This window comes from Lithobates pipiens, unplaced genomic scaffold, assembly GCF_037356315.1.
Source record: "Lithobates pipiens isolate NorthernLeopardFrog02 unplaced genomic scaffold, aLitPip1_a1.2 Scaffold_18, whole genome shotgun sequence".
Taxonomy (NCBI): Eukaryota; Metazoa; Chordata; class Amphibia; order Anura; family Ranidae; genus Lithobates; species Lithobates pipiens.
This window is the reverse complement of record NW_027507758.1, coordinates 311,987,327-312,059,415: the sequence shown is the minus strand read 5'-3', so window position 1 is coordinate 312,059,415 and position 72,089 is coordinate 311,987,327. Positions and strand designations below refer to the sequence as shown.

The window sequence follows — 72,089 nt, the reverse complement described above, 5'->3', positions numbered from 1 at the left end:
GAATCTTGGACGGTTCCTACTGAACCTAGTTCCTAGTTCTGCATTTGGGTGCATACAAAACTACAGTAGGCATGTAAACGCATTGGTTTTTCTGCCCATGTGAATAAGCCCTTAGCAACAACATGTTAGGCCTAGCTCTATTAGATAACAAAATAAATAAATAAGTAAAATAAAGATACCACTGTTTTAAGGTTAGATATGCTACCCCAAATGTACTGTATTTTGGACGTCATTAAACGCAACTCCAGTGGCTGAGAGATTGGCTGGAGCTTCTAAAACATAATAGCATAGGGAATGTTTATCAGGGATGCAGAGAGGAATTGGTGTTGGAGGGAAAGCAGTAGCAGAACAGGAGGATGGTGGGGGAGCAGTGTCTCAGAGAGGAAAACAGACATAAGGCTATAGGAGGGATGGAGACTTGAATAACAGGAGCGGTGAAGATGGATGGCAGGTGTGTGGATGGGTAAGTGGCTGGGATGTGTGGCGTTCTGGGGTGCAGGCAGTTTGGGGGATCAGATTACCATGGAGGAATGATGATAAATGAAAGGGCAGGGGGTGAAAGAAGTGTTGAAAAAAGTATCCAAAAAGGTGTTGAGGAAGGGGAGCTGTGAAATATGAAGACAGACATGGGGCTGTTCGGAGTAAAGCAACTTGGATAAAGGCCGGTGCTAGGAAGGTGTAGTAAGGGGCAGAGCAGGATGGATGGATTTGTTAGGAATGGGGGAAACCTGATAGGGGGATTAAAGGGGCAAGGAAGCTGAGGGTGCATAGGGTTATGGGATGCAGGGTCTAGGGCAGGGGTCTCCAAACTTTCTAAACAAAGGGGCAGTTTTCTGTCCTTTAGACTTTAGGAGGGCCGGACTGTGGCCATTGGGAGTAGAAGTTGTGCTGGCATCAGTGGGAGTAAACAATGCATCTTCAGGAATAGAGCCCTGTCGTTGGTGTCAGTGACAGGAATAGTGCCCCATCATTGGCATCACACAGGGAATTACACCCTATTGTTGGTGTCAGTGGGAGGAGTAGTGTCCAAAGGGCAGGAAAAAGGCAAGCAAAGAACCACATCCGGCCCCAGAGCAGCAGTTTGGATACCACTGCTCTAAAGATTGAAGCTACTTGAATAAAAGCCATTAAGACAAAGGGGTAACAAAGGGTGGAGCTGAATGTCAGGTGTGGGGGAGCCTAAATGGAGAATTAAAGGGGCAAGGGAGCTGGACATTAAGTGGTGCTTTGGGTTCTGGGATGCAGTCAGTTGGGGGGAGCAGGATTAGTGGGGCAGGGAGTAAAGGGGATAGACAGCTGGTGTGCAGGGTTAAATAGTTTAACCATAACGAGGGTCAGTGGCAAGGGTGGTTTAGACAAGGGGTATGTTGGCACGTGAAGCTGAGTGAAGGAAGCAATACAGGGGTGTGTGACTGCAAACTGAAGGGAAGGTAGGTTCGATAAAAGCAGGGGGAGCATTGTCGGCAAGGTGAAGGCATAAATGGGGCTAACAGGAGTAAGGTAACTTGGATAACAGCCTTGGGGAAGAAGAGCTGGATGGCAAGTAAGTGCAGTGTTGGGTAAATGGGTGCACCCAGAGAGGGGGAATAAGCCAGACATTAGGGGGTGCTAGGGGGAATGGATTCGCAACATCCAGATACACCACATCCACAGGCCTTCCTTTAGCTAGATGGCACCTTGCAGAATGTTAAGAGATTTGTCTGCAAAGAATGATCATTCATACATTTATGCTTATTACTACTAATGATGCTGTTTTGATATGAAAATTCCTGGATATAGCCCCTTATTATCCTCTCACATAGTTTACATACTACTGATGTTAGACTGACTGATCTGTAATTCCCAGGTATCTATCTCTGCCCTTTTTCAAATATTGGTACCACGTTGGCTTCAGCGATGCAACGTCTTGGAGCTCCTTGCTGGCCACTGACATCTTCAATGGAGGCACTTCCCGGTATCAATCGCCGGATGATTTCATTGGACAGGGGCAGAAAGGCAAGTGGGTAACTTTAACCACTTTCAGACCGGACCATTTTGCTGGTAAATGACCAGAGGTCTTTTTACACTTTGGCACTGTGCTGCTTTAACTGGTAATTGCGCGGTCATGCAATGTTGTACCCAAACAAAATTTGCGTCCTTTTCTTCCCACAAATAGAGCTTTCTTTTGATGGTATTTGATTGCCTCTGCGATTTTTATTTTTTGCGATATAAACGTAAAAAGACCGCAAATTTTGAAAAAAAATGATATTTTCTACTTTTTGTTATTAGAAAAATCCAATAAACTCAATTTTAGTCATACATTTAGGCCAAAATGTATTCAGTCACATGTCTTTGGTAAAAAAAAAGTCAATAATTGTATATTTATTGGTTTGCGCAAAAGTTGTCACATCTACAAACTAAGGTACGTTTTCTGGAATTTACGCAGCTTTTAGTTTACGACTGCCTATCTCATTTCTTGAGGTGCTAAATTGGCAGGGCAGTACAAAACCCCCCCAAATGACCCCATTTTGGAAAGTAGACCCCCTAAGGAAATTGATAAGAGGCATGTTGAGCCCATTGAATATTTTATTTTTTTGCCTCAAGCGATTGAATAATGACAAAAAAAAAAATATTTTTTTTCTTTTACACAAAGTTGTCACTAAATGATATATTGCTCACACATGCTATGGGCATATGTGAAATGACACCCCAAAATAAATTCTGCTGCTTCTCCTGAGTACGGGGATACCACATATGTGGGACTTTTTGGGAGCCTAGCCGCGTACAGGGCCCCGAAAACCAAGCACCGCCTTCAGGCTTTCTAAGGGCGTAAATTTTTGAGTTCACTTCTCACTACCTATTACAGTTTTGAAGGCCATAAAATGCCAAGATGGCCCAAAACCCCCACAAATGACCCCATTTTAGAAAGTAGACACCCCAAGCTATTTGCTGAGAGGCATGTTGAGTTCATGGAATATTTTATATTTTGCCACAAGTTGCGGGAAAATTACAAACTTTTTTTTTTTTTTTTTTTTCACAAAGTTGTCACTAAATGATATATTGCTCATGCATGCCATGGGCATATGTGAAATGACACCCCAAAATAAATTCTGCTGCTTCTCCTGAGTACGGGGATACCACATATGTGGGACTTTTTGGGAGCCTAGCCGCGTACGGGGCCCCGAAAACCAAGCACCGCCTTCAGGCTTTCTAAGGGCGTAAATTTTTGAGTTCACTTCTCACTACCTATTACAGTTTTGAAGGCCATAAAATGCCAAGATGGCACAAAACCCCCACAAATGACCCCATTTTAGAAAGTAGACACCCCAAGCTATTTGCTGAGAGGCATGTTGAGTCCATGGAATATTTTATATTTTGCCACAAGTTGCGGGAAAATTACAAACTTTTTTTTTTTTTTTTCACAAAGTTGTCACTAAATGATATATTGCTCACGCATGCCATGGGCATATGTGAAATAACACCCTAAAATAAATTCTGCTGCTTCTCCTGAGTACGGGGATACCACATATGTGGGACTTTTTGGGAGCCTAGCCGCGTACGGGGCCCCGAAAACCAAGCACCGCCTTCAGGTTTTCTAAGGGCGTTACAGTTTTGAAGGCCATAAAATGCCAAGATGGCACAAAACCCCCCCAAATGACCCCATTTTGGAAAGTAGACACCCCTAAATTTAGGGGTACATTAGTGAGACTAGGTAATAAATGGCGGGTGCCCTGAAACTATAAAAAAATAACTAACCAACCAGCGTCACCTGTAACAGTTATATGGTGATCACTGGTGAAAGGGTTAACTAGGGGGCAATCAGGGGGCTTTATGCGGTAGTATATGGGGGTCCCTGGCGCTATAAAAAGCTGCGGCGAACCTAAATACCTACCTGCCTAACTAGCGTCCCCTATGACACTAATACAGCGATCAGAAAAACGATCGCTTATTAGGCTGGGTTCACACTGGAGCGATGCGGGAACGCCACGAATGCGCGGCGGGTTCCCGCATCGCATGCCTCCCGGCGGCAGTTCACACTGCCCTATGCGAACTGCTGGGAGTGTCAGTGAAATGTTAATGACACCCCCAGATCAGTTCGCATATCGCAGTGCGATCTGCAAACTTGGATCGCATGGTGTGAACACCCATGCGATCCAATTCTGCTGCGGACCAAAAAAAGGGTCCCGTGCGAGTTTGCGGCGGGTGCGGCGGGTGCGACACGAATTCAGCCATACTATCTGTATAGCTGAACTCGAATCGCACAGAGAGCGGATGTGATTTGCACTGCAGTGCGGTGCGAATCACATCCGTTCTCATAAACTGCTGCAATGTGAACCCAGCCTTAGTGACACTGGCGACGGGGGGTGATCACGGGGTTAAACCTTTATTGGGGGGGTTAGGGGGTACCTTAGAACTGAAGGGGGCTAACCCTAACTGCCCTAACAGTTATTAGTCACAAATGACACCCGCCGGGTGATCAGGGGGTTAAACCTTTATTAGGTAATAAATGGCGGGTGCCCTGAAACTATAAAAAAATAACTAACCAACCAGCGTCACCTGTAACAGTTATATGGTGATCACTGGTGAAAGGGTTAACTAGGGGGCAATCAGGGGGCTTTATGCGGTAGTATATGGGGGTCCCTGGCGCTATAAAAAGCTGCGGCGAACCTAAATACCTACCTGCCTAACTAGCGTCACCTGTGACACTAATACGGCGATCAGAAAAATGATCGCTTATTAGGCTGGGTTCACACTGGAGCGATGCGGAAACGCCACGAATCCGCGGCGGGTTCCCGCATCGCATGCCTCCCGGCGGCAGTTCACACTGCCCTATGCGAACTGCTGGGAGTGTCAGTGAAATGTTACTGACACCCCCAGATCAGTTCGCATATCGCAGTGCGATCTGCAAACTCGGATCGCATGGTGTAAACACCCATGCGATCCGATTCTGCTGCGGGCCAAAAAAAGGGTCCCGTGCGAATTTGCGGCGGGTGCGGCGGGTGTGGCGGGTGCGGCGAATGGCTGAACTCGAATCGCACAGAGATCGGATGTGATTTGCACTGCAGTGCGGTGCGAATCACATTCGTTCTCATAAACCGCTGCAATGTGAACCCAGCCTTAGTGACACTGGCGACGGGGGGTGATCACGGGGTTAAACCTTTATTAGGGGGGTTAGGGGGGTACATTAGAACTAAAGGGGGCTAACCCTAACTGCCCTAACAGTTATTACAGTCACAAATGACACCAATGCAAAAAAAAAAAAAATGACATTGGTGTCACTGTGACTGGGGGGCAGGGGTAATTGGGGGGGTGATCGGGGGGGTGTGAGTGTGCCTGGCATGTTCTACTGTGTGTGTAGAGTGTTGGTGCAACTCACCGATCCGCTCTCCTCCGTGTCGGAACGAAAAATACCGACACGGAGGAGAGAATACATCACTTCCTCTCCTGTGTTTACATTACAGGAGAGGAAGTGATGTCACGGGGGATTTCTATTCGTCGGGAGCGATCGCGAGGGGGTGGCCATGAATGAATGGCCGCCCCCTCGTCCCGGATCGCTCCCGGACGAAAACCGACCGCCGGAGGCACCGGGCGGGGGCCCGATCGGGCCCCCGACCCGCGGGAAGGCAGGGACGTACAGGTACGCCCATATGCCTGCCCGTGCCATGCTGTCGACGTACATCGTCGTGCGGCGGTCGGCAACTGGTTAATGCAGAAGAGACAAAGCGTGTCTTTTCTGCATTAAAAATCCTGTCTATTTGCCCTTTTCATTTCTTACATAAAGGTCTGGCTATTACCTGACTAAGTTCTTTGAGGACTCTTGGGTTTAAGCCATCTGGTCCTGGTGATTTATTTGCATTAAACATTTCAAGTGTTTTTCAGACAATGGCTTTTATTAACCACAAGGGTACATTCTGTGATACATTACTAGCGATCCAGTCTTGATTACTATACCCCACCCTTTCCTTTGTAAAAACTGAGGATAAGAATGCATTTAGTACAGTTGCCTTTTCCTTGTCATTTGTAACCAACTTCCCCTGATCATCTTTTAGGGGGGCCTATATGCCCTGACCTCGCTTTCTTACTATTAATGTATTTAAAAATGTTTTGATAATTTTTTTTTAACTCTACAAAGCTGTTACTTTCGTACTCTATTTTAGCACCCCCGATTGGTCTCTTACACTTCTTATTGCACTCCTTGTAGTGTTGGAATGTTGACAATGACCCCTCAGCCTTATATTTTTTTAAAGGCCATTTTTTCTCTTTAACCGCTTCCCGACCATACGTCGGCAGAATGGCACGGACAGGCAAATGGGCATACGGTTACGTCCCTTTGAATTTGCCGCCGTGCCGGTCGGGACCCCCCGTGAGTCTGACCACGGGTCTCTGCGGACTCGATAGACGAGGGAATGCCCGCGATCATCTCATGGGGGGGGAAGAACGGGGAGATGCCGATGTAAACAGCATCTCCCCGTTCTTCCTAGCAACAAGTGACACTGATCTCTGCTCCCTGTGTTTGGAGCAGAGATCATCGATCTGTAAAACACAGCCATGCCCCCCACAGTTAGAAACATGCCCCTAGTACACACTTAACCCCTACACTTCCACCTCTTGGTTAACCCCTTCACTGCCAGTGTCATTTACACAGGAATAAGTGCATTTGTATAGCACTGATTGCTGTATAAATGACAATGGTCCCAAAAATTTCCGATTTGTCCACCATAATGTTTGCAGTCACCATAAAAATCACTGATCGTTGCCATTACTAGTAAAAAAAAAATTGTTAATAAAAATGCCATAAAACTATCCCCTATTTTGTAAACGCTATAACTTTTGCGCCAACCAATCAATAATTGCTTATTGCAATTTTTTTTACCAAAAATATGTAGAAGAATATATATTCGCCCAAATTGAGGGAAAAAATGTTTTTTTATATATTTTTTGGGGATATTTATTATAGCAAAAAAGTAAAAAATTATGCGTTTTTTTCAAAATTGTCACTCTTTTTTGTTTATAGCGTAAAAAATAAAAACCACAGACGTAATCAATTACCACCAAAAGAAAGCTCTATTTGTTGGAAAAAAGAACATCAATTTTGTTTGGGAGCCAAGTCGCACGGCCGCGCAATTGTCAGTTAAAGTGGCGCAGTGCCGAATCGCAAAAAATGCTCTGGTCTTAAGCCAGCAAAATGGTCTGTAAGTGGTTAATATGTCCTTTTACATTAAAGTTTAGCCACCCAGGTTTATCCTTCACTGTTTTTATATTTGTTGGCCATTGAATGCACTGGCTAAAACCTTTATCTAATATGTTCTTAAAGCACTCCCATTTTCCTCAGGTTTAATGTTTCTAGAAGGTGATCCCATGTATTATCTTTTAGTATGGCGCGCAATTTAGAAAGGTTGGCTCTTTTGATATTCAGTGTTCTTGTACTACATGTGCTTTATACTGAATGTAATTATCCTATGATCACTGTTTCCTAAATTGTTCCATATTTCCACATTTGCGATCAGATCTGTGTTATTTGTAATAAGTTCATGTAGTAGAGCATTATTTCTAGTCAGGACATCCACCAATTGACCTATAAAGGTGTCCTGCAAGACATACTGTATAAGCAATGGCGATCCTTAAATGAGCGAACAGTTCCTTCTGCCCAGTCGATATCTGAATATTTGAAGTCCCCCCTTATACAAACATTGCCCTGCCTTGCCGCCATTCCTAACTATGTCAGGAGATCTGACTCCTTCTCATCCCTCAAGTTTAGGGTCCTGTAGCAAACGCCTACTATAAATTTTCCCATTTGTTTCTTCCCATTGAAACTCCAGCTACAACAATTCCACCTTCTCTGTTGCCCCATTAGCAATGTTGTCCCTCACGTTCACTAGCAAATCATTCTTGATACAGACACACCCCTCCCCCTGTTCTACCCGTCCTATCCCTCCAGTACAATTATACCCTGAACATTTGCTAACCAGTCAAGTGAGCTGTCAAGCCAAGTTTCTGATATTCCCATGAAGTCAAAATCCTCCTCGTGTATCGGCAGCTCCAGTTCTTCCATTTTATTAGCTAGACTTCAAGCATTTGTGTACATTGGAAATCAGTAGTATGTTGTTAGGTGATGAGACAGTTCAATTGATGAAGGATTCTACGTAATGATTGATAGGCATATACCATACACCAGAGTTCATACCATGTGAAGCACACTCTCCTAGGGGTTCACGCTCACCGAAGGGATGTAATTCAAAAGCCTCGAACACACCTGATGTCTCCTGCTCGGTCTGGTTATCTCAATCAGCTCATCGCCCAGGATGGTTTAGTCATGTAAAAAAAGGCTCCATATATCATGATACTTTTAACAGTTTATTCAAGACGAGCACCCCCAGCGACCGGAAGTGACGTGTGATGTGATACGTTTCACACAAACTCAGAGTGCTTGTTCACCTGTAGTAAACAAGCGTTTGTGTGAAACGCATATACCTTGCATTCTGTGTATCCTGTTTACCTCTGGCACATGTGAATAAAGGATTCTTCTTCATTCAAACTCCTGGTGGTGTGGTTGTTTTTCTTCCATACCAGCAAATACTCTTTATAAGGGCAGCATTCAGAGGCATGGACAGTGGGAGATAAAATTATTTACTATCTTCTTTACAATACTTTTGTTTCAGGATTTTTGGTTATAGCTATAGAGTCACTTTAAAGAGGTTCTAAAGGCAGAAGTTTTTTTTTTACCTTAATGCATTTTATGCTTTAAAGTAAAAAAAAACATCTGCATGAACCACCCACCAGCCTCCCCTTACTTATACTTAACTGGACCTGATCTCAATCCAGTGCTGTGCATGAGAGCAGAGACTCTATCGTCTTTTTCTCACTCCCCATTGTCTTAGACACAGCAGCAGGATTCATTGGCTGTCAATCACAGCCAGTGAGCAGGGAGCGGACACACAAAACTTGTTCAGCATGTACAAGTGTCACCTTAGCAAACCGCTTGCTCTAGGGGGCACTTGCCTGGAGGGGGGGGGGCAGTAGTACTGGTGTGGGTCTGAGAAGAGGAGAATCGGGGCTGCTCTGTGCAAAAACATTGCACAGAGAAGGTAAGTATAATAAGTTTGTTTTAAAAAAACTAAAAACTTTATCCTTTAAAATCACTTTAAGCTTTGTGAATACTGTTATAGAAGAATGATGATGAAATATATTTCAAGAGAGTTGCCAGCGATTTTCCCACAGAACCCTGACTCCTATTTGGACTTACTCGTCATTTGCCATGTATGATGAAAGCACAATGCTCTTCTATAATTACTGCTGAGCCTTATTAGTCTAGAGCATATTCACGCATAATGCCTAGGGATAGCACTCTAAATATAGCCATTCTGGTTAACACATTTTCTGTGAATTCATTGCTGGAAGCACTGATGGATTCCTACAATAATGAATATGCTTAATGCATTCATAATAATTACTCCAAAAGTAGTATTAGTTTAATGTAGCAAACTGGACAGATGAGCCTACAGAGTGATTACTACATAACTACAGGCAATAATTATAACACTGTGTATGCAGGTTTCACCTTTGGGGACAATCTCCTTTTTGAGCCCAAGTATAATAATGTATCACTTATCTCACGGTACCTAGCATGTGAATAAACAGAACTATGCAGAAACCTTTTATGCAAGAAACGCAATGGTTATTTGTTAACTTTGGTAAGTAAACCGTAAGGCCCCATGCACAGCTCTTCTGAACACCTTTCTTCTGGTTTTTGACACAGAAAAACTGTATCAAAAACATGTTTAGTTGTATCAAGCACATGGGTGCTCATTCATTTCATTGGCCAGAAATGAATATTCATTTAGGTGCGTCAGGCAATTTTTGTCAAAAGAGCCCCCCCCCGAATGCACAAGTGAATGCCTCTAAACATCTGTAAACGCTTATAGTGTGCATGGATTCATGGGCTAACATGGAGGGGTGTTTAGAAGCAGAAACAATGTTTTTTGAATGCCCATAATATAGCCATTTTTGAGCTGCACTGTATATGAGGCCTTAAAATTCGTTTATTTTTTTAAAAACAGGCTGATGATTCACGTCATATTTCAGACTTCTTTAACTTCAGGGACCTCATAGGGTCACAGGAAATTCTGTATATGCTCTTGCTACTGTATAGGTTAAAGGGATGAACCAAACACCCCCCAGTTCGGTTCGCACCAGAACATACCGGACAGGCAGAAAATTCGAAAGAACAGACAAACACGTTAAAGTCTATGAGACACTAAGGCCGCGTACACATGGGCGGATTGTCTGGCCAAGTAAGTTCGTCAGACAATCCGACACACAGTCCGTTCAAAATTTGCATGAACGGACTTGACCACACACGATGAGCAGACAGTCCGCTGAAAGCGTGCGCGATGACGTGTACAGCACGTACGACGGGACTAGAAAAACGACGTCCTATACACTGCAATGCCAACCTCGGCCGTGTAAATCCTTTCTGAGCATGCACCATACTTAGTCCGTCCAACTTGCCTACACACGAGCGGACTGTCCGCTGAAACCAAGTTTGGACGGACAAAACCAAGTTTGAACGGACAAAATTTCGGAAATTCCGTAAGACTTTGTTCGTCAGACAGTCCGCTGAAAAAGTCCGCTGAAGCCCACACACGAGCGGATTGTCCGCTGTAACACGGTTCAGCGGACTAAGTTGGACAGACAATCCGCCCGTGTGTACGCGGCCTAACACTAACATGAAAAATCAAAAGTGCTAATTTTAAAGGCTTATATGCAAGTTATTGTCATAAAAAGTGTTTGGGGACCTGGGACCCGCCCCAGGGGACATGTATCAATGCAAATTGTTTTTTTTTTAAAAGGCCAGTTTTTTCGGGAGCAGTGATTTTTTTAAGTGATACAATAAAAATGAAATATTACTTTAAATATCGTGCCTGGGGGGTGTCTATAGTATGCCTGTAAAGTGGGGCAGTTTTTAGGACTGTCTATTTATTTGTTCATGGCTTACAATGTTGCCAAGACTCTTGCCAGCCTTTGGGTTATTTGGCACCATTTTTAATAATGGCTCTGTCCTTTGTTTTAAGTGAAAACTGACAACCTGATTGCTATTGTTACACAGACTAATTTACTCTGTTTTAGCTACTTCATTTGCAATGTAACAATTGCTGATTTTATAATGTTGAAACATTTACATTAATTTGTATGCACTATGTGTTTTTCTTTTTGAAAGCTCTTACTATTATGTTTTTAACTCTGTTTTGACATTTATCTGGTTATGTTTTTAAGTTTCTCTTTTTTTAACTAGACAGTCATGTTCATGTTCATGTTCCAGGTACCCATAAATGCAAGCTTCTAATAGTTATACAATACATTTTCAATCCTTGGAATTTTTTTTTTTTAATCCATCATGCACATTTAGTGGACAGTATATTTTGGGGAAAACCTGATTTTCCAAGTTAGAGGATTGATATCCTAAAGCTATCTTTTAATGTCCATGAATGGTCATATAATTGTTTTGATCATATGACTATTTATTGCTACACAGTGCCTTGAAAAAGTATTCATACTCCTTGAAATTTTCCACATTTTGTCATGTTACAACCAAAAACGTAAATATATTTTATCGGGATTTTTGTATGTAATAGACCAACACAAAGTGGTATATATTGTAATAATGAAGTGGAGGGAAAATGAAAAAAAAATAATAATTCACAAATAAATATGTAAAAAGTGTGGCGGGCATTTGTATTCAGCCCCCTGAATCAATACTTTGTAAACCCCCTTTTTTGGGTATTTTGGTTGTAACATGACAAAATGTGGAAAATTTCAAGGAGTATGAATACTTTTTCAAGACTCTGTATCTGGAAACCTTTAATTTGGCCTGCGCTTATCTGTAGTATTGCAACCATAGTTTATATATTTATCTCTGTATGTTACTATGATTTTTATATTTTTATATTTAAAATGTAAAAGTAATCACCCAAGTTATTAAAAAAAAAAATGTCAAATGAAAAAAAAATATTAGCTTTTCTATTGAAATCATACTATTCCATAGATTCCATAAATTAGAATAGACTGCTCATAAAATTGCTGAGCTAGATGTTCCTGTTACTGCCACTTCTGGCGCTGGCCCGATGCTTGCCACTCACCGCTGTCACTTATAAACATAGAAGCCCAGCTTCTGTGTTTACAAGTGAAAGTGCACCTCTCCCGGAGACTCAACAGAACCATCCCTGCCCTGCTCATTCCTATGACAACAGAGGAGGGGACGAGGGATGTACATAGTTATGCAAGTCTGGCAGCAGCAGCTCCGCACTTAGCATGTAGCACACTCCTGAACTCTGCACACTGTACGTAGCATACTCCAGAACTCTGCACTCTGTATGTAGCAATCTCCTAAACTGTGCACTCTGTACATAGTGTATTCCTGAACTCTGCACATTGTATAGTGCATTCTAAAACTTAAAAAATCTTAAAACTCTGAATTCTGTATTTGAATACTCATGAACGCTGCCTTCTTTATGTAGTGAACTCCAGAACTCTGTTCTCCTGATCTCTGTATGTAGCCTCACTCCTAAAGTTTGTACTCTGATTGTAGCACACTCCTTGACCTCTGCACTCTTTACTAGGGATGAGCCGAACACGCCCCGGTTCAGGTTCACAGCAGAACATGCGAACAGGCAATAATGAATAATGAATAATCAAAAGTGCTAATTTTAAAGGCTTATATGCAAGTTATTGTCATAAAAAGTGTTTAGGGACCTGGGTCCTTTGGGGCTACCCCAAAGCACCTTACCCATATTTAGGGCATGTGGCCTGGCACGGTTCAGGAGGGGAGGCACTCTCTCGTCCCCCCTCTTTTCCTGCGGCCTGCCAGGTGGTGTGCTCAGATAAGGGTCTGGTATGGATTTTTGGGGGGACCCCACACCATTTTATTTAAATTTGGTGTGGGGTTCCCCTTAATATCCATACCAGAGCTAAAGGGCCTGGTATGGAATTTGGGGGACCCCCACGCAATTTTTTAAAACATTTTGGTTCAGGGTTTCCCTGAATATTCATATCAGACCAAAAGGGCCTGGTAATGGACTGTGGGGGAATCCCATGCTGTTTTTTTTCAATGACTTTTATGTGTATTGCCGGAACCGACAATTCATTATATCTGCAAACACTTTTAAATTACTTTTTTCCCTTTAGAAATTTCATTTTGTGCAGGGACTGTTGTAAACACGGGAAACATGCGCCATTTTACAGGTATACTATAGACACTCCCCAGGTATGAAATTTAAAGGAATATTTAACTTTTATTTTTTTCACTTTAAGCATTATTAAAATCACTGCTCCCGAAAAAATGTCTGTTTTTAAAACTTTATTTTGCATTGATACATGTCCCCTGGGGCAGGACCCAGGTCCCCAAACACTTTTTATGACAATACCATGCATATAAGCCTTAAAAATTAGCACTTTTGATTTCTCCCCTAGACTTTAAAAGGGTGTTTGGCAGCTTTCGAATTTGCCGCAAACATCCCAAATTGTTCACTATTCGGCGAACAGGCGAACCCCAGATGTTCGCGTCAAACTTACATTCGACTCGAACATTGGGCTCATCCCTACTCTGTACACAGTGTACTTCTGAACTCAGCACTCTGTATGTGGTGTACTCCAGAACTCTACACTCTGTATGTAGCATACCTAGGAATCTTGCCCTCTGTATGTAGTGAACTCCAGAACATTGTACTTCTGATCTTTGCACTCTGTAGGTATTCTACTCCTGAACTCTGCGCTCTGTATGTATTGTACTACTGAACTGTGCACTATTTATGTAGTGCACTTCAAAACTTTGTACTCTTGATCTCTACCCTCTGTACATAGCACACTCCTGAACCATGCACTTAGTATGTAGCGCACTCCTGAACCATGTACTATGAATATAGGACACCCTTGAACCATGCACTCTGTACTTACCACACTCCTAAACCTCTGCACTCTATACGTAATACACTACTGAATCCTGTACTCTGTGTGTATTACTCTTGCTATTTAACAAGCCCCTTTAAAACTAATGTTAGTGCAATTTGGAGGCACCCACCATTTAGTGCAGCATGCTTTTCCCACCCTGCAAGGGGGTGATTCAGCGATGGGGGGGTTTCTGCACCTATTCTCTGAGAGAAAAAAAGCCCTGATTATAAGATTGTTTTGCTGTCAAATGTCTAGAAAAACATCAAATGTATTGTCCCTGTGGAAAGGATTAAAAACAGAACCGTGACACAAACATGTATAAAGCACAGGAAAAAGTTTTGTAAATATGAGGCATTTTATGTCAAAAAATGTATTTTACATTATAAATTCACAAAGAAAATGAATGCCACTTCACTCTATATTCCTGTCTTTGAGGCATTCTGGCTTTCTCCCATGCTTATATCTGCTGTGACTGCCATCAGGATCAGGCCTTATGTTTCCTGTTTTTGATGACTAAAAAGCAAGTGAACAGTAAACCTGTCATTTTGTGAAAAACAAAAACCGCAAAGGAGAAGGCTTAAAAAGGTAGGCACTAAAAATTATTTAAAATAACAATGGTTTTAGTTTTGCAGCAATCATGCCTGATCTAGCTTTAAATGCTAAGCCGGGTCTTAGGGACTCCTTGCAAGTGTAACAATAATTATATATGTTTTGCTACTTACCGTATATACTCGAGTATAGGTTGATCCGAATATAAGCCGAGGCCCCTAATTTACCACAAAAAAAATGGGAAAACTTATTGACTCGTGTATAAGCCGAGGGTGAGACATGCAGCAGCTACTGTTACAGCTTAAGAGTGGAAAAGAGGGTCAACAATGCCCATCTGCAGCTGTATACCTCCCTGTGTCCATCCCTGTGTCCATCCCTGTGTCCATCCCTGTGTCCATCACTGTGTCCATCCCTGTGTCCATCACTGTGTCCATCACTGTGTCCATCCCTGTGTCCATCCCTGTGTCCATCGCAGCCTACCTGTGTCCTGTGCATGCCTCTTTGTCCTTCTGCAGCCTCTGTGTCCTTCTGCAGCCTCTGTGTGCCATTTTGCACCGATCTGCATGTTTAAAAAACATACGGCGGCCATGCCAGGATCGCCGCACCTCTCCTCCTCGTCTGTGACAGACGGCGGCCATTCCACTGTTCAAAACCGGCGCCTCCGTCTGTGATAGGCGGAACACTCAATTTCCCAGCAGTCAGTGTTCTGCCTATCACGGACATCCTCTCATCCTCGTCTGTAGTATGAGGATGAGCGGATGTCCGTGATAGGCGGACCACTGACTGCTGGGAAATTGAGTGTTCCGCCTATCACAGACAGGGAGGCGCGGCTTTTGAATAGTGGAATGGCCGCCGTCTGTCTGCACGACACACTGATCGGGTAGGCAGATGGCGGTGACTCGAGTATAAGCCGAGGGGGGCACTTTCAGCCTAAAAAAAGGGGCTGAAAATCTCGGCTTATACTCGAGTATATACGGTATGTCATAATTTATCAGTCTAACGGTAGAGGGAGAAAGAAGAGTACCTAACCACACACAGGGAATGGCATTATGAACAGGTAGACCTAGTTGGAAAGAGCAGGGGGTAGTATCACCAGTGGCAGACACAGGCTACCATGGGGTGCAGAGTCTAGAAAGGTGCTTGTTTTTCCACAGAGCGCTATATAGTAGATATATTTGACTGTATGTTACCGTTTGGGTTACTGCCCAAAGCTTATGACCAGGAGGTAAAATGAGTCTGTGGAAGAGTAAAAAGGCCAAGATCAGCAACATTTAGACAATCAGCCAATGAAGGTTCCGAAAAAGTCAGGGACAAGTCAAGGTATAAACAACACAAAGCAATCTCCTGGGCTCAGGTGCTTAGTTCATATGTAAGTGGTGTAGTCAACCCTTTGGATAGAAAGTGGAAAGTCATAGGTCTTGCTGCCCTTCTCAGAACAATGAGTGTCCTTAGAGCTGAAACATATAGAAAAACAGGGAGGGCACATTGATACCATCTGGTTCCTCTCAACACCCGGTCCAGGTTGCAGAAGATACAGTTCCAAATTTTTGGAGCAATGTTAAGCCTTTTTAAATGTTTGTTTGTGAGTATGACTCTTGCTTCTATTATTTAAATACATTTTATCTTTGGTAATGCGCAAAGTCAGTGCGCCCTCCCTGTTTTTCACAAAGACAAGGTATGGCTGATAACATAAAACAAGCCTGTAGTGAAATTACATCATCATAGCCACTCAATAAAGGAAGCAAAAGTGCACTTAGGCTGCATTTACTATGGTATCCTGCACTGCAGTCCTGTTTGGGAAATTACATTTGTAGGTAAAATAAACTGAGGTAAGGATTAATTGAACATTATAGAAAACAGTATAGAAATACTAACATTGCAAGCTTACAAACATTATGGAAAATGCATTTTATGCACATGTGTGCTTCTAGTGAGGTTCAATGAACATTAGAAGAGGGATAGCCTTCTTGTTTCCAGCAAATGTCCCTAATTCTTAAATGTATGTCTCTGTTATACCTGAACCATTGTTTCGAATTTTTTAGGGACTTCCTAATGACTGGCCGAAGTTGTCAAACAAATCTGACTTCTTTTTATGAGGTAAGCAAAAACGTAGATGAAGCAGTGGCTGTCGATATAATATAGTTGGATTTTGCCTAAGCATTTGACACAGTTCCCCACATGTAGATAACGTGTATGTTAAAATCTACAGGCTTTATCTCAGTATAGTATTAGCATCTTGTTATGGCTACTATCCCTGAATTGTCTACATTGAAACAGAAGTGGTGGTCTGATATCCCTGAAATAGATGAGGATGATTGGTCAGAATTATGGGAATTGCCCGTCAAACATTTAGTGTCCGTCGTTGATAACCTGTTTAAATTTTAAATCCTTCATGGTGTCTATTTTACTCTGTATAGGCTCCACAGAATAAGCCAGGATATTTCTCAGCCTGCTGAAGAAGCAAACATCCAACAGATGACTTTTTTTTATGTATTCTGGACATGTTCAGAAGTCACTTCTTACTGGAAGAATGGTAAAAATGGGCACGATCCTTTGGCCCCACTTTCATGGGCATGTGGCCAATTCTCCCTTCTATTAATTTGTGATTTAAATCACATAAAGGCAGGTTAGCTCATTATTTTTAGGAGCACTGGCCTACTGGCCCACCTTACTATCCTAGTCACAAGGCACTTTAAGGCCTCCTACCCTGCTCCTGTTTGTGAAACTGAGTTTTTGGGGAGGAGGGGGTAGCAGGTACCTGATTTTGACAGGTACCCGCTCCCACTTCCGCTCTAAACATCTAGGTGATGGGAAGCAGAAGTTCTCCTTTGAAAGCTGTCACAGCTGAGTGCCCTTAGTGAAGATGTTGGTGCCGGGGAGAGAGGACACAGGGTAAAAACGACTGAACTAAGCACAGCGATGAATCCTGGGACAGGAAAGTATGTATTTATTAAAAGTCAGTAGCTACAGTTTTTGTAGCTGATGACTTTTAATTTTTACACTGACATTCAGTGTTTTTAAATCTGTCTGACTGTTTTTATGTTGAATTGTAAAAGCAGTGGCAAGCCTGCTGATCTCACAGGTTTGCTGATCTGACAGAACATTTTTTTTTACAATTCAACATGAAAATAATCATATGGATTTCCAAATACTGTACTTCACCATATGAGCTCCGTTTAGTAGTAAAAATAAATGTGAAATGCCAGACTCCGGTGGGTGTAACAAGATGTCCACTTGCCACCTTTTCACTGTATCCTTACTGTGGACGAGTGCGGGGTGTAGCAAGATGGTGGCAATGGAACGTCACTTCCGTTTCAAAATCTGACTTATTTGGTTCAGATGGTGTTAATCATGTGTGGCGGCAACCAGGTGAGGAGTACAAAGTCAAGGATGTCTTGCCTACAGTCAAGCATGGTGGTGGGAGTGTCATGGTCTGGGGCTGCATGAGTGCTGCTGGCACTGGGGAGCTACAGTTCATTTAGGGAACCATGAATGCCAACATGTACTATGACATACTGAAGCAGAGCATGATCCCCTCCCTTCGGAGACTGGGCTGCAGGGCAGTATTCCAACATGATAAACACACCTCCAAGACCACCACTGCCTTGCTATAGAAGCTGAGGGTAAAGGTCATGGACTGGCCAAGCTGTCTCCAGACCTAAACCCTATTGAGCATCTGTGGGGTATCCTCAAATGGAAGGTGGAGGAGCACAAGCTCTTTAGCATCCACCTGCTCCGCAATGTCATTGTGGAAGAGTGGAAGAGGACTCCAGTGGCAACCTGTGAAGCTCTGGTGAACTCCAGAGCTTCATGCCCAAGAGAGTTAAAACAGTGCTGGAAAATAATGGTGGCCACACAAAATATTGATATTAATGGCTGTGTGTTGAGTTATTTGGAGGGGGCAGCAAATTTACATTTGCTTTGTTATACAAGCTGTACACTCACTACTTTACATTGTAGCAAAGTGTAATTTCTTCAGTGTTGTCACATGAAAAGATATAATAAAATATTTACAAAAATGTGAGGGGTCTACTCACTTTTGTGAGATACTGTATTTAGTAAGAAGCATGTGTGCTTTTTAAAGTTGTAATTTTTTGTCACAATTGTTTGGAAAATTAAGAAATTAAATAAAACATTTTTTCACAAAGGTATAATTTTTTAACAAGATATTTCTCACACTCAGCATAGGCATACCAAAGCCTCAAACACAATCAGATTTGTGGACGACCGTTCATACATTTTTTGTTGCATGCTAGTCTCATGTCGAAAGTGAAGAGGTTACTCACCATACAAAAATTCTCGTACAACAGAATTCAACTTCAGAAATGACGTAATGTGTTGAATAGTTTTGTATGTGTTCTTTTGTTTCTGAGCATGCGTAGTCTTGCTCTTACGATTTTTTTGGGACCAAAATCATACTAATTAAATGAAAATCAGAAGTTGTGTTCACATCCAACAACAATTATATATCCATAGAGCACCTTCGGGCTTTCAAGGAGATTAAATTAAGCATCCCATTTTCTAATGACCTGATTAATACATTTTTGGAGGCACTGGAGAACCAGGACAGTGGAAATACCCACAAAATTACCCCATTTTAGAAAGAAAACACTCCACGGTATCTTCTAAAAAGCATTGTGAGGTTTTTTTTTTGTTTGTTTTTGCTTTTTACAATAACTTGTCAATTAATAAGATATTTCTAACACACATCATAGACATAGTTAGAATTACAGTGATATCAGAGCAGCCAGCCATTGTACTTGATCACTGCCACAGCACCATAGTTACGCTGCACGTACCCTGGTGACAGTATGAAAAAAATAATTATTTTATATCATTTGGGGAGGTGACCTTGATTTTTTATTTATTTTTTAACACTATAATTGCTTATTACAATAATGATCAATTTATAAGCATATAATCATATCTTTTACACTGTTTAATGGCGTGCATTCATAATGTCATTGTTTACTTTTGGGATAGCTGTGATTGGCCTCAGCGATTCCATGGCATTAGGGAGGAGCACAGTAGCCCAGTACACCAATTAGTGATCCGCTATGTCTGGTGTACACAGCAGCCACAGATTATCGCACTGCATGCACCTGGGAGTACACACAGAGCATGCTTCTTGGAAGATATATGGATAAGTTCTTCCAGAAGCCTGTCCCGCCCGGCCGTAAATGTACAATGGCCAAGTGGGTTACAGTTATTGAGTTATACTCGGAATGATCTAAGGTTTTTAGTGGTGTACACCAAGGTTCATTGTTGGGTCCCTTACTTTTGAACATATTTATGATATAGGGTCTGGGAATAAAAGTACCATTTCACTGTTTGTAGATGACACCAAGCTATGCAGTGGAATTATATCCTTATAGGATGTATCAAACTTACAAGCCAACCTCAATGCACTGTCTAATTGGGCAACTACTGTATGTGGCAAATGGAGTTTAATGTTGAGAAATATAAAGTTATGCACTTGGGGGCTAAAACACAAGCATGCTTCATACATACTAGGAGAAGAACAGCTGGGAGAATTAAAGGTGGAGAAGGATCTGGGGGTTTTGGTAGATCACAGGCTTAATATTACATGCAATGCCAAGCTGCGGTTTCCAAAGTGAACAAATATTTTTTTTTGTATTAAAAGAGGCAAAAAATCCAGAAAGACAGACATAGTTTTGCCCCTGTACAAATCGTTAGTAATCTGGAATATGCAGTTCAGTTTTGGGCACCAGTTCACAAATAGGCTATTGAAGAACTGGAGAAAGTCCAGAGAAGGGCAACCAAACTGATAAGAGGCATGGAGGAGCTCAGCTATGAGGAAAGATTACAGGAACTGAATTTATTCTCTCTTGAGAAGAAGTGGCTAAGAGGGGTATATGATCAACATGTATAATTACATAAGTGGTCCATACAGTGACCTTGGTGTAGAGTTATTCACCTTCAGGTTATTACAGAAGACAAGAGGGCACTCTTTACATTTGGAGGAAAAGCTGGTTCTAGCCAGCTCAGTAGATTATTTAAAAAAAAGAGCTTGATGCATTTCTAAATGCACAAAACCTAATTGGATACTCATTTTTATGGGTAAAATCCTTTGGGGTAGTTGATCCAGGGAACATCTGATTTTTTTCCCCCACTGGAATGCATTGGTTCATGCTTTACTGTGTTTTTTCAACTGTGGATATAGGATAGTGTATATATCAAGGTTTTCTATTTGTGTGTGTGTGTGTGTGTTTTTTTCTCATTGGGTAAACTAGATAAACTAGTGTCTTTTTTTCAGCCTAACTATGCAATTATGTAACTATATCAGAACACTATCCATGGAACTTTTTGGAGGTACATCATCATTCATTTAGTAACCATATTTGATTAAAATTAATTTTACATTATATTGGTACAAAGAGTTAGTTAAAAACAAACTCTTTGTACCAACTTTTTTAACCACTTCAATACCGGGCACTTAAACACCTTCCTGCCCAGACCAATTTTGAGCTTTCAGCGCTGTCGCACTTTGAATGACAATTGCGCGGCCATGCTACATGGTACCCAAATGAAATTTTTATCATTTTTTTCCCACAAATAGAGCTTTCTTTTGGTGGTATTTGATCACCTCTACGGTTTTTATTTTTTGCGCTACAAATAAAAAAATACCGAAAATTTTGAAAAAAAATATGTTTTTTTTTGTTTCAGTTTCAAAACTTAGTAAATAAGTACGTTTTCTCCTTCACTGATGGGCACTGATGGGGCTACACTGATGGGCACTGATAAGGCGGCACTGATGGGCACCAATGATGTGGCACTGATGAGGTGGCATTGATGGACACTGATATGTGGCACTGATAGGTGGCACTGATGGGTGGCACTGATGGGCGACACGGATGGGCACTGATAGGTGGCACAAATTGGCACTGATAGCTGGCACTGATTGGCATGGATGGGCAGCACAGATGGGCATGGATAAGCGGCACAGATGGGCATGGATAGGCGGCACAGATGGGCATGGGTGGGCACTGATAGGTGGCACGGGTGGGCACTGATAGGCGGCACAGGTGGGCACTGATAGGCGGCACAGGTGGGCACTGATAGGCAGCACAGGTGGGCTCTGATAGGCGGCACAGGTGGGCACTCATAGGCGGCATTGTATTGTTATACTGTACTAATGGATGCCAATCAGTGCCAAACAATAATGCATGCCAATCAGTGATGCCCATTGTGGGCACTGATTGGCATCCATTATGGGCACTGATTGGCATCCATTGTGGCACTGACTGGCATCCCTGGTGGTCTAGGGAGGATTACCTTTTGCTGGGCATCCCTGGTGGTCTGGTGGCGTCCCTGGTGTTCCAGTGTGGGCATCCTCAGGGGGGCTGTGCTGATCAATCAGCACAGACCCCCCCCCGTCAGAGGAGCAGCCGATCGGCTCTCCTCTACTCGCGTCTGACAGACGCGAGTGAGGAAAAGCTGATCACCGGCTCTTCCTATTTACACTGTGATCAGCCGTGATTGGACACGGCTGATCACGTGGTAAAGAGTCTCCGTCAGAAACTCTTTACAGAGATCGTAGTTGCCGGGTGTCAGACTGACACCCCGCAACAACGATCGCCGCGATGCGCGCCCCCGGGGGCTCATAATCCTGATCACGTCATATGACGTCCGATCAGGATTATGCAACCACTTTGCCACCATCAATTGCCTATAGGGCGGGCGGCAAGTGGTTAAACTAAAGCTTAGTACACAGAGGCGGCATCAGCCAGTTCAATAGAAACTGGCCGACATGCTTTCTGTGTGTACTGCAGTCGGTCCAACAGAAGCCAGCCATAGGGCCATGACCCAAAAAGGTCTACCGATCGGCTCCGGATCAGCGCTCTCAGCCAATGGCTGAGAGTACTGACTGGAGAGTTCTGGCAGAACACAATAGCACAGCAGGGGAGATCGATGTACTAACGTTGGATAGTTAGTACATCGTCTCCTCCTAAACTGTGATATTTTTTTTCATTTAGCCCTGCTGGGTTAAGTGAAACAATCTACTGGTGTGTACTAAGCTTGATGCTTTGTAACAATAAAATAGAAGATTAATTTTAATTAGTTATGGTTACTGAATGAATGGTGATGTACCCCCAAAAAAGTTTGGTGGGTGGTGTTGTTCTGATATTGATTCCAGCAAATGTTTAGGTTTGTACTAGGTCAGAACTAAGTCAGTACCTTCTTATGCCCCCCATACACATGAGCAGAAATTCGGCCAGCAAAAGTCCAATGAGAGCTTTTGGTTGGAAATTGTGACCGTGTGTATGCTCCATCGAACTTTTGCTGGCAGAATTCCAGCCAGCAAAAGATTGAGAGCATGTTCTCTATTTTTCGGTCGGAAAAAGTTCCGATCGTCTGTACCAATTCCGATGAGCAAAATTCCAATGCATGCGCGCAAACAATTTGACGCATGCTAGGAAGCATTGAACTTAATTTTCTCGGCTCGTCATAGTGTTGGACGTCAACGTGTTCTTGACAGTTGAAAGTTCAGAGAACTTTTGTGTGACCGTGTGTATGCAAGCCAAGCTTGAGCAGAATCCAAACCATCCAAGTTTTTTCCGACGGAAAATCCGCTCGTGTGTAAGATGTAATTTTTATCCATCATGGAAAAATCAGTGTTGAGTAGAACATAAACACCTTAATGCATATCAGTAACAAGATCTTTCTTCTGGAAATGGAATATTATTCTCCAGCTATCGTGCTTGGCTTCAGTGCTGTAAAGGTCCAATACCAGAACTCTCTTTTTATTCCATCCTAAAGTTGAACTCCACCCTAACTTTAAGTCTTGCACAGTTGTACAAACTCTTCTCCTGTACCGAAATGGCTTATTCTGATTTTACTGCATGTTTTGAGCATGTATATTAGAAGCTGCAGAAAGTCAGACAGCCTAATTTCTGGCATCATCTAGCGCTTTCCTCCCCAGCCTGAAGATCCCAGCCCCCCAATTTATCAAATTTTTTTTTTTTCAGTCATGGAGGATCAGCATCAAATGTGAGCATAACCTAGAGTGGTCTGTATGCAAATGTAGTCTGGTTTGGAATGCCCACTCCTGCAAACATTCACCCATCAAGGCATTTTTATATTTGCATAACTCTTCTCATGAGCCAACCCACTCCTTGTATCAAAGCTGAGGTCTCTTAAGAGCTGTTCTGAATCTGGATACTGTGATGATTTCAGGAAGCAATATGCAGAACCTTTCTGGCCCCTCCCACCAGCTGTGATCTGATTGCATTGTGAGATAAGCACAGAGACCCAGTTATGACATCACTGGATCTAAATAAAAGTATGTATTGCAGCAAAAGGAAAGAATGTATTTAAACATTGTATTAGAGTGTTTATGAGGTGAGAGAGGAAGAACCATGGAAGCCAAAATATAATCAGAATAATCTTCAGCTTTAAGTAAACCCGATGGCACATTGCAATGAACTGTGTGTTGGTCATTTTATAAGCATACACCATTAAAGTGCAGGAATTAGGGAAAAAAAAACATATCTTTATTATTGCATAACCAGGCCCAGCTTCCTACAGCAATCTTTGTCCACAAAAAAGCTGCTAGTATCCCAGAAGTTGCTATGTTGCATTGCTATACTGTACGATTCTTCTTGGCTACAAATAAAATGCTACAATCAATGCCCTGATAATAATGTTATTACCTATTGTATGGTTTTACCTCAAGCGACATCCATCTAAATAATCATTGAGATTGGAGATGTTTATCAGTTTCTATAGAACACTTTAACACTGTGCTTGGCACATGATGTTTTTGTTCCCGAGTTCTTGGAATGTAGGCTATTTGTGTTTCTCTACAATAAAGACTTCAATGTAATATAAGCATGTAAAAGAAAAATACTTTAATTTGATAATGATTACTCAGGGATTACATGCTGCTACCATTGTTCAAGAAAAAAAAAACATAAAATGGCTTTGCTTATTAAAGCAGTGAAAATTATATTCCATAGCAGAATGTGGTAGGCAGGCCACCATTGTCTACTTGGAACATGACTGATTAGAAGAAGGGACACTATGCCTCTCTACAAGACATTGGTGTAAAGTGTTTTACAAGCTGAACAAAACTATAGCAGTACCAAATGAAAGCTTCAATTACAGGTATGTAAAGATTACTATACCATGGGCTTTGTACACATTGTAGACATGGTATTTTACATTAATCAATGACCATATGCGGTATAAAAATGTATAAAAAAAACCTGCATTATAGTACAAAAGAACAGTTTAAAACTATGTTAAAGTAGCAGCTATTATAGCAGTACATTTAATTTTAAAAAATAAATATAAAGGAGTAAAAATTAAGAAATGTTAAAGGGGTTGTAAACCCTTGTGTTTTTTCACCTTAATGCATCCTATGCATTAAGGTGAAAAAACACAAAGGGTTTACAGCCCTAGGGGGTTATACGATGCTGGGAGGAACTACCAGCGCCACCGGGGGGACCCCAGAATTCAAGAATTGGGGCCACTCTGTGCAAAACTAACTGCGCAGGGGAGGTAAATATACCATGTTTGTTTGTTTTGTTTTTTTAAACTTAGCTTTACAATCACTTTAAGTAATACAAAAAAAGTAATAAAAAAACATGTTACTTGTGCTAGTGATACTGATAACATGCATTTGAGGAATTTATGAATCATCTCATTTGAGGGATTAGTGAATATGGCTGAGGCCATATTTGATTGGTTGCTCATATTGAGTGACTTGGTTTTCATAAAGATGTGGAGCAGTGGCAGTCAAAAAGTATAATAACTGTTATGTAGAGTTCTCCCCTGCTACATTCACTTCAACACAAGGGGGGTTATTTACCAAAGGAAAATCCACTTTGCACTGCAAGTGCACTTGAAAGTGCACTTGAAAGTGCACTTGGAAGTAAAGTCACTGTAGATCGGAGGGGGACATGCAAGGAAAATAAAAAACAGCATTTTAGCTTGCACATGATTAGATGATAAAATCAGCAGAGCTTCCACTCATTTCAGATCTACCCCTTAGATTTAGAGCGACTGCACTTCCAAGTGCACTTGCAGTGCAAAGTGGACTTGCCTTTTGTAAATAACCCCTAAAGTTAGCCAGTTTTAGGTTTCCTATCCAGAAAACAAGGTGTTCCTCGGTGAGTGCAGGAGTTGTATTTCTTGCAAGATCTACTCATGCTGCCATTGCTGGTGCCTTTGGTGTCAGCACAGCACTGCATAGTTTTTCAGTCTGGCATATTACTAATGCCAGTGAAGAGAGAGTTTCAATACTTCAATTTAGGCTTCTTCACAAGAAATAAAGTCATGCAGAAATGTAGCACAGTGAGAAGTTCCATTTAATTTAACCTCCACAAAAAAATCTTTGAGAACAGATGTCAAAGCCCTGAATCAAAAAACACCATACATATATAGAAAAATAGGAAGATTTTTTTCCCCCAAATTACAACTGGAGCCCATAGTGCAAACAACTCTAGAAACCACTACTTAAAAATATCCACTTTGCAGGGCTATCATAGGAGCTGAAGTGTATAAAATAATACAAAAATCTATATACAACCAACTGTTTAACAAAATATATTTTTATTTATAGAATAGCTTTAAAGACACAAAACAGATCTTAAAAACAAAGGTATTCCTGTTAAAAAATAAACTCCACCCTAATTGATCCTTCAAATAAACTTTTTAAAGAATGACGGCTACAGCGCGGCTCGATAACTCTGGGAGGGTGTACATTGACGTCCTCACAGAATCCCGCCTCCTGGGGCATGCACCTGGGAATACCTGTGACCGCCCGGTCACGGATCACAGTAAATGCCCGCTGACAGCAGCTGTTTACCACGCAATCACTTGTAAACAAACCGGCATCATGTCCGGTTCCTCTCTCCCCTCTTTGTACCGATCGGTACAGTGTGAGTGGAGAGGGGGAGAGAACCGGTGCAGCACTACAGATCCAGTCCACATCGCTGATCTGTTCGCATTGTAGCCTCATCCAGCCATCCATCCATGCTCAGCCAACCATGATGTAATACTCATCAAGCAATCCATCCATGCTCAGCCATCCATCCATACTCAGCAATACTCATCCATCCATCCATACTCATCCATCCATCCATCCATACTCAGCCATTCAATCCACCTACATCCATACCCAGCCATATTTAGCCATAGTCAGCCAAACTCAGCCTTACCCAGCCATACTCTGCCGTACCCAGCCATACTCGGCCGTACTCACTCATGCTCAGTCATCCCATCCATACTCAGCCATGCCCAACCACAGCTCACCCATCCCCATTCATTCTCATCCATTCTACCTCCATGCCACTAAACAGTGCCTCACAAAAGTGTAATAGGTAGTCAAATCAGATTTCAAACGTTTGCCCCTAGAACACCTGATGGTACTGCCTGCATGTTGGGCCTCTTTATGTAGCCAGGCTGTGTAAAAGTCACACATATGTGGTATCGCCGTACTCAGGAGGAGTAGGAGAATCTATTTTGGGGTGTAATTTTTGGTATGTACATGCTATGTGTTAGAAATATTGTATAAATGGACAACTTTGTGCAAAAAAAAAATGTGTTTTAATTTTCTTTACACATTTTTCAAAAACTTGTAGAAAAAATGACATGTTCAAAAGACTCACTATGCCTCATAGATTAAACGTCGGGTTGTTTTCGTTCCAAAATGGGGTCGTTTCCACTGTCCTGGTGCTCCAGGTGCTCCTTCAATAGTGTAAGAGGTAGTCAAGAAATTAAATGTGTAATTTATGCTTCAAGAAAGCCTGATGGTGCTCCCTGCATGTTGGGCCTCTGTATGGGCCATGCTGTGTAAAAGTCTCACACATGTGGTATCGCATACTCAGGAGTAGTAGTAGTAGAATGTGTTTTGGGGTGTAATTTGTGCTATGCATATGCTGTGTGTGAGAAATAACCTGCTAATATAACAATTTTGTGTGAAAAAAAAAAAGAAAAAGAATCTTGATTTTGCAATTGAATTGTGGGAAAAAATTACAACCTCAAAAAACTCACCATGCCTCTTACTAAATACCTTGGAATGTCTACTCTCCAAAAAAGGGTAAAAAATTTAAAACAGAAACAAAGAAAAAAAAAATTTTTACAGAATTTTCGGTCTTTTTTTATAGCTCAAAAATTTAAAAAGACAGCGGTGATTAAATACCACGAAAAGAAAGCTTGATTTGTGTGAAAAAAAGGACAAAAAATGTCATATAGGTACAGTGATGTATGACTGAGTAATTGTCATTCAAAATGTGAGAGCACCGAAAAGTGAAAATTGGTCTGGTTAGGAATGGGGTTTAAGTGCCCAGTGGTAAAGTGGTTAAAAACACCCACTTTGCAGGCCTATCACAGAAGTTGACAGAAGAAAAAAAAATCTATATACAACCAACTGCTTAACAAAATATATTTTTAATTTATAGAATAGATTTAAAGACACAAAAGAGATCTTAAAAACATAGGTATGCCTCTTAAAAATAAACTCCACAATAATTTATCCTTCTAATAGAGATATTTTTCCCCAAAACTACAACCAGAGCCCAAAGTGGAAAAACTCTAGAAACCAGTATTTAAAAATATCCACTTTGGAGTGCTATCATGGGAGTTGAAGTATATAAGAAAACAACAAAAAAATCTATATACAACCAAATGCCTAACAAAATATCTTTTTATTTATAGAATAGCATTAAGGACACAAAAAGGTCTTAAAAACATATATACCTGTTAAAAATAAACTCCACCCTAATTGATCCTTTTAATAGAATTTTTTTCCCAAAACTACAACTGGAGCCCAAAGTAGAAAGACTCTAAAAGCCACTATTTAAAAATATCCACTTTGCAGGGCTGTCATGGAGTAGAAGTACATAATGAAAAAAAAATAACAAACAAACAAAAAAATAAATCTATATATACAACCAACTGCTTAACAAAATATGTTTTTATTTATAACATAGCTTTAAAGACACAAAACACATATTAAAATAACATTCATCCTAATTGATCCTTCTAATAGATAAGGTGCATAGATACATACTAAAGCACAGACATATACATTAACTAGTAATAAATGTGTTATACATATCATAAAAGATGAAGAGTGGGTTTATTAATCACACAACAGTGGTGGTGCTCTCTGAAGATACAGAAGTTCCTTAGATACTTACAGTATATAGAGAATATCATTGACCGTAGAATGAATGGAGACAGCTGTGAAACACTGAATCATATATATATAAATGTCATCCAAATAATCAATGGAGGCACTGCAATATGAACTTCCAGATCAATCAAAGAAAGGGCCCATCAACAACTTCATGCATTGCCTAAAAAGTAGGCAATCCTCAGAAGCAAACAATTCATAGACCCTTTGCTGACATGCTCTTCTAGGCAAGATGGCAAGATGGTGGTATAAACTTAATCCAGGATGTTGGGATGATATAGCCAAACCGTGAATAGTATATTAACATTTTCGAAGAGCCCTTGACACTCCAAGTATTCAAAGGTCCAAAGGTGGATTTAACCTAACACAAAGGGACAACCAAGACCACAACTATATGGCTTGCACGTCACCTATATTGCTAGGAACCCATTAAACAGAAGACCATAGTAAATATAAAAGTCCACTCACTCTTACTCTCATAAGACTTCATGAAGAAACTTAATTCCATGAGTAAAGCCTGCAGTCCAGCCATCACAAAATGATGTAAGGGAGCACCACCACAGGATCAATAGGAGAGGAGACCAAGCATTTTACTGGTTTAGTTGGTATCCATTTAATTTAATATACATTATCTGGTAGGAAAAACTGAGACTTACAGTAATTTTCCTTTCCTGGTGCCTATTCATGGCTGCATACATGTGATAGAGCTCCGCCTCAACTCCTGCTGCAGGACTACTGAATAGCATATATTAAAGGCATAGCTCCTCCCCCAACATTCTTTGTAATATAGAATACCAAGGGTACACTGCATACTGTTCCAAGAGAAACATTAGCCCTCGCTGCCCAAGATGCTAATACCGCTCTCATTGAGTGAGCATTCCCCTGTGCCGGAGGTTCCAATTTCTTCATCCTGAAAGCTTTTCATATTAACTTGACAACCCAGGACGCCAAGGTTCTGGGGGAAGCTTCCCTTCCTCTATTTTTGCCCCATGGGATGATGATGAAAAGTCTTTCAGAGTTCCTAAGATTCACTGTGGCTTCCAAGTAGGCCCTGCGGACTTTGAAGATATCTAACTCATGACAGGAGTTTGATTCTGGGTCGGAAAAGACCGGTACTGGCCATGGTTCCAATAGATGTGACGTTGTGGTGACTGTAGGTGTGAACCCTTGGAGAGGGCGAAATTCTACCCTGTCAGAAAAAAGGATATATGTTCATATCCCACTCCCAGGGAGTGAAGTTCCGAAATCCTCCTGCCAGTTGTGATAGCCAGGAGAAAGGTTGTTTTCAAGATTAGATTCCAAATTGGGATTTAATCTACCAGCACGAATGGGTGAGTGGATAAGACTTCCACTATTAGAGGAAGGTCCCTCTTCAGAAAGGAACGCCTGCTTGGGGGGCCCATCTTCAGTATACCCCTGAGGAATGTAACCACTAGAGGATCTTCTGCCCACCTTGTGTTGATTGCTGCAGAGATTGCCGACACTTGTATTTTAACCGCTTGCAGACCAGCCGCCGCAGTTTTACTGTGGCAGGCTGACTCCGCTACGCAAAATCACGCGTGTGCCCGCCGCGAGCTCCGTGAGTCCGACAGCTGGTCCCGCAGACTCGATGTCCGCGAGCATACCCGCGATCGCCTCACGGAGAGGAAGAACGGGGAGATGCTGATGTAAACAAGTATCTCCCCATTCTGCCTAGTGACAGTGTCACTGATCAGCTGTCCCTGTAATCGGGAGCGCTGATCAGTGATGTGTCACACACAGCCCAGCCCCCCCACAGTTAGAATCACTCCCTAGGGCACACTTAACCCCTACAGCGCCACCTAGTGTTAACCCCTTCACTGCCAGTCACATATACACAATAATCAGTGCATGTTTAATCGCACTAATCGCTGTATAAATGTGAATGGTCCCAAAATAGCGCCAAAAGTGTCCGCCATAATGTCGCAGTCACAATAAAAATTGCTGATCACCGCCATTACTAGTAAAAAAAAAAATTCCATAAAACGATCCCCTTTTTGTAGACGCTAAAACTTTTGCGCAAACCAATCAATAAATGCTTATTGTGTTTTTTTTAACCAAAAATATGTGCCTAAACTGAGGGAAAAATTTTTTTTTTATATATTTTCTGGGGAGATTTATCATAGCAAAAAGTAAAAAAGAATGCGTTTTTTTTTCAAAATTGTCACTCTTTTTTTTGTTTATAGTGCAAAAAATAAAAACCACAGAGGTGATCAAATACCACCAAAAGAAAGCTCTATTTGTGGGGAAAAAAGGACGTCAATTTTGTTTGGGAGCAACGTCGCACGACCTTGAAATTGTCAGTTAAAGCGACGCAGTGCTGAATCGCAAAAAATGCTCTGGTCTTTGGCCAGCAAAATCCTCCGGGGCTGAAGTGGTTAAGACTCTCTGGCTGAGACCCAAATTTAGTTTGAAGAAAACTCAAGATATTAGCAGTGACGGGAGAGACTGGATCAAACTCCTTTTCTGTGGCGTAAGATAAGAACTTGTAACAAATCTTCACATATATTGCGTAAGTTGTTGGCTTTCCGGCTTTCAGGAGGGTGAATATGACTTCTTGGGAACATCCTAACATCTCAAACCTCCTCCTTTCAACCTCCATATACGAAGATCCAGTTTTTGTGGATCTGGATGGATCAGCCTGCCCTAGGTCAACAACTGCGGGAAGGGGGGAATTTTGTTAGGAGGATTCACACTGAGGTGCATGGCTAGGGGGAACCAAGGCCTCTTCGGCCAATAAGGTAATACTGCTAGTATTTGGACTGGTTCCCTTAGGAGTCTAATGCCGCGTACACACGACTGGACATTCCGTTGGAATGACCTCTGATGGACTTTTCGACTGACTTTTCGACGGAGTACTGAATGAGTTCTGCTGAAATGAACTTGCCTACACAGGATCACACCAAAGTCCGATCGTTTAACATGATGACGTACGACGGGACTAGAAAAAGGAAGTTCAATAGCCAGTAGCCTATAGCTGCCCTTGCGTCGTTGTGGGTCCGTCGGACCTGCATACAGATGAGCGGTTTTCTCTATAGTAACTGGTTCCGGCAGAGTTCCAGCGGAAAGACTTGAAACATGTTCTTTTTCTAAAGTCCGTCAGATTTTTCGACAGAAAAGGTCAGATGAAGCCCACACACGATCAAATTGTCTGACGGATTTGTTCCATCGGAACTTTGCTGTCGAAAAGTCCAGTCGTGTGTACACGGCATTAGGAGAACTTATGAGATGAGTGGACGAGGAGGAAAGGCATAAGGCGCCTTGAGGTTCCAAGGACATGATAGCGTATCTACTCCCTCCACATGTGAGCTTGGTATTATCCTGGGTAGCAAATAGGTCCACCTGAAGGGTCTGCCATAGATGGAAAATTTGGTTGAACGCCATGTGGTGGAGTGACCACTCGTTGTCCCCAAATCTCCTCAATAAGATGTCTGCCTCTGTGTTCATTTTGCTGGGAGATATATTGCTCTGAGGTCCCCCAGGTTCCTTTCAGCTCTGAGCATTATAGGTTCCACTTCCTTTAGAAGCGTTTTGCTGTGGGCGCTCCCTTGTTTCTGAAGATATGAAACTGCAGCTTTGCAGCAGAAGCGTCCTCTGTTCCTTGATTTGGGGTGCAAACGAGGTAAAGGCTTGAAAAGCTGCTCTGATTTCCAATATATTGGACACTATCCCTTTGGTTGGAAAGGATCATCTCCCCTGGATCCTGACCTCTCTGCAATGGACAACCCACCCCTGACCACTCACGTCTGACGTAATTATGGTCCATGAGTGGGAACCCAAAAGGTGAGACTGGGAGAGATTCTCTGGCTTGGTCCACCAGTGCAGGCTCCAGGACATTGGGGTCAACAACAGAATTGTCTGAGATAGATGTTGCTTTTTCCATTGTGCTAGGAATCCTGTCTTGAAGTGCCTCAGATGCCAGTGAGCCCATGGGACCAGAGAAATACAAGAAGACATCGTCCCTATAAGGCTCAGACATTGTGAAGCTGATAAATGGGACTTTCGTATTGTCTATAACATTTTTTGAATGATGCCCTCCATCTTTGTTTGAGGTAAAGAGACTATGGCCAGACCTTTATCGAAACATTGCCCCTAGGTAAATCATTTGTTGTGTTGGTATCAGCTGGCTCTTTTGGTGATTCCCTAATCACCCCCAGTTCTGATAATAATTGCAGAAGTATTTCTCTGTGGGCTATAAATTAATCCGGGTTGTTGGATAATAAGAGGATATCGTCTAGATAGTGATAAATTCTTAATCCTCTTCTCTCTTAGAGGGGCCAGGACAGATATTTACACCTTCGTAAAAAAACGAGGGGAGGTGCACAGCCCGAAAGGTAGAGCCTGGAATTGCAGGTGGACATGACTGACTGCAAACCCTTGAAAAGATGGTAGAATATGGAAGGTAAGCGTCCTGCAGGTCTATTGATATCAACCAATCTCTTGGTTGTATGACTTGAATGATTGTCTGCAGCGACCCCATCTTGGAACTCTCAATATGAATGTATCTGTTGAGTCTCTTCAAATCTATTACAGGCCTCCAGTCACCTGTTTTCTTCTGTACCAGGAAGAGGGTGGAATATAAACCTGTAAATCGTTCCGATGGAGGGACAGGTACTGCTGCCCCTTGATGCTGTAGAGAATTCATAAAACTGATTTAAGGCCAGAGCTTTCTCTGAGGATATCGTTATCTGGGCTTATTTGATGTATGTGTGAAGAGGCTGATGATAAAAGGTCCAGAAATGTCCGTACCAAATTGTTGCTAGGACCCTTGGGTTCTGGCATCTGGCAGCCCAGACTGAAGAAACATTTTAGTCGAGCTCCTACGGGGGGCGTCTCTGCCCTTCTGGTGTCAAAAAATCTCCATCCCCTCCTGGGGAACGGTGAGGGTCTTGTTCCTTCTGGCGCCCAGAAAAGATGACTGAGTGCTTTGCCAGGATCTTTTATTATCTTTAACCGCTTCAGCCCCGGAAGATTTTACCCCCTTCCTGACCAGAGCACTTTTTGTGATTCGGCACTGCATCGCTTTAACAGACAATTGCGTGGTCGGGCAACGTCGTACCCAAACAAAATTGACATCCTTTTTTTCCCACAAATAGAGCTTTCTTTTGGTGATATTTGATAATCTCTGTGGTTTTTATTTTTTGTGCTATGAAAAAAAAAAAGCAACAATTTTGAAAAAAAACATGATATTTTGTACTTTTTGGTATAATAAATATCCCCATTTTTTTAAAAAAGCTCATTTTTTCTCAGTTTAGGCCGATATGTATTCTTCTACATAATTTTGGTAATAAAAATCAGAATAAGCATATATTGATTTGTTTGCGCAAAAGTTATAGCATCTACAAAATAGGGGATAGCTTTATAGCATTTATTTATTTATTTATTTTACTAATAATTCGCCTGCCTGTGCCATTCTGCCACAGTATAACTGCGCCGGCTGGTCGAGTTTGATTGTCGGAGGCGAGATAAATAATTTCTTGTTCTCTGGACCTACCTGTCCTGAAGAAGCAAGCCGGATTTCCCCCGTTTCTCAAGAAATTGCTTTATCAAGCTTCTTGCCGAAGAGGTATTTGCCATCAAAAGGAATCTTGCACCAATTTTGTTTTGATGCAAGATCAGCAGTCCAGGGTTTTAGCCATAGGGCCCTTTTGCCATGACCGAATGTAGCATTGAGTTAGCCGAACAGCGGACCGTGTCAATGGCTGCTTCACCCACAAAATCCGCCGCCAACTTAAGCTCCTCCAGATCTTTGATTATATATCGTCCTTGGGGACATCTTGGAGCCTCAGGCGACGTCTTATGATGAAACACGTAATGCGAGACTCTTGGTACATACTACTTCTGGTTTCTCTCAGCGCGGTCTGTGGAACGCACGCCATTCAGGCCCCAAGAGTATCTTGTTTTACCTTGCATGGCTGCTGGAGCATTGGAGCTCCCCACCCTGTTTTACCAGGCTTTTGCCTTTATATATTTTTTATGAATATAATATTTCTTTTTAACGGTGGTCCATTTTTTCTGCTAAATTACATGGTGGATAGCCCAATGTCCACAGCTTGCAGTGGAGAAAGGAGAAATAGCATTAGTGTTTTCACTAATAGCTTGCATATACCCCGTGTTACGCTACTCAGGAGGGACTAGGAGGGGCCAGGACTCTATGCGGAGACCCGATCGGCTGTACCAGGTTGTGGAGGAGGATATACCCCGGGATTGGTCTAGTAGGGATAGGAGTATATCTCATTCATACACCTTTCACCCCTGCAGGGGTAAGGCACTCTGATGAGTGCAATTACGAGAGGGGAGCATGTAAAGTCACTTTTATTTTTGGCACTGGAATTTCAAACAGACTGTCACCATTTATATTTTTGGGTTTGCACCAGTCATTTTTTATTTTTATTTTTTTCTGGCATATGGACATTAATTTGTGCTCCTTGCACATCTATTGGACTTTTGATTATAATACTTTTTTTTGCATATATTGTTTGCACATTAATTGGGTTATAACTTAGTATCAGTTATACACCACACCATTATATATTTTTGCACATCTATTGGATTTTTGATTTGTTCTCTGCATTTGATTATGTTGTTTGCACAGTAACTGGGTACTCATACCCTATTATCAGTTACACACTATTTTTTACATCACATTATTTTATTTACTGTGTTTTTTGATGGATTTATTACACTAGCCCATACACTTGGTTTACCCAGCTTCTCACCTACGTTTGGGATAATTCTCCATTGTATCGCATTCCATTACCCCTGATATACCAAATGTGGGAGTTTTACCTTTACCCATTATTTACTTTTGCATAGAACAGCAACATTTCCCTCTCTTTGTACATTTTATTGTAGATTTCACTTTATGAAGTTTGTTTTAGGGAGGCAGCAGTTCATCTCACTCCTAAGTGTGGAATCCTTGCTTATTTTATTTATCTTAGTGGAAGGCTGCTTCTATGTTTTCCATCCATGACCTAATAGCGTTGGAAACAGACCTTGCCGCCCCTGCAGCTAGATAGCTGCACCTGAGATCCAGATCAATTTGTCTGTCCAGGGGATCCTTAAATGATGTGGAATCCTACATCATGTAGGTAGCAGGTTACTGCCCGAAGGACCCGGAGTGTCGAGGTCAAGGCCTTGTGCCTGAACAGCCTGAGAAGTTGGATGGCTGGGAATTATGGCCACAAGTTCTGAGAAAGATCTAGTTCTAGTTCTCGGTTGGCTGCATAGTCCCTGAGGCAGTCCTTACAGACCAATTTATCAGGGATAGGGAACAGCGCCACATGCCAAGCACTTCTTGCTTGACCCTTGAGATGGGGGTGAAGGAGAGCAACAATGTCTTTGAAACCGAGATCTCCTGGAAGACTTATGATGTGAAGAGACCAAGGAAACTAAGGAAGCTGATCCTCCCGCTGCATCCACCAACATTCGTTTGTTCTTGAAGCACCAGCAGAATGCATTCCTGTGAGGAAACTCTACAAGACCCCAAAAGATCCACACAAGGGGTTCCCAGTCTTATTAGCACTAATAGCGGCCCAAGAACAGGGACTGCGCACGGGAGGGGCTGAACCCGGCGGACACCGCCGATGGCAGAGGTATGGACGTACTGCTACTCTTCACGAGTTCCAGAGGTATGAGAAAAAAAAGGGGAATGTTGGGGGAGGGCCTATGCCTTTAATTTATGCTATTCCCTAGTCCTGAAGGGAGGAGTCGAGGCGGAGCTCTATCACATGTATGCTGCAATGGAGGACCAGGAAAGGGCTGTTTTAACATAGAAATACAGAAGAGTGACATCAGAAAAAAGACCAAGTGTTCCATCAACTCTATTGTTAATATATCATTTATACATTTTTTGAGCATGGATCTATGTTTAAAAAACAGAAACTACGTGGAAAGTGTCAACCTGCACTCTGAGTCTGAATGATTATAGAGACTGCTGCATCCAAAAATATCTGAATTAAAAATATGTGTACAACATACAACCAAATAAAATAATTTGTTAATATTGCCCCAAAGTGCTCATGCGCATGAATAAACTCATACAGACGTTCATAAATGATTATACAAACTTGTGCAAATAATCAAAAAAAAAGTCCTCCTGTGCATAAAATATATACAAATTTAAAAAGTCCATCCATAGTCTATATAATCAAAGGCAGGCTGATGCTGTAAAATCTATAGAAATTGCCATGCACCTCCATGTGTGTCACCCCCTCCACCTGTGCAAACTGCTTACCAAAAATTGTTAACCTCACAATTATTAGTGCAGCATGATAAATCTCCATGATCTCAGCAGCAACAGCTCTCCACTGTATAGCTCTCATCCACCTCACGGCTTCAAGTATCTCCACCCAAAGCTCAAACAAAAAAACAAAAACAAAAAAATGGTGTCTGCCAAACTTTTGCAGACACCATTTTTTTGTTTTCTGTAATTTTGAAAGTGTAAATGATGGAAATAAAATCTAACTTTTTTTTACATATTATAAGAATGTCTAATCTGTAATTTGATGCCAGTTGGAGATTTTTCCATTTTTCCTTGGCTTCGTTATGCACATTAATACACATTTTTACCTGGGGTGCCCAAACTTTCGATCCCCACTGTATTCAGACATAGACTAGGTGGAGGGAAACATGCATTCGTCTAAGGGTCACCAGTTCCTGAATGTCATGCAGGACAATTTCATGGGTCAGATGGTAGACTTCTATTTCTTAACCACTTAACAACCGCCCATTGCCGATTAACAGCTTCAGTAGTACATATCCTGCATCTCAAGCGTCTCTTCTCCAGGGAGAATAAGATCAGTGCTCACAATATTTCTTCATAACTAATATCCTCTAGTCTTTTTATTAGCTTTGTTGCCCTTCTTTGTACTCGCTCCATTTCCAGTACATCCTTCCTGAGGACTGAGGCCCAGAACTGGACAGCATACTCCAGGTGAGGCTGGACCAAAGTCTTGTAGAGTGGGAGAATTATCATTTTTCTCTGGAGTTGATCCCCTTTTTAATGTATGCCAATATTCTGTTTGCTTTGTTAGCAGCAGCTTGGCAATACATGCCATTGCTGAGCCTATCATATACTAGGACCCCCAGGTCCTTTTCCATTCTAGATTATTATAGTTATTATAATTCTATATATTCAAATCAAGGCGATACATTTGGAAGAAAATTTCTATAAAGGATACAATCTGTAATAAATGATCAGTACTTCCTTAGTTCTCAGTCCCTTAATATCAGATAATTTGATTATATACAAATAATATCAGTCTAATTTTGTTCATGTATCCATCTTGGAGTTAACATTGTTACTAAGGTAGAGTCACTAAAACAGACGGTTCCAATTATAAAATACAGAACAGCTGCCATCATTTCTAGTGTATTATTTGTAGAGTAGTAAATAAAGATTGTCTGCTTTGTCAACATGGCTCATATTTATCTTTCCAAAATGACAACATTCCCTGGATAGGGTAAGTCTCATTTTTTTATTTATTTGCATGAATATTATAATGTGGTCTAATCATATACAAGGCCTATTTAGTTAGGAATTGCAATGCGTAATGACACAGTTCAGAAGCCATGTGATAGAAAGAATAATTCTGGTTGGCGGTTATGAGTGGCCTTTGCTAGTTTTGTTGTATACTTTATAATTCCCAACAGTTCACATCACTAGTCTGATATTAATGCAGAAATCTTCAAACCTAAGTTTATTTACAAATCAGCACAAGGGACGGTACTTAACCACTTGCTTACTGGGCACTTAAACCCCCCTCCTGCCCAGACCAATTTTCAGCTTTCGGTGCTCTCACACTTTGAATGACAATTACTCATGCAACACTGTACCCAAATTAATTTTTTGTCCTTTTTTTCCCACAAATAGAGCTTTCTTTTGGTGGTATTTGATCACCTCTGGGGTTTTTATTTTTTGCGCTATAAATGAAAAAAAAGACCAGAAATTTTGAAAAAAAACGCATATTTCTTTGTTTCTGTGACAGAATTATGCAAATTATTAATTTTTCTTCATAAATTTTGGCCACAATTTATACTGCTACATATCTTTGGTAAAAATAACCCAAATTAGTGGATATTATTTGGTCTTTGTGAAAGTTAGAGAGTCTACAAGCTGTGGTGCGAATCGCACAAAATTGATCACATCTGATGTACTGGTGGCCTATCTCACTTCTTGTGACCCGAACAAGTCAGGAAAGTACAAATACCCCCCACATGACCCCTTTTTGGAAAGTAGACATTCCAAGGTATTTAGTAAGAGGCATGGTGAGCTTTTTGATGTTGTCATTTTTTTCCCACAATTCTTTGCAAAATTAAGATTTTTCATTTTTTTTATTTTTTTCCACAAAATTGTCATTGTAATAGGTTATTTCTCTCACATAGCATGTGTATACCACAAATGACACCCCCAAAAAATTCTGCTACTCCTCTTGAGTATTACAATACCACATGTGTGGGACTTTTTCACAGCCTGGCCACATAAGAGAGGCCCAACATGCAGGGAGTGCCGTCACATGTTCTAGGAGCATAAATTACACATCTAACTTGTTGACTACATATTACACTTTTGAAGGCCCTGGAGCACCAGGACAATGACACGTGGCACTGATGACAGATGGCACTAATATGTGGCACTGATGACAGATGGCACTAATACGTGCCACCGATGACAGATGGCACTAATACGTGCCACCGATGACAGATGGCACTAATACGTGCCACCGATGACGCGTGACACTGATGACAGATGGCACTGATAAGTGGCATTGATGACACGTGACACTGACAACAGATGGCACGTGACACTGACAGGTGGCACTGATGACAAATGGCACTATGTGGCACTGATGACAGATGGCACTGGGGACAAATGGCACTGACAACAGGTGGCACTGGGCACAGATAGCACTAACAGGTGGCACTGGGGGCAGGTAGCACTGGGGTGGATGGCACTGGGGCAGGATGGCACTTTTTTTTTTCTTTTACACTTACAGCTGCTGCAGCCGTTCACGCTGTCTGTGCGAGGAGGGAGAGCGGCGCTGAGAGATGATCTCATATGTTTACATATGAGATCATCTCACATTGGACACGCTGATCAGGCTGTAAATGGCCGCTGTGATTGGCCGTTTACAGCGATCTGTGTTTGCCTGTCTCCGGGAGACACTGCCAACACATAACTTCCCCGATGCGTGCCCGCGGCAGCGTGCATTGCGGAAGTAAACAACAGGACGTCCAGGGACGGCCTCCCGGACTAAAGCGCCCGCTCTACGGCTGTCATTCGGCTATAGGGCGGGCGGGAAGAGGTTATAGTCAATGTGGTTTCCCTTGTGCTGCTGGCTGCTCTCCTTTTGTTGAAATCCAAAGTCCTCTAATTCCCCCTCCCCCCCCATACCCCCACAGCCATAGTCTTCCAGTGCTACAGGGTAATATGATTGGCTGGACCTGTTACTTGTCAAGAATACAGACTATGCCCACCATTTCTACCCCCTCTTCCATTTATAGAACCTTTCAGCAACAAAGAATGCTCTATGAATGGAGGCCAGGCAGATGAATGAAAGGGCCATCTCCTCCAGTCCTAGATAGTTTTTCACTGTTGGAAGCTATAGTACATCCATCTTCTATGAATGGGAGAGGGGGCAGAAAGGACAGGCATAGTCTGCACTCTTGATGAATGCCTATGACAGGTCCAGCCAATCGTATTACCCCTGCAGCAGCGGAAGATTACAGCTGCGGGGGTATTGGGGTAGAGAGGCACAGGACTTTGGATTTAAACTGTTAACAGCCAGAAGCACGAAGGAAACATTTAACCTAACTTAAGTACCATTCCTTGTGCTGATTATAAAAAGTAGATATAACAGGAAGCATCTGAAGAAGGACCATCCTGGCAGGGTTACAGCAGAAGTAAATCCATTTATTTAAGACCCCTTTCACACTGGGGCGTTTTTCATGCGCGTTAGCGGAAAAAAAAGCGCCTGAAAGAAGCCGCAACTGCAATCCCAATGTAAAAGCCCGAGTGCTTTCACACCGAGAACCCTTTCATACTGGGGCGTTTTTCAGGCGCTTCAGCGTTAAAAAAAGCGCCTGAAAGAAGCTGCAACTGCAATCCCAATGTAAAAGCCCGAGTGCTTTCACACCAAGGCGCTGCGCAGGCAGGGCGTCAAAAAAAAGTCCTGCAAGCAGCTTCTTTGCAGCGCTTTTGGAACGGTGAATACAACGCTCCTAAAGCGCCCCTTCCCATTGAAATCAATGGGAAGCACCTGTAAAACGCCAGAAAAACGCTATTGGCAGCAGCGTTTTGTGGGCGCTTTTAACCCTTTATTTGGCCACTAACAGGGGTTAAAAGCGCACCAATAACGCTCGAAAAACGCTGGTAAAGCGCTGCTAGTTTAAGCGGCGCTTTACGAGCGTTTTTCAGGCGCTGACATTGTGAAAGGGTTCTTAAAGCACTTGGGCTTTCACATTGGGACTGCAGATGAGGCTTCTTTCAAGCGCTTATTTAACGCTAAAGCGCCTGAAAAACGCCTAAAAAACGCCTAAAAAACGCCCCAGTGTGAAAGGGATCTAACAGTTTCAAAAAAGTTACCTTCCCAGCATGCTGGTAATGCTAACTGTCACACTGGCTGCTGTCATAACTGATCACATGTGCAGCAACATAGCAGTTGAAGATAAACAGAGGCTAAGATGGCAGTTTCCTTAGCTGAAAACGATAGGAGGGTTTACTTCCACTTTAACAGGATTACGTCAGTATTATTTGAATGAAAGCTGCAAGTCTAAAAATACTTTTAGACATCTTTTACAAGATTTTAGTGATTGGGTTTACATATATCATTAAAAGTGGACCCGAAAATCAGAAAGTGAAAATTTGCTACGTTATGGGAAAGATCTGAAATTTTTTTTACTTATGCAGTATATAGAAATAGTACCCTTTGTCATTAATTATTCTAGAATAATAGCAGTACACATTCTGGGATGCAAGGGCGCCTAGGCACTCCTAGGCTTAGAGGTTCAGAGCTGTAAAGCAGCAATGTGAGATCTGGGGCACTGTGCTTCTGACTGCTACTCCCATGAGATTTGGCGATTTCTCTTCTGTTGTACTCACGGATCTCTTTACTGGAGGCATAAGGAAGCGATGTCCTGCCTCTACTAAGATGGCCATCTCAACATAGATAGACTATTCAGAACAAGGCAAAGTCAGTAATGGAAAAAAAACATCAGCTGCAGGGAGACAAATCCTTTGCGTACTACCTACCCTTTTCTGAGCACAGCTTTCAGAGTTTAGCTCCTCTTCAACTTCTCTGTTGGATCTTGTGACACTTTGATGGCAGAAGGTGTAGTTGGCCTTCCAAAGTATTACAACCACCATTGTAGACCAATATGAGTTGCTACAGGTACCCATTCACAGCATTATCTTATTGAAAAAGTTTTTAGGTTTGTTTTCCATAAAATAATATCATCCTCGAAAATGCACATGCTGGTATAAATGTAATGATTATACACCATAAATATATTACATTCTATTATCCTCCTATGTTCAGACATAGATTATGCACATATGACTATGGGGGGGGGGGGGGGGGGGGGGGGGACAACCGATTTCTTTTGTGGACTACATCCACATAAAGTCACATGTTGGTCTACTATGATTGTTGTAGTTAAGCAAGGGATGTTGGTACTTTCTCTATAAGGGCTTGATACCCTCACAATGGTTATAATTGGCTCAGTATGTGTTCCACTGGGAATCGTTTTACTTAAAAAATACCCCATTTTGTAAAGACACTGGCAATATCATTGCACCTCTCTGATGGCATATGCAGAATGAGCTTTCTGCATTGTGTTCAAGGGGAGAAACTGTCATTAAAAGTGGACTTTTCATGCATTTTAATGCTAGGTCAGCTTTAATATAAATTCTACAGGCCTCACAGACATGCAATAGTGTGTTCACTATCACAAAACAAATAATATTGGATCAATACTATAAGCAAAGTACAGAACTAGTTAAACCTCCCACCTTCAATTCTCATTTATTAAGTCCCCAGGTTTATTTTTTTGAGCATGCTCAACTGGAATTCATTTATTTTATTTTTTTTACCAGAACAATGGCACTTCAGTTCCAAACCAATGACATACCAGATTCTTGGTTCCAAGTTTGAAATCTACTACACTAGGGGTTGTATTTAAAAAAAAAAAAAACGCATATCAATTTGTCAAACATCCTATCTGGAAAGAAAATAGTCTATTAACATTAGATGTTGTCAACATCCCCACAGAACGAATGTACAAGCAGCATTACAGGATGTATAGCTCTGCAAATTACTCCTATGTCACATTTAATACAAATATTGCCCTCTGTCTATAAAATCAAGTCAGAAAACACTAGAAGTCGCATTAGCCTCTACTAGAACTATTAGCCTCTGGTATAAATACAACCACACTCTGGTTGCCCCCACATCTTATCTTTCCTCTTGCTACTCTGTTCAGCGGATAAGGGTGATCATGTCACAGGGCTGGCACCATTGAATAAAAAGTTACATAGCAGTTGCGGTTGAAAAAAAAGACACAAGTCCAACCTATATGTGTGATTATATGTCATTATTACATTGTATATCCCTGTATGTTGCGGCCGTTCGGGTGCTTATCTAATAGTTTTTTGAAACAATCTATGCTCCCTGCTGAAACCACTGCCTGTGGAAGGGAATTCCATATCCTTGCCGCTTTTACAGTAAAGAACCCTCTACACAGTTTAAGGTTACACCTCTTTTCTTCTCATTTTAATGTGTAGGCACGTGTCTTTTTAAACTCTCTTCCGTGGAAAAGTTTTATCCCTATCGTGGGGTCACCAGTACAGCATTTATAAAATTGAAATCATATTCTCTCTGGAGAAGAGAAGTTCAGTGCTCGTAACCTTTCCTCATAACCAAGGTCCATCAGTCCATTTATTAGTTTTGTTGCCCTTCTCTGTACTCTCTCCATTTCCAGTACATCCTTCCGATGACTGGTGCCCAGAACTGGACAGCATACGCCAGGTGAGGCCGGACCAAAGTCTTGTAGAGCGGCAAAATTATCGTTTTATTCTGGAGTTGATCCCCTTTTTAATGTATGCAAATATTGCTTTGTTAGCAGCAGCTTGGCATCGCATTCCATTGCCAAACCCATCATCTACTAGGTCCCCCAGGTCCTTTTCCATCCTAGATTCCCCCAGAGGTTCTCCCCCCAGTGTATAGATTGCATTCATATTTTTGCCACCCAAATGCATTATTTTACATTTTTCCACATTAAACCTCATTTGCAATGTAATTGCCCACCTCATTAATTTGTTCAGATCTACTTGCAAGGTTTCCACATCCTGCGGGGAAGTTATTGCCCTGCTTAGCTTAGTGTCATCCGCAAATATAGAGATTGAACTGTTTATCCCATTCTCCAGGTAGTTTATGAACAAATTAAATAGGATTGGTCCCAGGGCAGAACCCTGGGGGACCCCACTTTCCACCCCTGACTATTCCCCCTTTATCACTACCCTCTGAACTCACCCTTGTAGCTAGTTTTCAATCCATGTACTCACCCTATGGTCCATGCCAACCAACCTTATTTTGTACAGTAAACGTTTAGGGGAACTGTGTCAAATGCTTTTGCAAAGTCCAGATACCCTACGTCTACAGGCCTTCCTTTATCTCGATGGCAGCTCAGCACCTCATAGAAGGATAATAGATTGGTTTGGCAAGAATGATTCTTCATGAATCTCTTCTGTACAGAAATAATATTTTCACTATTAGCAGTGATTCTCAACCTCATTAAATGATTATAGCATTTAGTGTTCATAAAAACCTCTTACCATGCATTTCACCTTATTTTAAAGTACCACTAAAGAACACACTGAATGTCAGTAAAGTACCCACTCAGATTTCTTTGCTAAAATTGCCAGTTTTTTTGTTAAACCACTTCCCGCCCGCCATATAGCAGAACGACGGCCGGAAAGTTATTGTGTATCCCAAATGGGCTTCGTATGACCTCAAGCAGGATAAGGCTGCTAACACACTCCCACTGGGGCGCGCAGTGATCGGTGGTGTGGTGTGTCACTGCATTTTTGAGCCCAGTAAAGAGCCTATGACATAGGCTCTTTACCATGTCCAATCACAGCTGATCACATGGTAACCAGGAAGTGCAGTTTATTTGCTTTTCCTCTACTTGCACTGACAAGGTGTGAGTAGAGCCAAATCGACTTGCATACTATTGATGTTAGGCTAACTGGTGTATTTTGGCCATTTTTTTTTTTTAAATATTGGTGCTACATTGGCTTTTCTGCAATCAGCTGTTACCATACCAGTCAGTAGACTGTTCTTAAAAATTAGGAACAATGGTCTGGCAATTACTTGACTGAGTACCCGAAGGACCCTCTGGTGCAAGCCATCTGGTTCCAGTGACTTATTAATGTTACGTTTTTCAAGTCTATTCCTAATTCTGTCCTTTGTTAGCCATTGGTCCAGTACTGTTACATGAGGTCATGGAGAGATCACATAGCCTTGTATAAGCTCCAAGTTGGTTTAGGGCTTACCCAGGGGTTTTTCATGGTAGCAGTAGCTGAATGGAGGAACAAGAGTGAGAAAAAAGGAGGCGAGCATATGTATAAACAAGGGAAAGGATTGCTTTAAGCCTATACCAATTGCCGGTTCTGGTCTCCACAACAGGGTGCTGTGAAACAAGGTCCAGTGCACTCAATTTTGGGGGGGGTTTAGAATGTGTGATTTGTTATGTCAGTTTATAAAGTAATTATATTGAAAATAAGTTGTAGTGCTAGTCTGTGTACTTGTGGGATGTAGACAAAAAGGTACAAAAACCTATGGACTCAGTAGGGGGTCAGAACAGTCCAATAAAATGGAGATCTTGTCCCGGGGATAAGAGCAGATGAGGGGGAGGGATGGTGGTGCTAGAAGTTGGGATCAACTGTACATTGGATGCACGATATACACAGCCATCTTGGGAGACTAGCCTCAGAGTAAGGAAAAACAAATAGAGCGCAGGTTCAGGTCAGTAAAAACCATTCCATTTTTTTTTTGAAGACTAAAACAGCATCCACTTAAATCTCAGAAGATGAAAACCAGCCTTGTATAGAAGAAACCTGTCAGCTCATGAAGCAGTAGCTCAACATCAGTGGGTTGATGAAAAAGGGTCCAGGGATCCACATACTACCGAGGCGTGGAAGCTCCCCACTGCAGCTTCTCGGTATTTCATGTTTTGTTCCCTTCGGCAGCTCATCATTCTCTGGTCCCTGATGTTTAACAGCACAAATAGTGTGTGGATCCTGGACCCTTTTTCATCACTCCACTGATGTTAAGCTACAGCTCCATGAGCTGACATGCTGCTTCATTATCAAGTTGGACTTCACCTTCTGAGATGTAAGTGAATTCTGTTATTTGTAATAAAAAAATTTAATGTTTTTTACTGACATCTGCGCCCTTTTTTTTTTTTTTTCCCCCTTGTTCTAAAATGATATATATTGGTTATAAAAAAGTACTTAGTAATCATTCTATTAAAACAGAAACAGAGAACTCCAGAGCACATGTTCTTTTAAAGGTCAGCTATAGTTTTCTGTAATCTGCTACAGGCCCATTTTGCTTTCAGCTCCACTCAGAAAAGGGAAAAGCTACTAATAAGGATCCCTGATCCCAATAATGAGTGCAAGCCTGCATTTTACTTCATACCCAGATGCAGGTTAGGAGGACATGACCTTTAAAGCAGTGTTAAAACCAAAAACAAACATTTATTATTATATTGCAGCTGCTTAGTTTTCTTGTTTTTACTTTTTTTTTTTTTTTCTATCGTCATCTTAGAAGCTGGCCAGTAAGTCCATTTTTCAAAAGAACAAGCTCTCCTATGAATGTATCAATTACAGGGAAGAAACAAAATTTAAAACACTGACAGGGGTGCTTACAAGAAGCAGCTTTTATTGATGTAAAACGAATGCAGCTACCACATTTATTGAGTAGTAAGCTGCACTATATAACATTTTTGGTTTTGGAGCTTAATACCACTTTGAAGTGGAGTTCCGCTGAAAAAAAAAAAAAAAAAAAAAAAAGTACAAATCAGCAGCTACAAAAAGTGTACACTTACCTGCCCACGGTCCAGCGATGCCGGTGTAAGAAGCCTCACTCCTCTCCAAGGTGCCAGCATTCTTACTGTGGGCACCAGGCTGTGGCTTCACAGCTGGGCATGCACTGTGCATGCGGGAGCCGCACTGTGAATGGCCGGGCAATCTTCTGGGACCCGTGACATGTCCCAGAAGATTGCAGGGAGGGAGGGGGTTTGGGGAAAGAGGTGAACTTACACTTCTTTCCAGGGCTCCGCAGCACCAGAAGGGAGCTGGAAGCCTCCAAAAAGGAGGGTCTCTCTCCCCCCTCCCCCAAACAAAAAAAAAGCCAAATGTGGCATGTCAGGGGGGTCACCATCACTTAAAGCAGAAGTTCAATTTTTGAGTGGAGCTCTGCTTTAAGACTGCTGCTGAAGTTTATACTATATTTGCATTCCAGGATACACTTAACCTATGACATGATCTGGCACAGAAAACCCAGCTGCAAGCCCGAGACTGCTTTGTCTGAAACAGTATACTAGTTCTGTAACTTAAGGCAGTAAATAAAAAGATATGAAATACTTATTACCATCATTCTTTGCTGCACATAATAAGCATTCAGCAACTCAGCAGAGAGATCTTCAAAACAGAAAGATTTTGTCCATACATTACACACTCCAAGAGTTACAAATGTATCATTTACTTGAAACTGTTAAATTATTCAGAGTTTTGTTTATAAATCTGCTTTCAAAGCAATATTTGAATCCTCATTCAAAACACAGTACAGTGACAAAAAGGAGCACGAATTCCATGAGGGTCCTCCAGATAAAAGGGCATCAGCCTTACTCCTCAATCTGTTTGTTGTTTTTTAGTGAAATTATCTTCACCTCAAAAGGTCTAAAAAACGCCAACAGGGCCTCGGTGTCTTGAATATTTAAGTTGTATTCTTTTGTTATCCTCTCTGCAGTCCATGTTTGTGGAGATTGTTTGTAATTGTTAAGAATGGTCAGAGCCTCAATAATAGTAATTTTACCCTTTGGAATGCTTTCTACATCGATGTTCAGAAAACCACTGCTCATGGTCTGCTTTGGACCTCTGAACTCCTCTGAGGCAGGCGGTAGAACTTCATGTTTCACCTAATTTGAGAGATCAAAGAAAACATTGGTGTTATCAAGTATTGAAATCAAAAGCAGACAAAAAGTAAAACAGAAAACGTACACAATAAACATGAACATAATATACGAGCAACCTCATTTCTACAGTAATATTAGCAGTGATTCTCAACCTCATTAAATGATTATAGCATTTAGTGTTCATAAAAACCTCTTACCATGCATTTCACCTTATTTTAAGTACCACTAAAGAACACACTGATGGTCAGTAAAAAGTACCCACTCAGATTTCTTTGCTAAAATGCCACTTTTGTTTATCCACTTCCTGCCCACCATATAGCAGAATGATGGCTGGAAAGTGGTTGTGTTATCCTGACTAGGCGTCATAAGATGTCCAGCAGGATAAGCCGATAACACGCACGCACAGGGGCGGCGCGCAGCGTGGCAATCGGTGGTGTGGTGTGTGTCTGACACGCTGCGTCTCTGATCCCAGTAAAGAGCCTATGACGTAGGCCCTTTACCATGTGATCAGCTGTGTCCAATCACAGCTGATCACATGGTAAACATGAAGTACCGTTTATCAGCTTTTTGTCTACTCGCGCTGACAAGGCGTGAGTAGAGGAGAGAGTCGATCGGCTTCTGTCCTGATGGGGGGGGGGGGGGGGGGGGGTCTTAGCTGATAATCAGTGCAGACCCATCAAAGGTGCCCACCCCAGATGCCAATAAATGGCCATTAGAAATGTCAATTTGTGCCCATCAGTGATGGGCACAAATTGGAACAGAAACAAAGGGAAAAAAACAAAAACTGTGGGGATTAAAGATCACCAAAAGAAAGCTCTAGTTGTGGGGAGAAAAAACAAATATAAAAAAAAAAGGATTAATGTCATATGGGTACAGTGTTGCATGACCATGCAATTATTCAAGATGTGGCTGGGGGTGAAAGTGCCCAGTATTGAAGTGGTTAAGAAGCACCAAGGAAACGTTCAGGCCCCTTGCATTGTCCAGCCTTTTCTCTTGGCAGCAGCGGCCTAGCATAAAAAAAACCTTGACGCAGGTAAACATGTATAGATGCGTCAAGCACTTGGGCGTTAAATAATGTCCTTGGCCAGAATAATAATGTATTCACTCATTGAAATTACTTTTCCAGTGTTTACGCACCTAGCATTAACGTGTTTTTAGATGCGTTTCCGTGCTTTAAGTGCGGTTTCTGGCAAAATGCTGCTGCTCCTGGACACATTGGCAGTGGGGTTTTTTTTTTCAGCCTCTGGGCTCTGACTAGGCCATGCAAGGACATTCATCTTTTCCTCCTTCAAACACTGTGGTCATTTTTGCGGTGTGCTTTGGGTCACTGTCCTGTTGGAAGGTAAAGTGGATGTACAGTGCCTTGCGAAAGTATTCAGCCCCCTTGAACTTTTCAACCTTTTGCCACATTTCAGGCTTCAAAACAAAGATATAAAATTTAATTTTTTTGTGAAGAATCACCAACAAGTGGGACACAATTGTGAAGTGGAACGAAATCTATTGGATAATTTAAACTTTTTTAGCAAATAAACTGAAAAGTGGTGCGTGCAAAATTATTCGGCCCCTTTACTTTCAGTGCAGCAAATTCACTCCAGAAGATCAGCGAGGATCTCTGAATGATCCAATGTTGTCCTAAATGACTGATGGTGATAAATAGAATCCACCTGTGTGTAATCAAGTCTCTGTATAAATGCACCTGCTCTGTGATAGTCTCAGGGTTCTGTTGAAAGCGAAGAGAGCATCATGAAGACCAAGGAACACACCAGGCAGGTCCGTAATACTGTTGTGGAGAAGTTTAAAGCCGGATTTGGATACAAAAAGATTTCCCAAGCTTTAAACATCCCAAGGAGCACTGTGCAAGCGATTATTTTGAAATGGGAGTATCAGACCACTGCAAATCTACCAAGACCTGGCCGTCCCTCTAAACTTTCAGCTCAGACAAGAAGACTGATCAGAGATGCAGCCAAGAGGCCCATGATCACTCTGGATGAACTGCAGAGAACTACAGCTGAGGTGGTAGAGTCTGTCCATAGGATAACAATCAGTCGTACACTACACAAATCTGGCCTTTATGGAAGAGTGGCAAGAAGAAAGCCATTTCTCAAAGATATCCATAAAAAGTCTTGTCTAAAGTTTGCCACAAGCCACCTGGGAGACACACCAAACATGTGGAAGAAGGTGCTCTGGTCAGATGAAACCAAAATCAAACTTTTTGCCCACAATGCAAAACTATATGTTTGGTGTAAAAGCAACACAGCTCATCACCCTCAACACACCATCCCCACTGTGAAACATGGTGGTGGCAGCATCATGGTTTGGGCCTGCTTTTCTTCAGCAGGGACAGGGAAGATGGTTAAAATTGAGGGGGAAGATGGATGCAGCCAAATATAGGACCATTTTAGATGAAAACCCGTTGGAGTCTGCAAAAGACCTGAAACTGGGACGGAGATTTATCTTCCAACAAGACAATGATCCCAAACATACAGCAAAATACATACAGCAAAATCTACAAAGGAATGGTTCACAAATAAACGTATCCAGGTGTTAGAATGGCCAAGTCAAAGTCCAGACCTGAATCCAATCGAGAATCTGTGGAAAGAGCTGAAAACTGCTGTTCACAAACGCTCTCCATCCAACCTTTCTGAGCTCGAGCTGTTTTGCAAGGAAGAATGGGCAAGAATTTCAGTCTCTCGATGTGCAAAACTGATAGAGACATACCCCAAGCGACTTGCAGCTGTAATCGCAGCAAAAGGTGGCTCTACAAAGTATTAACAAAGGGGGCCGAATAATTTTGCACGCCCCACTTTTCATTTTTTTTATTAGTTAAAAAAAAAAAGTTTCAAAAATCCAATAGATTTCGTTCCACTTCACAATTGTGTCCCACTTGTTGGTGATTCTTCACAAAAAATAAAATTTTTTATATCTTTATGTTTGAAGCCTGAAATGTGGCAAAAGGTTGAAAAGTTCAAGGGGGCCGAATACTTTCGTAAGGCACTGTACATTCACTCATTTCTAAATTACTTCCATTGTGCTCATCTATAAAGGATAAACATGCCTCCTGCCTGTATCCTTACCTGTCAAAAATCTCCCCTTTAGCCGTTTGTAGCTCGTATTACTCCAGATTCTGTGGGTAGGTCTGTTGTCCGGCGCTCAGTGGGGGAGTGGTGACATCAGTAGACTCCCCTCCCACGTCTACACTCCCCTTGGCCAGGCATCAATATTTCTCACACCAAACTTCTGGTCTCGTAAATTATGCCCCATGATCACCAACATCTGGTCAAAACCCAGGAAAGGCACCACATGACTTCAGCATTCCCAATCATGCTGAGGTGTGGAGCAGCCAATCCTGGGAGAGCTGGAGAAGAAAGGAAGGGAGGGGATGTGAAGTACACAGAATGCCTCTCTCACGCTCTCGCATGAGATAAGGAAATCAGCAGTCAGTCACAGCAAAGGGGAAGAAAGGACACCTATTTCTCTGTGTGTCCATTTTTATATCTTACTGAAAAAAAGATAGAGGATTGCTCAGAGCTGGATTAACTCTTCATGGCAAGACTGGGCAGATGGGGGGGGGGGGGGGGGAAATTGGGGGGGTTTACATCCACTTTAAACCTTCTTCCTATTGACAGCCTTCTAGCAGAGGGAAGCAGATTTTCCTCAAGAATTTGATGGTATTTTGCCCCATCCATGTTTCCTTCTATCCCATCCCGACAAGTGCTCCAGTCCCTGCTGTAGAGAAACACCCCCATAAACATGATATTACCACCTGCATGCTTTACTGTAGGCAATGGTGTGCTGTACTGAATTTCAACCAGACATATCCTTTGGTATTGAGGCCAATTAATACAATTTTAGTCTCATCAGACCATAAACACCTTTTTCCATGTGGCCTTAGACTCTTCAAGGTGCGTTTTAGCAACACTCTAACGTGACTGCATGTGGCCTTTGCGGTGGCTATAAAACTCCAGATATTTTGCTCAACAGTGCTGCACACCTGCTGGAAAATCTGGAAGAAAGCAATTTTAATGCCACTGAAAGTAGTTTATTTTCTTGTATGAGAAATAGCAAGGATTCTCAAAACTATAACCCCAATGTCCTGAGCAGATTGCCAGTGGGCAATAGGCTGGTGGGTGTGCTATTGGCCCTAGCAATCATAAAGGCAGGTTTACAGTTCATGACCAAAAAGCTGGAGCATCCAGTAGTGTTAGTGCCTTTAGAGCACTCCAGTAACCCAAGTTATACCAACATTTCAGAGGGGCATTTTCTCTAAATCTTAATTTTTTAGAGTAGGCAACAGCAAATTGGGACTCTTTAAAATCTCTAATGAGTGTATAAATAGTCTTCCACTTTACCAATTCTACCTTTTAGGATCATTGTGCATTTCCTCCTTTTTACGAAAGTACTACCCCAGTAACGACACTTCCTTCTTGATACCACCCACATGGTCTTTCAAGTTATCTAAAGTTGTATTGTATTTGTTTATGGCTAACAGGACTTCCATTAAAGTAGGCTGTTGCTCCATAAAGAAGGTGTGTATTCATGAACTGCATCTTTCCTTGTGTTCTGGAAAACTTTAGCAAGCACTGTGCTGCATCTTTGGTCATCTTGGCAGAATGGGACAAAGGGCAGTTAATACCCAAGTTAGGACATAATATGGTTTTAAAGACGATAGGAACTAATGGAGGATATCAGGAAGGAGATGTCGGTGATGCATCCTCTCACGCCACGTACAGCCCTTCTCTTCCTGCCCCCCAAACATTGGTTGGAGGAAAAAAAAAAAAAAAAAAAAAAAGAAAACAAGGAAAGTAAGGAGGAAGAACTTCTAGCAACATATGCTTTTTAGTATTTTGAAAATCCGTTGCCATCTCTCACCCTTTAAAATCACTTATGTTGGATGGGGGGGGGCACATATCTTGCAATTTTAAAAATTTACTGCTCGCCAACTTAAACAAATTCATTAGGGAGGTGGTAAAAAAAAAAAAAAAAAAAAAAAAAAAAAAAAAAAAAAGGTACTTGGAAAAATAAAGAACCAAGCAGGGTGGAAAACAGTATAAAAAAATTGTTTGTCTCCCTAGTCAAGCAACTGACGAATAGAAGCACAAGTTTCATGTTTATTTTTAACCTAAAAACAGCAAGGTATCCATTTAGTAAAGCACACACTAAAGCAAGGCATTCTAGATTATATCAGTCAGTAATGGACCTCAAGGAGAGAGCATTAAAATCATAAAGGATTAGAACCAGGCAACAAATCAAAGCAGCAAAGGTGATCAATTATGTTGCAGTGTGGAAGATATTTGTAAGAAACAAAAAAAAAAAAAAAAATATGAAAAAAAGGTAATAACGGCTAAATGTTTATTAGAAACAGTGGCTAACTGGTAAGCGCTTCCGCCTATCAGCAGTAGGGTTTATCTGTTCGAATTCCAACCATGGCATTACCTGGCTGGAGTTTGTATGTTCTTCCTGTGCCTGCGTGGGCTTCCTCCCACATTCCAAAGACATACTGGTAGGTTAACTGGCTCTAGTATGTGTACTATACGTATGAATGGGAGTTGGGGACCTTAGATTATAAGCTTCTTGAGGGTAGGGATTGCTGTGAATGTACAATATATATGTAAAGTGCTGGGGATAAGAAAAAATAAATAAATAAAAAATGGACAGTGCTATAAAAAGTACCTGTAATAAATAGAAACAAAAAACAAACATGACTATACCATTTAAATTAGTACCCCCCCCCCCCCCCCCCACACACACACAGGGCAATCACTGAGCAGAATGCAGTATTATATAGGATTTATATAGCGCCAACATTTTGTGCAGCACTTAATGTAGAGGGGGAGACAGTAAAATTGCAATGCAGTTCAATATAGTAGGAATAGGAGAGCCCTGCTCATGGAGCTTACAATCTAAAGGGAGGGGGAGGTGATACAAAAAGGTAATAGCTGCAGGGGATGATCTGACGCAGGTGAGCCTGGGTACCGTTCTTGGGTGGTGGTAGTGGGGTAGGGTTCTGTGAATAAGTGAATTTTTAAGGACCACCTTAAACCCCTTTCACACCACACCGCCCATAGCGTGGGAGGTAAAACGCTGCTATTTTAAGCGGCGTTTTACCGCCGGATTTGGGTCGCATTTCAGCCGCTAGCGGGGCGCTTTTATCCCCCACTAGCGGCCGAGAAAGGGTTAAAACCGCCGGCAATACGCCACAATAGCGGCGTTTTGCCGGTGGCATTACAATGCTGCCCCATTGATTTCAATGGGGAGCAGTGGTGGAGGAGTGGTAAACACCCCGCTCCTTCACCGCTCCAAAGAAGCTGCTGGCAGGACTTTTCCCTGACATCCTGCCAGCGCACTGCTGTAGTGTGAATACTCTCGGGCTTTCACACTACAAACATTGGTGCAGCTTTTTTAGGGCGGATTGCAGGCGCTATTTCTAATGCTATAGCGCCTGCAAAATGCCTTGGTGTGAAAGGGGTCTAAAGGCGGACAGGGTAGGGGCTGACCAGACATACTGGGGCAGGGCATTCCAGAGGATGGGAGACGCTCCGGAGAAGTCCTGGAGGCAAGCATGGAAGGAAGTAACAAGGGAGCTAGAGAGCAGGAGGTCTTGGGAGAAGCGGAGAGGGGAATTTGAGTGATATCTGCAGATAAGGTTGGTGATGTTGTGGATGGCCTTATATGTTATAGTTAGTATTCTGAATTTTATACGGTGCGGTAGGAAAAGCCAGTAAAGAGATTGGCAGAGAGGAGCAGCAGTCACCGATTGGTTAGTAAGGTGTATTAGTCTGGCAGCAGCATTCATAAGAGAGACTGAAGGGGTGATAGCCTGTGTAAAGGTAGGCCAATGAGGAGGGAGTTACAGTAGTCAAGGTGGGAAATAACCAAGGAGTGAAGATTTGTCAATCTGCGGCTAGCTTGTCCCGGAAGTGGGTGCAGATACCTGGATTATACAGGTATCTGCACCCCCCTTCCCCTTGAAAGGTGCCAATTGTGGCACCGTAGGGGGGGGGGGGGGGTTCCGATGAGTGGACCTTCCACTTTAGGGTGGAGGTCCGCTTTAACCTTCATTAGCGTAGCTTTAACTTTACTCTATGTTCTACATTGCTAAGCACCAACAAAGAAGGGAGGGAACCGACGCCGTCCTGGAAGATTTCTGGAAAGAGTAGTTAACAGGTAATAACACTGTTTTTCCCAAGTCATCTTCCAGGGCAGCTTACAGAGAGGACAAAATAGGACTACTTGATCAGGGCAGGACCACAGCCTGCAGCACTTTCCTGCCGAAAGACTGGTCTTGGCTGGCAAGCAGATCCAGCCTGTAATGCTTTAGGAACGTCTGAAACCTGGACCAGGTTGTGACCTTGCAAGTCTGGAGGGGAGAAGCTCTTGCCCTTTCAACCCAAGTAGAAACCTCTCTTGTGGAATGAGCATTTATCCCTTATGGAGGTGTCCGGGATGCTGCTTTGTATGCCTCCGCGATGGCCTACTTCATTCACCTTTTATCCCTGTTGGAACCTACAAACAGGCTAGTGGAACGTCGCCATTCCTTGGTGTGCTCTATGTAAGCGATCAAGCATCTCCTGACATCTCTACCGACCTATGGAAGTTAGGCGGTACTTTAGGAAGAAATGCAGGATCCCACGAGAGGATAATCTTGTCCTGCAAGATGATGCAGAAGGGCTCAATTACTGAAAGCGCCTGTATCTCACCAACCCCGCTAGCGGAGACTAGGTCCACCAAAATCACTGTTCAAGGTTAAGAGCTTTATGGGCAGTTCTTCTATTGGCTCAAACAGTGTTTTACAAAGACCTTGCAACACAGTGGATAAGTCCCAGGGAGGGAACCTCCTTGACTTGGGGATTCGCTTACGGCTGATGGATGCAAGAAAACTCTTGGCCAGTCTCCGAGATGCTGAGTCTTAGTAATCCTGAGAACCAAGACCTCTTTGGCCAAAATGGTGCGATCAAGATAAGCTTCGTGCTCAACACTCTTATCTTCCAGATAATCTTTGGAATGAGGGCAAAAAGGTGGGAATGCATACACCAGATTTGCCTCCCATGATTGGGATAGGGCATCTAGGCCCAGACTGAGATGATCTCTCTGTAGGGTGGAAAAAAAATAAAATATAAAATTTGGTCCACCTGCCTGCTCTGCATTGTAGCAAAAAGTGCAGAAGTAGGGAATCCCACAGATAGGTCTATCTGTTTGAACACTGTTCGATTCAAGCACCATTCTGCCTGAGACAGCCTATGCTGGTATGTGCAACACCTGTGCACACTAAGCATAACAAAAAACAGTCTCTGGAAGAAAAAACACAACGCCCCCTGTGCGTGCCCCCCCCGGGGGATAAGAAAAGGGAAGGAGCAGTCTGCCCCCTATTTTCTTACCTTAGTGCCCGAATCAACGGATGGCACCTCCAGACCTGCTTCCATGATCCTGGCATCTCCATGCTCCTGGAAGCCTTTGGCACCATCTTGCTATTCAGGCCCTTATATAAAAGGAGGTGTGGAGAATCCGGGGTGGCGCTGTGGATCTGACGCCGCCCTCCGGCACAGCCCTGTTATCCCCAGCTAGGCTTTCCTGGGAGTACAAAGATGGCCACCGCTGGACTTCCTGCCATGTCCCTTCCTGTCACCCAGCCCTGGAAGTTACCTCATCACTCTGAGACACATGTTACATGTTGGGGAGAGAGAAGCCCTGCACATGGAGGAGATCTCTGTAAACAGCGACAAGACAAGACCAAGACCAAGGACAAGGACAAGAACAAGACAAGGACAAAGAAAATAAGGTACCCGGAGCATGCGGCGGCCTGCGCCTCCACTAGGAGAACACCCTGCTGTGCCATTTCGTATGGACCCACTGGATCACCTCCTCCACTCCTCACAGGTACCTCACTGAGGCTACAACTCAATTGGGAGGGGGTCCTTTACTTTCACCCCAGACCGCTCCATCAGGTCACTGGGTGGCCCAAACGGACTCATACCCTAGGAGTACTACCCCTGTTTGCCTTGGATATGAACGTCGGGAGGCCCCTGCCACCTAGCACAAAGGCCAGAAAGTTAAACATCTGTTTGGAGTTCCTGTCTGGCCGGAAGAAAAATACTGAGGGGCTAAGGCATGTGTGCTGCTTTTATGATATGGATGAGTTTCCTGTGCTAGGTGGGATGAGCCCATCTCTCTGTAAGCCGTCCTGGAAGATGACTTGGAAAAAAAATGTATTTTATTTTTTTTGTAGCCATAATGAATGAGAAAATATGTACTAACCACTAAAGTTCCTTTAAAAACAGAAGAAATTAGAAAAACGTGGCTGCCAGGGAACAAGAAAAATTCTTGTTAGGGGCAGAGCTGAAAACTAAATCGAGAGATTCCATCACTACACATACAAAGTACACAAAAAAATAAATAAAAAAATTCAGCCCACCAAAGTTGACCAATAATACAAATAAGTTTTTTTTTTTGTACTATGTAATGATAAATAAAATGTATATTACAGAGAAAGCCAATTTGGAATGACCGGTTATTTTGAGAGAGAGAACAAAAAAAAAATTACTCGTTCAACAACTCTTCAAAAGACATGGGTGGTGGGAGAGGTTAGTATGTACACATTTATACTGGTGACAAAATTAAATTTACGGAACTGCAAACAGGATTTTACTGTTAAAAACCCAGTTGGGGTAACTAGTAGTTGTTGGACTTCACCGTTTGAAAAAATAAAGGAGTGCGTTTTTGCAGGTAAAGAAATGTGCATTTAAAAAATGTATAATATATACATACACACACTCCCCCCCCCCCCTAAAATCAGGGGGAAATCGGGGGTGAGTGTTATACACGATCCCCCCGCCCCTTCCTAACCTTCTCGGCGGCTTTCGGGTATATTTGGCCAAGTGTGGCCGAAAATACCCGAAAGCCGCCGAGATACACAGGACATCCGCTTTGTATCTCGGCTGCGCCATTTTTAAAATGGCAAGGAGACAAGCCTGCAAATCACCGACAATGCTGCATTGATGGGCGAGATAGAGACACAGACTGCAGATACTTTTTACACTTTCTGCTTGTACCTCTGTACAGGCTGTTTGAAAGCTGTAGGAAGTGTGAATGAATTACAAGAGCGCTCACCAGCACCCTCAAAGTTCATTCAGAAGTAAAAACCCCATCTGCTGTGGTGGCAGGCAGTACTTTTAGTTCATTCATGGGTACCTGTGAATGAATGTCATGGCTGTGCAGGCCATGCTGTTTTTGAATCCTGATAGTAGGTGCAAGGAGAGGACCCCCTCCCATTTTCATTGGTGTGACGATGCAGGGACAGGTGCTGGAGCATATTAAATGTAAAACCCTAAATATGGGTGTAACATGCTCAAAAAAGGCAAACATAGCATTTAATGGTCCTAAGATGCCAGGGGAGATGTTGATGTTCCAAAAAACAGAAGTTGTCAACATTGTGGAATGACCCCCACAGTTCTATCCTTTGGACAGCAAGTCACACTTTCAACTATGCAAATCAAAGAATGAATACACACATGCAGACTTCCAGACTCCAAGGGATTGGGTTATGAAATAATTATTCCATAGCGCTTTTCTTCCTGGGCTCTCAAAACAGGGTGGCTCCAAAATGTTGACACCTTCTAGTCCGTTTTTGGACAACCAAAATCTGCCTTAACACATTATGGATAACAAGATTAAGATGACTGTTAACTGCGTAGATCAGGTTTTAACCCTAGAGGAACCCCAAAAATAATTTTCATGTCTCGGGAACCTTTACTAAAACCAAATCATCAGGGCTCAATAGGAACAATGCTCATTATATTGGTGGTCAATAGAAAGAATGTCCCCCTTAAAGTGCTGTTAAGAATGCCACCCTTAGACAACTAAAAAGATATTTGGTGTCATGCTGCTGGCTTTGCCAAGTGATGTTGAACCTTAAACTCTTTAGGCATCATCAAATAGGTGGTTCATCAGCCACAGCTCAAGGAACCCCTAGCTATCTCTGGACAAAACCCAGGGTTCCACAGAACCCTGGTTGAGAATGGCTGGTGTAGATATACTGTAACTGGTGGGGTCTAGTCTTGACATGCAATAGAACTGAAGACATGGCTTGGACAGGCCGTGTAACATCTTTAACACTACAGAGCAAGCCCAGTTAATTGTGACTACCTACTACTAGGTATACCATTCATGACCTAGGTAAGCAAGAACAGTCATAGACCTTCCTGTGTTATGCCAAACTCTAAAGCTGACATGGCAACAGACCATCAGCATGGAAAAACAAATTGGTGCTGGGGATGAAGGCTAAGCACTCTGCTCGCCCCCAAAAAAGGCAAAGGCATGCACTCTCCCTGACAGCAATCTTTCACTAGAAAGATCATTCACCAGTTGGATCTTGCGCAATCTGAAAGCCAATACTGTATGTTCCAGTGAACCTGGCATGGCCTTACATGTTGCTGACTAACACTTTCAGTCCCCACAAGGGTTATGCAAGTCATGTCCATGTGGAGTCCCTTGGATCTTTGTATGTGTACATGGGGCATTCACTTTTGTCAAAATTGATATTAAGCTTCTCTCCTTCTGTGCCAAGCTTTGCCTCTAAGAATCAACTGTCAAATGCCAGAGTCTGTACTGCCCACCAACGTTCTACCATATAAAAATTGAACAGCCAGTGGGGTTTAGACTTCACTTTGGTCAAAGGTCCCATGTAAAGCCTGGGTTTCACAGGGATTAATATCTAGACTAAAACAGGTGTCTAGTTTGGACAATACAAAAGTGACTTTACTTCAGCACTGCTGTCAGATTCTTGGGTGTCAGGTTTGGTTTAAAGTTTATTTGTAGAATACTCAGTAAAAGGCAGCCAATAAAGAGGACTTAAGTGGGTTAGTAATTATATACAAATATAAAACATTGATTATCTCATTACAATGGCATCTGAAAGTGGGTGGGATATATTAGGCAGCAAGTGAATAGGTTGTTCCAGAAGCTGTTGGGTTGAAAAAAAATAAAATAAATACAAAGCATCAAGACTTGTGTAACTTTGACAAAGGCCAAATTGTAATGGCTAGATGACAGGGTCAGAGTAACTCCAAAACTACACCTATTGTAGGATGTCTGCAGCAGTCAGGACCTGCCAAAAGTGGGTCAACAAAAGAAAACCGGCTACAGAGTCATGGGTGTCCAAGGCCCACTGATGAGGAGTGAAGGCTGGCCTGGATTTCAGCTACTGGAGCTGAAATTGCTGAAAAAATTAATGCTGGTTCCGAAAGAAAGCGGTAAAGAGTACACAGTAAATCTCAGTTTGTGTATGGGGCTGCATAGCCACAAACTGCTTTAGGTGCCCATGCTGACCCACATCCACAGCCAAAAACAGCTACAATGGACAATTGTAGCATCATAACTAGACCATGGAGCAAGGGAACAAAGTGGCCTGGTCTCATGAATTGCTTTTTCTTTTACATCATGTGAATGGCCAGGTGCATTTACATCGTGCGTCCTGGTGTCACGAGAAGATAGCAAGGTAGCAGAGGCTTAAACAATATGCTGACGGCTTTATGCCAGATACCACAGCATAACTTTAGAGGTCTAGTAGTGCCCATGCCTCGATGAGTCAGGGCTGGTTTGGTGGCAAAAGGGGGAACTACTCAAATTCAGGTGGGTGGTCATACTGTTATGGCTGATTAATGTAGTTTACCTCAGGGTCCATGGAGTCGACATAAACGTCCTTCAGTCGTGATAAAAGTTTATCATCCTTTTTGAAAACTTTTTCCTGGATTTCAGGGTGACCTAAAATAAAAAAGGCAATTGTGTAAATTAAGAACATCCATTAGGTTTAAATTTTTCTCAAAAGCGGACCATCATTTTCTCATTGAAACAGAAAACACAAATACCGTATTTATTTATCGGCGTATAACGCGCACTCTCTCCCCCCCCCCCCCCCCCCTTTAAAATCAGGGGGAAAAAAACAACAACGCAGGTGCGTGTTATACGGCGATCCCCTGCCAAGTGGGAGCCTGTAGGCGGCTTTCGGCAGCCGAAAGCCACCGAAAGCCACCAAGAACGGCGGGAGGAGCAGGACATCTGGCTCTGTATCTCGGCGGCACCATTTTTAAATGGCAAACCTGAACATAAACACTGACAAGGCTGCATGACAAAGCTGAATGGCAAGGCTGCAAATGGACACTGACAAGGCTACAGATGGGCATTTTAACGCAAGTTTATTTTCCTTAAAATTCCCTCCTAAACTTGGGGTGTGTGTTATACAGTATATAGAATTACAACTTTTTTTTTTTAAAGGAAAACCTGTAAAAATCACCAAATATATAAAATTTACTTTGGGGGGGGGGGGGGGTATATTTATGCTTTTATAAATCAAGTTTCTCCTCAACTATGAGTGGATTGGAGGAAAGATTAGCGGCTTTAATCGCATCTTCACAGTGTGGAAAAAAAACGCATTACCATGAAGAGGCTGACGATTCCTATTCCGAGGGATCAGGTGGGGGAAGGACCTTCTTCAGCTTCACATGCTGAAAAGTTGCTGAAATGGTCCGCTCCACATTTAAGCTACCCTGTCCATTCATTACTAGAAAAGCTTATGTATTCTGAGTGGGATCACCCAGATAAGCATTTTTTCCCCTCCTTAAAAGTTTTCAATACTTTATCCTATGGTGAAAAAATTTACTAAGATGTGGAGTATACCAGCAATTGACGCGGCTATATCCGCTGTAAATAAAAGTTTGACTTGTCTGGTTGACAATGTGCAAATGCGTAGGGATACAACCGATGAAAAAATTTCCTGTTAAACATTTTCTCCTTGGCAGGTTCAGTGGCGGCAATTGGGGTATGTCAATCCTTGAGAGACCATTTGAAACAAGTGCTCATGGTTTTCCCTGAACAGCAGGCCCAGGAGTTAGCCGAGCTGCCAGTGGCTTTGTGTTTTGCAATTGACGTAATCAGAGATTCTATTCTTCTAACCTCTCGCTTTATGCTTGGGTTGGTACATATGCGTCAAATCTTATGGTTGAAAAGTGGGTCAGCCGAAGCTTGGGGGGGGGGGGGGGGGTGGGAGAAGGGACTTCTGCTGTTCAAGGGTCTGGCAGGAAGAATTTGAGACAGATGGGTGGTCTCCACAATAGCTCTAGGTTACAAACTAGAGTACCAAGAATTCCTGTCTCCCAGGTCAACTGTCCCCAAAGATCCAGAGAAAAAGAAGTCTCTCTTTTTAGTGTTAGACTGACTTGTCACAAAAAGTGATCATGGTGGTCCCCATGGAAGAGCAGGGGTTGGGCTTTTATTCAAAACCTTTTCACAGTGCCAAAACCAAAATGGGGGATGTCAGATCCAGTCTAGATCTTAAAGATCTAAACCGGTTCTTGAAAAATGTGCTCTTTTCGCACTGAGTCTATCCAATCAGTCTCCATCCTACGAGAACCTCTTGCATCAATCAACATCAAGGATGCATACCTGCACGTACCTATTTTCCATGCTTCAAAGTAGAAAAAAGTACATTTTCAAAAACCTCCTATTTACCATTTAATCAGGGGGTCTAGAGCCAACCTCCTGACCCAAAAAAACTGGACAAGTCTGCGACCTGAACCCTGATGCCGCATACACACGATCGGACTTTGAGGGACTATGTCCGATGGACTTTCCGAATGAACAGACTTGGCCACACACTATCACACCAAAGTCCGACGGATTTGAAGGCGATGACGTACGACCAGACTAGAATAAGGAAGTTCAGAGCCAGTAGCCAATAGCTGCCCTCGCGTCGGTTTTGTGTCCGTCGGACTAGCATACACACGAGTGAATTTCTCGGTAGGAACTGGGTCCAGCGGAGTTCCGGTGGAAAAATTTAACACATGTTCTATTTCTAAAGTCCGCCAGATTTTTGGCAAGCCAAGGTCCAATGGAGCCCATATGCCAAGTGGAAGTCGATCTCTGGGCTGCCGAAGTGTCCGCATATGAGGGAGAATACTTTGGGGGGTTCACTCCCCTTGGTGAATCAGCTGCTGCTGACTGAGATAGTCCGCTTGGACATTGTATGTCCACTTTATATGCACTGCTGAGATAAAGAGAACTCTCTGCTCTGCCTACTTCAGGAGTTCCAGATCCAGGGTCAGAAGAGTGCGAGATCTAGTGCCTCCCTGATTATTCAGGAAGGCCACCGCGGTTGCATTGTTGGAAATGATCTGTACCTCCTTGCCCTTGTTTCCTCGAAGGCCCTTAAAACCTCTCCTACTGCCAAGAGTTCCCAAAAGTTGAAAGCGCTCCTCTGACTGACTCTGGTTCCAGGCGTCCTGGGCTCAAAGTTCCTTTAAGTGGGCCCACCCAACCCCAGGCGCTTGCATCCATTGTTACCCTGAGGAGCTGAAGTTGGGCCCAAAGGTGGCCCTCCCACAACCTCTGAGGATTGAGCCACCACTGCAGAGACCTCTTCACCCCTCCTGGAATGGGAACCCTGTTGTCAAGCAGTCCTCGTTTCCCATCCCAGGAAGATGGGAGGAATTGCTGGAAAATCCTGAATTGGAGCTGAGCCCATAGAACCACCGGGATACAGGATGTCACCAACCCGAGAACTCTCATAACCCTTCTGCAAGAGACCTCTTCTAATTCTAGAAGGGAAGCTACTGCTGCATTGAGGCCTTCTACCTTCCCTGGGCAAAATAAGCTTCTGTGCTGTTGAATCCACCAGGAATCCTAGCTAGACCTTGGTCTGGGCAGGAACCAGCGAGGACTTTTCCTGGCTGATAATCCATCCCAGGGATGCCAAGGTTCTCACTACCTTGGCCAGGTCGGAAAGAAGGAGATCTCTACTCTGGTTGTAAACTAGTATGTTGTTGAGATAGGGGATCAGCGTTACCCTTTGGAGATGAAGGAATACAACCACTTCTGCCAGGATCTTTGTAAACACTCTCTGACTGGTTACCAGTCCAAAGGGGTAGGGCAGAGAACTGTCAGTGCTGTACTCCCCAGTCCGAGGGGATTGTAAACCTTAAAAAGGCCGGGTGCTTTGGATAAATAGGGATGTGAAGATAGGTGTACTTCAAGTCTATTGTTACCATAAATACATCCTTCAGAAGGTGCTTTCTGAGAGTATAGATGCTTTCCATGCGGAACCTTTTGTACTGCAGGAACCTGTTGAACCTCCTTAGTTTTACTATGAGGCGGCACTTTCCCGGGGGTGGACGGCTTTGGGACTAGTCGGTTAGGAAATATTTTACTAGTTATCTAAACCAAAAAAACTAGGCATGTTATATATTTCAGCTTATTAATGTTTAAATGGATTGACTACATTCATTTTATTTTTCTTCTTTACATTCACCTGGTGTTCCTGAAGTCTAACTAGATCTATTTCTAGCAATGGGCCATAGGAGCATAAGGGGGATGTCATGGCTCCCGGAATGCAAAGCCGTTGTTGAGTGGTCCCTGACAGAGCTGAGGGATCATGTAACAGGAGCTGATTAAGAAGTATACAGATCTTTTCTATACAGGTTAAAAAAAGAATAGGTAGGGAGGGAATCTTTTTAAGAATAGTTAGAATTTGGCTTTTCTTCCACTTTAAGGGTACATTTACACAGATGACTGGTGGCATATAGTGAATTCCTATGACTGGAATCACAGGTTTAGTTGAACAGCAGTGACTGAGAAGCCTGTGCAAAGCAATCGCAGGTTGACAGGAGCCCCAGCTGTTCACATGTATACACACACACCCAGAGGTTACCTACAGTTCCAGACAGATGGCACACCATGAATGAATGCAATTTTTCCAGGATTCATGTATGCCAATGATCACCTGTGTAAATGTAACCCACTTCCTGCCCTAGGATGAAAATGCTCACTGTATAGCATCTATGGAGGAACAGAGTTTTCCCCTGGCTTAATTTGGGCTACAAACACGTTTTTATACCCGCTTTGATTTGGACTACAACCCCTACCAATCATCTTTGTTTTGAAGAAGGCTTTTTGTTGTCCACGGACAACAGGTTGAAAAGCTGAAAACACTTATATTTCTATCACGATCCGAACAGGTTCTTTAGATGTGCAGCCATCACACCCGAGGACTGGTAAGCTGCATTATAGGACATTGTTTTCTTGAGTTCAGATATCTTTTAAAAATAGGGAATGATTAACCTGTGCCCAACCAGCCGCCACAGTTGTACTGCAGAATGGCACGGGCAAGCGAATCGATGTCACGTTACGTCAGGCGCGCACCCCCTCGATGGCCGTGACGATCGCATTCGATCCAGAACCGATCAATCTCCAGGCCCAGGCCAATGAAATCTGGCCTGGACCTGGTGATCAGTCCTGGCGAATAAGATCCTTCCCCTGTCGTGTAACTGTAAACACTGACAGGGGAAGCGACGTCATCTCTCCTCGTGTTGCTCTTTCCCTTCCAGACCGAGGAGAAATAACATCTAATAGTAAGTGCACCAACACAACATTGACACCAGGTCACGTAGGCACATATTTTACCCCCGTCCCCCCAGTTTAGCCTATTCATTTTTTTTTTTTTTTTTTTTTTTTTATACAGTCAGGGCACCCGCCGTATTTTACCTAAATAAAGGTTTAACCCCCTGATCACCTGGCAGGTGATCAAAGTTAAGTTTTAGCATCAGAAAGGGTCTGCGTCACCCCCTGGCAGCATCAGATTAGTGCCAGTAGCGCTAACACTCACGCATGATACTCCTCCCTTAGTAGTAGTGTCCCTAAAAATGCAGTGTTAGCGGGATCAGCCCAGATATCTGCTACTAGCACCTGGGTTTAGCCCCTCCGCCCAGCCCACCCAAGTGCAGTATCAATCGATCACTGTCACAAAACACAGCACGCAACTGCAGCTTTTGTAGAGTCAGGCCTGATCCCTGTGAAACGCTAACAGTTTTTTTCGTAGCGTTTGAATTAGTCGCTGACAGTCAGGTGCTTTTTTTCTTGCGAGTCTCACTAGTGTACCAGTAAATTTAGAGACCAAAATGTCAAATCGAAGGTACATTAGTGAAGAGGCCTACACGTTTCTGGGCATGACAGATTAGTGACTTCCTCTTCACCATCTGTTAGAGCTGCACGATTCTGGGAAAAATGAGAATCACGATTCTCAAAAAATGTATTTGAAAAATTTACAATCTCTGAGAACATTAGGTTATCAGAGCTTTGTTAGTTTAATGTTGTCCATTGATGTTTGCAGATATAGTAATGAATTTGCCTCCGTACAGAATAGATCTGCACATTTTATCCAAACACTTATTTGTTTGGCAGCGCCGTGGCATGATTACACTGGCTGCTGATTTATGCAGGACCAGATGTCAATCTGTTTTTGAAAAACACTTCCACTTTCCTAAATGTGCTTTTATTTAATCCGTGTGTAAATATGTCCTGATGACTCAATAATGGCGTTGCAAACCCTCTGGAGCCTTGTCCTATCTAGGTTACCTTCACGGGAAAACTTATTCTGTGATCTTGCCTGTCTTTTATTACTTCACACTGCTGTTTCCCGGCCACTGTACCCGCCCACAAACAGGCAGCGGCACGCCACATCGCACGCTCCAATGACTGCCGTCAGTTCCGATATACTCCATTTGCATTCCACGCTGGTTACGTGGAACCGGCGGCGCTAAAAGAAAATCGCGGGTCATCCAGAACTTAGATCACGTGGGGGTGAATCGAGATCGTGATCGTTTCGCGATTAATCGCGCACCTCTACCATCTGTCAGATTCAGAATACGATCCTGTAGACAGCAGCAGCAGCACCCTGACAGATATCGCTGACAATGGAGTTGGGGTCCCTGCCAAGGTCAGGCGTACCAGACCCCATTCTTCTGCTATCGTTGAGGTGCAAGAACCGCAGGTCCCTCGTATGGAGCAGAGAGCCAGTACTAGCGCCGATCATCCTTTGGTGAACTGGCAAGCACCAGCGGCCTAGTACACCCTGGTCGTACATCCAGCACTGCAGTATCACATGGTGACGTGGAGGGCCTCATAAGTGCAGTTCAAGCTGGTGAGGTGGCAAGCACAAGTAGAGTCCCACTGCCACCAAGAAGCAGACAAGCCCGTCAAGCCCATAGTGCTCTTCCTGCTGCACCCGTACTTCCCCCATTCACTGGCCAACCCAGAATTCAGGTGGAGACAGTTGATTTTACGTCACTTGATTTTTATTCGCCGTTTTTCACCAAAGATCTCTATAGATCTATTGTGGACCAAAGCAATTTAAATGCTGGTCAATTCATCGCCCTAATCCCCAGCTGATCGTTGAGAGATTGGAAACCAATTAATGTTTCCAAATTTAAGATCTCCATGGGCATAACTAAAAAGAGTGAGTTGTGGTCATATTGGTCCACTGACCCAATTCACCATATGCCTGTGTTCTCTGGCTCCATGATCAGGAGGCGATACGAGCAGATCTTGCGGTTCATGCACTTTAACAATAATTAACTCTGTCCTCCTCGGGGTGACCCTGAATTTGATTGGCTCTACAAAATCCGGCCCCTCGTAAACCACTTCAACCAACGCTTTGCAGGCTTGTTTACTCCCCATCAAATTGTCGGCATTGATGAGTCTCTGATTGCGTTTTCTGCCTACTTGTCATTCAAACAGTATCTTACCAGCAAACGTGCCAGATACGAGGTCCAGATGTATAAGCTATGTGACAGGCTATACATATAGTGTTATGGCTTACGAGGGAAGAGATAGTTACATAGAGCCGGAGAACTGCCCAGACTACATAGGGATCGCTGGTAAGATTGTGTGGGACTTGGTGTCACCCTTATTCGGAAAAGGGTACCACTTGTATGTTGACAATTATTACACAAGCTTTTTTTTTTTGGGGTTGGGGTACCAGAGAGGACAAATGGAAAATGCCTCTCATGCAGCCGGCTCACTGCATTTGGATTGGGAAGTTGGGACACAGCACCGTCTGGAAATAGAAGGGATGTGATGATCTCTTCCTGGAATTTAAAGAGGTATTCCACCTAAAAAAAAAAGAAAAATATTAAAAGCCAGCAGCTATAAATACTACAGCTGCTGACTTTTAATAAATGGACACTCACCTGTCCCGGGTTCCAGCAATGCCGGCAGCTGAGGCCGATCGATCCCGGTTACCTACTGTGCATGCGCGAGTCGCGCAGCGCAATAGGAATTGTCCGCACTGTCTCTGGGACCCGTGTGTGTCCCAGCAGACAGCGCGGCAGGACAGGAAGAGGCATAGACTCCCACGGGAGTCTATGCCCGGAAGTGGGTGTAAATACCTGTCTTTGACAGGTATCTCCACTCTACCCCCCTCCCCCCTGAAAGGTGCCAATTGTGACACCGGAGGGGGGGAGGGTTCCGATCAACGGAAGTTCCACTTTAGGGTGGAACCCTGCTTTAAGAAAAAAAATAATATTTCTTCATGTAAACAAAAAGTGTCACAAAGGGCTTTGTTTTTGTCTTCAAGTAGTTGGAAGAGTGGGTGATGTGTGACATAAGCTTTTAAATGTTGTGCATAAAATGCCAGGACACTTCAAACCCCCCCCAAATGACCCCTTTTAGGAAAGTAGACACCCCAAGCTATTTTCTGAGAGGCATGTCAAGTCCATGGAATATTTTATATTTTGCCACAAGTTTCAGGAAATTATTATTTTTTTTTGCACAAAGTTGTCACTAAATGATATATTGTTCAAACATGGCATCGTTATATGTGATAGGCAGTGAGGAGTGAAATCAAAAAAGTACACCCTTAGAAATCCTGAAGCCTGTGATTTGTTTTCGTGGTCCTGTACGCGGCCAGGCTCCCAAAAAGTCCCACACATGTGTTCAATACTCAGAAGCAGCAGAATTCCAGATATAACCATGGTATGTGTGAGCAATATATTTCATTTAGGGACAACTTTGAAAAATGACAAAAATAAAAGTAATAATCGTAATAATAATAATAATAAATCACTTTGTGACAAAAAAAAAAAAAAAACACATTCAATTCAATGGGCTCAACGTGCCTCTTAGCAATTTCCTTAGGGTGTCTACCTTCCAAAATGGGGTCATTTGGGGGGCGGGAGATTGTACTGCCCTGCCATTTTAGCACCTCAAGAAATGAGATAAGCAGTCAAACTAAAAGCTGTGTAAATTCCAGAAAATGTACCCTAGTTTGTATTGCGCAAACCAATAAATATAAGCTTATTGACTTATTAAAAAATATTTTTACCAAAGACGTGGTTGAATACATTTTAGCCTAAATGTATGACTAAAATCGAGTATATTCATTTTATTTTCTTCCCATAACAAAAAGTAGAAAAAAAATTTTCTCAAGCGTTTCGGTCTTTTTCCATTTTAGATTGCAAAAAAATAAAAAATAAAAAAAAAAGAAAAAAAAAAAAAAAAAAAAAAAGAAAAAAAAAAAAAAAAAAAAAAAGAAAAAAAAAAAAAAATCGCAAAGGCGATCAAATACCATCAAAATAAATCTCTATTTGTGGGGGAAAAAAAAAAAACGATGCAAATTTTGTTTAGGTACAGCATTGCATGACCACGCAATTACCAGTTAAAGCGACGCAGTGCCATATTGTAAAAAGTCCTCTGGTCATTGAGCAGCCAAATCCTCTGGGGCTGAAGTGATTAAAAAGGTATCACAACTGACTAGCAAACTAAAGCCCCATACACACAGATTTTCTGCCGATTTTGTCCTTCAGATTTACCAAAACCATATAATATGAGGTCAAACCTTAGGAGTTTCAATGTGTATGCAATCAGGCAGGCCCTTGCACTACATGGTTTTGGTAAATCTGAAGACAAAAATCAGCAGAAAATCTGATGTGAAGTGTGTATGGGGCTTAGGAGTGATGCATGTGATAGAAGCAATGGGGAGATTTACTAAAACAGGTGTGGCTATGCATAGTAGCCAGCTTCCAGGTTTAAGCCCTGGCTCACACTGAATGCGACTTTGAAATCATGCCACTTCACTTGAAGTTGCACAATTTCAAAGCCGCAGATCAGTGCGATTTCCGGCGCAACCTGGCTTACATCCGTGCAACTTTATGCAGATGTCAATGCAAGTTGCACCTGAAATTGCCAAAAAATAAATAAGTAGTAGTGCAGGAACCCCCACCAAATCCATGCAGAACCAAAGTCTGAGTCACACCGATTTGAACAGTTCCAATGCCAACAATAGGGTGCGACCTGTCACTGTTCCTTGGAAACGAAGATAACCAGACAATCATTCCATTTTACAGCATTAGCCTTGACACTCGCCCTACATGACCTCCAACACCATTCACACTGCTCAGGACTTCAACTCCCAGTATGCCCTACGGCTCCACAACTACTTCCGGTACAGTACATACTTCCATTCCCCTTCCAAGGGCAGCGTGCACAATGATATAACGCAGCAACAGGAGACCAGCCCTGTGTGTGAGCTGCGCCCTTGTCCCAATACTAAGGTAGATGGATAACTTACTGGAGATCACAGCAGCCACTGCCTCTTTGGTGCCCGGGTACATGGGCGCAGGGCTGGGCTTGTCCTTCCCGATAAGCTGATGAGCTCTGCTCTCCACATTAAAGTTCCTTAAAGCTCGGGTCAGCACGGCTCCCATGTCTACCCTCCCTGGTCACACAGCTAGCTAAATACAGATTCGCATCACAGCTACCAGTGCACGCTGCTACCGGCTGTCATCTAATTGGCAGACACGAGCGTGACCACTTCCTGTATACAATACACACTCCTCCCACTGGGGGGCTGACGCTGCGTCCATGAGACTGCGTATGTGCCCACATGATAGATAGATATTGTCTGGGTCTTGTAATGCTACCGAATGTGTTGTAATTTTAATGCTAAACTGCAAAGAAAATTATATATATATAGATAGATAGATATAAAATTGTTTTTGCAGTTCAGCATTAACCACTTGACAACTGGGCACCTAAACCCCCCCCCCCCTTCTGCCCAGACCAATGTTCAGCTTTCGGTGCTCTCCCACTTTGAATGACAATTACTCAGTCATGCAACACTGTACTCAATTTTTTTTTTTGTCCTTTTCCCCCACAAATAGAGCTTTCTTTTGGTGGTATTTGATCACCTCTGGGGTTTTTAATTTTTTGTGCTATAAATGAAAAAAGACCGAAAATTTTGAAAAAAAACCCAAAATTTTCTTTGTTTCTGTGATAAAATTTTGCAAATTATTAATTTTTCTTCATATATTTTGGCCACAATTTATACCGCTACATATCTTTGGTAAAAATAACCCAAATTAGTGGATATTATTTGGTCGTTGTGAAAGTTAGAGAGTCTACAAGCTGTGGTGCGAATCATACAAAATTGATCACATGTGATGTACTGATGGCCTATTTCATTTCTTGCGACCCGAACAAGTCAGGAAAGTACAAATACCCCCCAAATGACCCCTTTTTTGAAAGTAGACATTCCAAGGTATTTAGTTAGAGGCATGGTGAGCTTTTTGATGTTGTCATTTTTTCCCACAATTCTTTGCAAAATTAAGATTTTTTTATTTTTTTCCCACAAAATTGTCATTGTAATAGGTTATTTCTCTCACATGGCATGTGTATACCACAAATGACACCCCAAAATACATTCTGCTACTCCTCCTGAGTATTACGATACCACATGTGTGGGACATTTTCACAGCCTGGCCACTTAGAGAGACCCAACATGCAGGGAGCGCCATCATGTGTTCTAGGAGCATAAATTACACATCTAACTTGTTGACTATTTATTACACTTTTGAAGGCCCTGGAGCACCAGGACGATGACACTGACGTGGCACTGATGACAGATGGCACTAATATGTGGCACTGATGACAGGTGGCACTGATGGCACATGGCACTAATACATGGCACTGATGACACATGGCAACATGGCACTGATGACAGATGGCACTAATACGTGACACTGATGACAGATGGCACTGATACATTGCATTGATGACACGTAACACTGATAACAGATGGTACGTGACACTGACAGGTGGCACTGATGACAGATGGCACTGTTACGTGGCACTGATGACAGATGGCACTAATATGTGGCACTGATGACACATGACACCGATATGGCACTGATGACAAATGGCACTCTGTGGCACTCATGACATGTGGCACTGATGTGGCACTGATGACAGATAGCACTATGTGGCACTGATGACAGATGGCACTTATAGGTGGCACTGGGGACAGATGGCACTGATGACAGGTGGCACTGATGACAGGTGGCAGTGGGGGCAGATGGCACTGACAGGTGGCAGTGGGGGCAGATGGCAGTGGGGACAGGTGGGCACTTTATTTTAGTTTTTT

General features: G+C 42.6%; 1 protein-coding gene across 1 annotated transcript; it reads right to left on the bottom strand.

Annotated features, from left to right (window-relative positions):
• Positions 1-46,579: 46,579 nt before the first annotated feature.
• Positions 46,580-70,480, bottom strand: NDUFAF4 (NADH:ubiquinone oxidoreductase complex assembly factor 4). Its single transcript, XM_077487217.1, has 3 exons — positions 70,239-70,480; positions 60,516-60,607; positions 46,580-47,854 (listed from the first exon to the last, which is right to left on the bottom strand). Exons 1-3 carry the CDS (start codon positions 70,372-70,374, stop codon positions 47,561-47,563), a joined length of 522 nt encoding a protein of 173 aa, XP_077343343.1. The 5' UTR covers positions 70,375-70,480; the 3' UTR covers positions 46,580-47,560.
• Positions 70,481-72,089: the final 1,609 nt, after the last annotated feature.

Excerpts from the sequence above, each read along its gene's own strand:
- NDUFAF4 (XM_077487217.1), bottom strand. The coding sequence starts at position 70,374 with ATGGGAGCCGTGCTGACCCGAGCTTTAAGGAACTTTAATGTGGAGAGC. Across the intron at positions 60,608-70,238 it reads AGTGGCTGCTGTGATCTCCA|GTCACCCTGAAATCCAGGAA; the intron begins GTAAGTTATCCA and ends TTTTTATTTTAG. Across the intron at positions 47,855-60,515 it reads TCGACTCCATGGACCCTGAG|GTGAAACATGAAGTTCTACC; the intron begins GTAAACTACATT and ends CTCTCAAATTAG.